The sequence below is a fragment of the Gossypium hirsutum genome, chromosome D10 (genome assembly GCF_007990345.1).
Source record: "Gossypium hirsutum isolate 1008001.06 chromosome D10, Gossypium_hirsutum_v2.1, whole genome shotgun sequence".
Lineage (NCBI taxonomy): Eukaryota > Viridiplantae > Streptophyta > Magnoliopsida > Malvales > Malvaceae > Gossypium > Gossypium hirsutum.
This window is the reverse complement of record NC_053446.1, coordinates 3,132,687-3,204,446: the sequence shown is the minus strand read 5'-3', so window position 1 is coordinate 3,204,446 and position 71,760 is coordinate 3,132,687. Positions and strand designations below refer to the sequence as shown.

The 71,760-nt window shown below is 32.2% G+C and overlaps 8 protein-coding genes and 1 non-coding gene across 10 annotated transcripts; 5 read left to right on the top strand and 4 right to left on the bottom strand.

Moving 5' to 3' along the window:
- Positions 1–6,565: 6,565 nt before the first annotated feature.
- LOC107909652 (uncharacterized) lies at positions 6,566–9,681 on the top strand. The gene is made up of 2 exons (XM_016837266.2): positions 6,566–8,312; positions 9,017–9,681. The coding sequence occupies exons 1-2, from the start codon at positions 7,489–7,491 to the stop codon at positions 9,234–9,236; spliced, it is 1,044 nt and encodes a 347-aa protein (XP_016692755.1). The 5' UTR covers positions 6,566–7,488; the 3' UTR covers positions 9,237–9,681.
- A 726-nt stretch (positions 9,682–10,407) lies between these two features.
- On the top strand, positions 10,408–12,138 carry LOC107909651 (60S ribosomal protein L11). Its single transcript, NM_001403098.1, has 5 exons — positions 10,408–10,590; positions 10,688–10,795; positions 10,890–10,932; positions 11,016–11,211; positions 11,789–12,138. Exons 1-5 carry the CDS (start codon positions 10,588–10,590, stop codon positions 11,985–11,987), a joined length of 549 nt encoding a protein of 182 aa, NP_001390027.1. The 5' UTR covers positions 10,408–10,587; the 3' UTR covers positions 11,988–12,138.
- A 401-nt stretch (positions 12,139–12,539) lies between these two features.
- On the top strand, positions 12,540–15,473 carry LOC107909648 (pentatricopeptide repeat-containing protein DOT4, chloroplastic-like). Its single transcript, NM_001327020.2, has one exon. It carries the CDS (start codon positions 12,596–12,598, stop codon positions 15,221–15,223), a length of 2,628 nt encoding a protein of 875 aa, NP_001313949.1. The 5' UTR covers positions 12,540–12,595; the 3' UTR covers positions 15,224–15,473.
- A 340-nt stretch (positions 15,474–15,813) lies between these two features.
- Positions 15,814–17,618, bottom strand: LOC107909650 (receptor-like protein 51). The gene has a single exon (NM_001403099.1). It carries the CDS (start codon positions 17,522–17,524, stop codon positions 16,211–16,213), a length of 1,314 nt encoding a protein of 437 aa, NP_001390028.1. The 5' UTR covers positions 17,525–17,618; the 3' UTR covers positions 15,814–16,210.
- Positions 17,619–27,067: 9,449 nt separating this feature from the next.
- On the bottom strand, positions 27,068–31,407 carry LOC107909647 (cellulose synthase A catalytic subunit 8 [UDP-forming]-like). Its single transcript, NM_001327019.1, is given in 12 exon segments — positions 27,068–27,840; positions 27,927–28,280; positions 28,393–28,592; positions 28,684–28,927; positions 29,022–29,234; positions 29,323–29,586; positions 29,675–30,020; positions 30,134–30,400; positions 30,531–30,675; positions 30,770–30,821; positions 30,908–30,981; positions 31,155–31,407. Coding segments are annotated over 12 exon segments (2,925 nt in total). The 5' UTR covers positions 31,333–31,407; the 3' UTR covers positions 27,068–27,252.
- A 2,363-nt stretch (positions 31,408–33,770) lies between these two features.
- LOC107909646 (WD repeat-containing protein 53) lies at positions 33,771–36,680 on the bottom strand. Its single transcript, XM_016837261.2, has 10 exons — positions 36,440–36,680; positions 36,244–36,340; positions 36,084–36,145; positions 35,948–36,010; positions 35,782–35,841; positions 35,506–35,562; positions 35,193–35,235; positions 34,991–35,068; positions 34,327–34,793; positions 33,771–34,247 (listed from the first exon to the last, which is right to left on the bottom strand). The coding sequence occupies exons 1-10, from the start codon at positions 36,533–36,535 to the stop codon at positions 34,158–34,160; spliced, it is 1,113 nt and encodes a 370-aa protein (XP_016692750.1). The 5' UTR covers positions 36,536–36,680; the 3' UTR covers positions 33,771–34,157.
- A 20,584-nt stretch (positions 36,681–57,264) lies between these two features.
- LOC107908255 (uncharacterized) lies at positions 57,265–58,605 on the top strand. Of its 2 annotated transcripts, none has more exons than XM_016835486.2 (3): positions 57,265–57,535; positions 57,656–57,772; positions 58,176–58,605. In XM_016835486.2, exons 1-3 carry the CDS (start codon positions 57,458–57,460, stop codon positions 58,458–58,460), a joined length of 480 nt encoding a protein of 159 aa, XP_016690975.1. In that variant the 5' UTR covers positions 57,265–57,457; the 3' UTR covers positions 58,461–58,605. The 2 variants fall into 2 exon arrangements, with proteins under 2 accessions (XP_016690975.1, XP_016690977.1); XM_016835488.2 differs by having other exon boundaries at positions 57,271–57,535; positions 58,185–58,605.
- Positions 58,606–59,101: 496 nt separating this feature from the next.
- On the bottom strand, positions 59,102–59,173 carry TRNAE-UUC (transfer RNA glutamic acid (anticodon UUC)). The gene has a single exon. It is a non-coding gene; the product is annotated as a tRNA-Glu (tRNA).
- An 11,017-nt stretch (positions 59,174–70,190) lies between these two features.
- Positions 70,191–71,214, top strand: LOC107909645 (probable WRKY transcription factor 65). Its single transcript, NM_001327018.1, is given in 3 exon segments — positions 70,191–70,331; positions 70,433–70,579; positions 70,677–71,214. Coding segments are annotated over 3 exon segments (822 nt in total). The 5' UTR covers position 70,191; the 3' UTR covers positions 71,212–71,214.
- Positions 71,215–71,760: the final 546 nt, after the last annotated feature.

Genomic DNA, 71,760 nt, shown 5'->3' with positions numbered 1-71,760 from the left:
CAGATAAGTGTAGCCACTTATCACTTTGTCTCTTGATCAGATAAGTATAGCCGAAGCTATCACTTATCACTTTTCACTTTTCACTTGTCACTTGATCAGATAAGTGTAGCCGAAGCTATCACTTATCACTTTGTCACTTGATCAGATAAGTATAGCCGAAGCTATTACTTATCACTTTCCACTTGTCACTTGATCAGATAAGTGTAGCTAAAGCTACCACTTATCACTTTGTCACTTGATCAGAAGTACTCAAATCCGGCGTTCCGCTCAATTTGATCATTTATTCATATATCAGGCTTACCAACATGTGTTAATTCATAAACCATTCATGGTATTATTTCATGCCAAATCATATATTGAATATACCATACACACATACTATGAAACTTTATTTTCACACATGAGCTTAAACCATGACCAATAATGCACAAAAATAAGCATCATTCATATTTCATCGCTTATGAGTTATAATCAAACATATGACCATTTATACACGAATCATTCATATATTTCCCAATTTTCCTCCTCCTCCTCTCCATTCCACATCCTTAATGTGTATAACACACTTAAACAACATTAACCATAATTTCAATATTCACTAACATGTATATTCAAAGCTGTTTATCCGAGTCAGAGTCACTAAATTATTTTTATCCGGAGCTAAAGAGCTCCAAATTAAGATCCGTTAATTTTCCCTGAAACTAGACTCACATATCTTCATACTATAAAATTTTCATAATTTTTGGTTCAGCCAAATAGTACAGTTTATTCTTTAAAGTTTCCCCTGTTTCGCTGTCTGACAGTTCCGACCACTCTTCACTAAAAATTAATTATCTCATTGTACAGAATTCGGATGATGTTTTAGCTTGTTTCTTCTAAAAATAGACTCATTAAGGATTCTAACCATATAAACTATAACTCATAATCATTTTTGTACAATTTTTAATGATTTTCCAAAGTCAGAACAGGGGAACCCGAATTCATTCTGACCTTGTCTCACAAAATCTATTATATCTCATGATTTACAATTCCATTGCTCACATCATTTCTTTTATAAGAAACTAGACTCAATAAGATTTAGTTTCATATTTTATTCATCCTCTAATTCAATCTCTACAATTTTTGGTGATTTTTCAAAGTTACACTACTGCTGCTGTCCAAAACTGCTTTAGTGCAAAATGTTGATTTCCATTTTGCCCCAAATTTCACAGTTTATACAATTCGGTCCTTTCTCAATTAACCCCTCAATTAATCTAATTTTCTCAATTAGTACTTTACTAGACATTATAAGTTGTTACACAACTATTGAAATTCAGAATTTCCACATATAACTCTATCTTCAAACTCTTTTACTATTAGGTCCCAAACATTCACTTTCTATTCAATTCTTTCAATAAAATCAGCATATGAACAATTTAAAACTCTAATTTCATGCTAAATCATCATATACTTCCAGCACATATTCATATCAACTTTCAACTTCTTTCATAAAATCAAAAACTAATGGATTTAATAAGTGGACCTAGTTGTAAAAGTCATAAAAATACAAAAATTTCAAGAAATAGTCAAGAATTGAACTTACTTGTAATAAAAATATGAAGAACCAGCTTGAAGAAGCCCTTCCATGGTGTTTTAGCTGATGAGAATTCAGAAAAATGAAGAGAAATCTAGATAATTCCACTTGGGTCCTAACTTTATTAAGCAAATTTTGCAATTTTCCAATTTTGCCCTTAATTCTCCTTACTTTCTTGCTGATTTCATGCCTCTGCCGTCCAGCCCAAATAGACCTTGGGTCTATTTGCCTTTTAAGCCCTCTTCCTTTTATCATTTAAGCTATTTAATTATTTCCCAAAATTTTGCATTTGTTACAATTTAGTCCTTTTTGTTCAATTAATTATCGGAACTTTAAAATTTCTTAACGAAACTTTAATACTAACTTTTTAACACTCCATAAATATTTATAAAAATATTTATGGCTCAGTTTAAAATCCCCGAGGTCTTGATACCTCATTTCGATTCTAATTATTTTAATATTTATTTCTAGTGCACTATTCACTATTTCAAAATTTTCCTAACTTCATATTTAACTTATACTTACTAAATTAATAATATTTTCTACCCATTTGTCGAATTTAGTGATCTCGAATCACCGTTCCGACACCTCTGAAAATTCAAGCCATTACATTTTTTTTTCGTCGGATTTGTGGTCCCGAAACCACTGTTCCGACTAAGCCTAAAATCGGGCTATTACAGAACTATTCAGAATTTTTCACCGAACTATTCGAAAGTTTTTATTTAAGTTACTAGATTGTTAAGTTCTTTTTAAAGTCCGGCTAATGAGCTCCAAGCAACGATTCGAGATTGGTACAGTGGATTTGTATCCATCAACGAGTAGAAGAATATGCTTTAGGTCCAAGTCAATCTGACGTTAATGTTGGACATCGGAGAAGAAAGTAATTTGAATTTTGGTTTGTAAAATTGTGACGTTCAAAATTGTTTCATAAAAAAATAAACTGTAACAAAGAAGGGGAAAGAAAGTTTTTGATTGATGTGAACAAGGAAGGCTATATAATAACGGTTTTAATAGCTTAGCGACTTTAATGAAAACTTTCGAATAATTCAGTAACTGTTTTGTAACTTTTAAAGTTTAGTGATTTTAGGTGTAATTTTTTCTTTTTATTTATCTTATAAATATTTCATAGTTATATTAGGCTCAATTTAACTCAAAATCAAGTCAGATCGAACTTCTCTCTCAAAACTGGAATTAAACTTCTTTCAACTTGACACAAATGTTGATATAGTAACAAAAACAAATGTGCTTCGATCCCAAAATGAAAAAAAATGCATGTTTACTTCTTTCCAAAATAATAAAATTATAAAGGATTAGTATGCAAATTTGTCATTATTATAAGTGAAAATTGAAATTTCTCACTATACTCCACTTTGATTGATATTTGTCATTGTCCTTATAAAGTAAAAATAAATTTACCACTATTTTGTTAATTTACTTTTATTTGATTGAATTTTGTCACTAAAAATAATTTTTTTTATCAAATTTTACTATTCAATTTTAATTTAAAATAAATTGAAGACAAAATTTAATAAAAAGTAATTTTTATATTTTACTTTAATATTTAAAAATAAATAAATAATTAATACACTATTAAAATTAAATCAATATGATTATTTTATAAAAATAAATTTAATTTTTTTCTTTTGTGGTATACGTATTTTTATTCTTAAATATTTTATTTCATTAAATAAAATTTCTAATTTAATTTTATTAATTTTTAATATTTATAAGTTAAATTATTGTTAACTATTAAAATAAATATTTGAAAGATTTTTTTTCATTAAAATAGGTTTTCAAATAATCAAAATTAATATTGATCGGTAAAATTGAATTAAAAACTAAAACTGGGGGCAAAATTTAATAAAAATCAATCACATAAGAGTTGAATAATAAATTTACTCACATTTTTTAAAATATAATGACGAATATCAATTTCAAACAAATTTATACTTTAACCCAATTATAAATTAACTTTTAAAAATGAAAAATAATTCTTTTTAATCCCTATTATAGATTAATAAATGATAAAAATGTGTTTTGATATCTCAAAAATTTATTTATAGTTGTTGGGTTTTCCGTAATATCGCTGACGGTTTGCAATTTGCAATATGATTTATGCTTTTAATTGCATGGTTTAATTCCACTTTCAGTCCCTATACTCTTCAACACATTTAAAATTTAATCTCTACTTTTATTTTCAAATATTTAATCTATTTACGCTTTTAATTTAATAATTGCAGTTCTATTAACAACATTGTTAAATGGTTTCCATTATATTAGATTATGTATCATTTTTTAAAAATTTTCTTCTTGCTTACATGGTCAATTTAAAACTGCATAAAAGCCATGTAAGCAAAAAAAAAAAAAAAAAGTTTCGTCTTTCATTTTGCTTATTTAAGAAAGTGCCAAAGAAGCTCATATTCAAAATCGAAAACCTTTCTACGCTTGATTCATCACCTTATTTGCTTATTTAAGAAAGTGCCAAAGAAGCTCATATTCAAAATCAAAAACCTTTCAACCTTTTTTTTTTCTTATGTTTCAGGGTGTCATAGTTCGATAGTCAATGTCGTAAGAACTAGTCTAGTGGTTTATTGGGTCAAAATAATTAAATAAAAAATCATAAAATGATTAAAAATTTCATTAGTAGTTTAATCTGTTGAATCATCGGTTCTTTATCTCGTTTTTGATTTTTTATCGACTCATTACAGTTGGCTCTATTTCCAAACATATACCATCACTCAAACAAGTCAAACCACAAGTTTCTGATTTAATCAAGTGGCTTGGCCCGGTTATTATGACAACACTTTGATGAGTTATGCATGATCTGTTGGGGAACCCAATGTTCCATTTGGAGGTTGACACCACTCTATGTTGGTTTTGATATGCTGAAGACTTTTGTTGCTGATGATTCACCACTTTCTATGTATTTTTTAAATTACTGCAGAGGTTTATTTTATGCAGAGATGAAATATTTACAAACAAGTGAATCAAATATATCAAAGAGAAAGATAAGAAAAAGATTGGAGTAAAGCAAAAACAAGTAGTGGTTGGTAAGATGAAGAAAAAGTAAATGCAGCTAAAAGAATTTTGTGAAAGTTCAAATGCAAAATGTTGGAATTAAGAAGAGATCCTATTTATAAATACCTAAAATATGTTTTAAAAAATTAGGCATGAAATAGAAATAGTGAGTGAGATCTTCAATTATAATCTAAAGAGTTTAAGTTATAATAGCGATGACAAATAGTGAGTAAGATTTCACTATATTTTAAAAAGAAAAAAAAAAGGAAATGTAATGAATAAAATTTTACTTAGTAGAGTGGGAAAAAAAATTGGAAAGGTGAAAAATAGAATAATTGAAAAATGCATAATTTGAACTAACATACACTTTTATTTTCTCTTCTCTTGTTATCCTAATTTGAAATGATTGGTTTTTATGCATTAGAATGAAAATAATCACCCATCCTATTTTCTTTCCTTTTACTTTTTTTTTTCAACGAAGCACATTAAAAATTATTTTTGTTAATGAGTGGGATCAATAGGGATGAGACACGAAGAAGAAAGTGTTGGTGTAGACAGAGATCAGTTCACCCTATCTGGGCAGAGAGCTGAAGAGTAGAGAGAGTGAAGATGGTGGAGATGAAGGTTGAGAGTAAAGTGGCAGAGTGTAGGCTAGAATGCTGAAGAGTCGATCATTTCTTCATTGTCTTGGGGACTATTTATAGGCGATGGCCCCTTGTTTGGTGGCATTAACATGGTGGATTTGTCATTAGAACATCATTCTAGGACACGTGGGGTGGAATGTCTGTGATAGGATATAAATTGCCATTTCTTTTGATTCATGGTAGGAGTGGTTAATTTCATATGAGGTTTGGTGACTAAAAAAATCATGTTCTTCACAAAAGACCAAGTACTTGGGAAACTTTGGTGATAGCGTCCTTTCGAGGAGCAAGTGGCTTGACCAAAGGATGGTACTTCTAATAACCACTTGGTTTATGGCATGTAAGAGGCGTTTCTCAGGTGACCTATCGTCCTGCCACATGTCCCACGTGGTTGGGGGGTATAATAATTTTCTTTCCACTTTTTCACCATCTTCTTCCATCCCTCCATTTTTCCACCAAACCAAGCACGCCCTTAAATTTAATGAAAATGTTAAGATGGAACCTTTTAATTATCTCCATAATTCACTAAGCCAAGTTCTTTGAAACATTTTAAAAGTGAAAGACAACCCAAAAACTCAATTGACATACTCCGAGGTTATTTTGTTTTGTTTTTTTCTAATTTGGTAAAGAATTATTCTTAAATAAAGGTTATTTTGACTTATTCCAAACATTAGTTTGTTATCAACATAATTGTTCTTAGTAAATGTTTTTTCAAACAATAATTGTTTTATGGTGATGCTTATTTTGAGTGACGACTCTTCTTAAAAAGTACCATTTTTTTAAATAGAAGTTTTGAACAAAAATTGCTTTGAACATAGTTGTTCTTAAAACACAATTAATCTAAACAAGGTTATTCCAAACATTAATAGTTCTCAAATAATAAATGTTCTAAACTAAAACCTTATTCTAAACATAATTGTTTCGATTGTAATTATTATCAAACAAAAATTATCTTAAACAATCATTCTAAGGTGAGGTTTGGATGAGCTGTTAGGTGCGATGCATTTAATTTACTTTTTATCTCATGTTACAGTATCGTTATAGTATCTAATCTTACTGTTACCGTTGTGTTTACACTAATCGTAAGTGAACGCACGATCTACTTAAACCCACCTTAAATAAGAGTTGAAATAAGACTATCACTTATTCCAAAATTAACTTTATTATTATTTTTGGAAGTGGAATTTTTGGAAATATAATATTAAAAGATTGAGTATATGAAGTTGCCATTTTCGCCAATGCGCTTTCTTGAATCTTCCACGTCTTTTTTCTTATTTTATAATCATATTCATTTTCTATTTCTAGAACAAAATAAGAAGAAAAACTTCGTCCATTCAACACAATTCCTTAAAAAGTTACAATTCATAAATGAAGTCAATGATCACATTGAGAGGAGAAAATCATAGTGTTTTTCTAATAAAGAAAACATTTTCAAGAACCCAAAATTTTGCTTAAACCCTTTTGAACCAAAAAAAATATAAAATTTGCCTAACCCATCAAGATAAGCATTACTTATGTAACGCCGTGAATCCGAAAATGAAATCCTTTCAAAAAAAGATTCCTTTTTTCCTCCATTTAATTAATGTAATAATTCTATTATTATAATCCCTATTTTTCTGCTGATTCTAGTCAAAATTTAGGTAATCTTCACTCAACCCATTTTCATTCTTATACCATTTGTTTTCAAGTTCCTTTCTTCACCTAACCTCTTTCACCCTCTTTAAGCCAATATATATTTGTATAGATTCTCTCAATTTATTTGTATTTTAATGGTGAAAGTGTTTGATTCTCTTATACCAATTGAACCCATTTTATTATGATCTTTTCTCCATTTGAATTCTTGGGTTTTGACATTTCAATGTTAACAAAACCCTTCTTATTTTTGGGGTGGAGGTAAGATTTTTGTTTGTTTGTCTATTTTGCTTGGAGTTGAAGTGATACAAAAGTAGGTAAGGATCTGATTCTGGGTTGTTTTGGAAGTTAAACAAAGATTCGATTTTTATTACTTTTGAGGGAGTTCATAAGCTCTTTCTATGATTATGTTTATTCTTTTGTGATAATTGCTTTTTTGGAATCTTGTGGGGGGGGTGTAATGAGCAGGAAAAATGGTTTGATCACAGTGTATATGGTCTGGCTTTGGTTTTAAAATGGAGAAAACGTTAGCTCTTTTCCATTATCTGATTGCTCATACGTATGCTTATTGCCTTGGTTTTTTTATTATTTTAGACGAGGAAGAGGTGTAGTTAGCTAAGATTAATGGATCAAGAGAAAAGGGGTGATTGCATAGGGGCTAGTATGAACTTGAGTCAAGTTGGGGAATGTGTCGGTGGAAATTCAAAGAATTCGATTAATGGGGTTGTGTCTGGAACCGCCATTGTGGAAAATTCTGAAGAAAAATTGTGTTCTAATGGAGAAAATTCGGATTTGAGATTGCAAAATGATGGCTTTGAATCGTGTAAGAATCAGGAGATGGATTTTGGGAGAGGAATTGGTCAGAATGATCTGGGAACTAACGGGAATTCAAGTAGTTTAATTGATGCAAATGTAGTGGTATCATCAAGTGAGGGGTTTGTTGAAGAAAGGAATGAATCAATTTGCGAGGAGATGAATGAAATTAGAGGAGTTGCCGAAACACTAGGTCAAGTTGATCAAGTAAGTAGTGAGAGTTTCCCTAATTCAGTTACTGGATCTGTAATTCAGACCATTATTGTGATTAACACCCAAGAGGCAGCATCTCTGGAAGGAATTAGCGGAGAGTTCGAAGTGAAAGACTATGGTCTTGGTTCAAGTAAAGTATCAGTTGAAGGGCCAAAGACAAAAGCTGCTGAAGCAGAGGACGCATGTGTGATTGATGTAAAGGGAAGCGGCGGTGGCCAAAGACAGTTTAAGGAGAGTTGGGATGAGGAAACAGTTTGTAGAATTTGTCATTTGAATTCCGAGCAATCCCTTGAATATACTGATAGTACATCGGCTACTGCAGCTGATGTGGATCTAATTCAACTAGGTTGCGAGTGCAAAGATGAGCTAGGAATCGCACATAGTCATTGCGCAGAGGCATGGTTTAAGCTGAAAGGAAACAGGTAATGTTCTTTCTCTAGTAGTGAAGTTTTAGGATCTAAACTAGGTCTCTTCGGGGAAAATACGCATTGCCTTGTTGTTAATGCTTTGCTGTTACTAGCATGTCATTATGTGTTAGGTATTGTTGATATAGGGTTTGGCTTCTTAACTCTGGAATTTTAATTGTTCTTTGCTCTAGTTGTGTTTGGGATTAGCTTTAGGACCAACTATAAGTTTTTTAGGTCTCATTGAAACATTTTCATTTATGGATTTCAAAATTACCATCCACCTTTTGTAAGGAGGCACAAAACTCCATATTCAATAATTGGAACAGAAGAGTTAATAATGTGAAATATTTCAATGGTCATTGAAACATGACTTTTTTCTCCATTGCCATTGTTTTTTTGCAATGAAATATCTAATTGGACTCTAAGAACATACATAAGTGAGAAATGTTCACTTTGATCAATATCTAATATGAAGCTATAGACCCTTTGTGTTTTCCTATCTTCTTGTTTTTTCAACTGTTTGAGCGAATTGAATTGTCATCATACAAGTAGAAGGTGTAAGAGTTCATTGAATTATTATCAAATGGCAACTGTTTTTATGTATCGCGAATAGCTTGTATCTCAAACCAACATTTGGTATCTCAGGAAGTACTTGGAAGCAGAACATGTTGGCAAATCTCCTATATATACCTTCTTATGTTTAATTTTTTTTTCTGCAGAATGTGCGAAATTTGTGGTCAAACCGCAAAAAACATCAATGGCGTTAGAGATAACAGATTTATCGAAGATTGGCATGGCCAAGGATCTACAAGTGGCGGTGCTAGCTTCTCAGATCAACATTCAGGATGTTGGCGTGGACAGCCTTTCTGTAACTTCCTCATGGCATGCCTGGTAATGGCCTTTGTACTGCCGTGGTTCTTCCGTGTGAATATGTTTTAGCAAAGGTGTGAACCGGACATAACGTTCGTCCTCTGCACCACCTTTTCTTGCCTTCCTGTCGGGTCAGCTTCTCCTGTCGAATTTGAATGGATATGAAATAACTCGTCAGTGAAGCTACATTACGGGTTGTTTCCGGTTTTCAATACCCATATAGACAAACCATAAAGATTGAGTTTTCAAATTTCAGAAGTAGCCATCCATGCCCCAATTCTTTTACTGTGACAAAATTGTATTTGCTGCTTGCAATATTACTTGTTTGGTATTTGTGCCTTTCAGCTTAAAGTCAAAGCTTAGGCAAAGGATGGCTTCGGCTGTATAACTGTATTACAGTGAGAAGTTTTTTTTCTTCTTATTTATTAAAGATCTAGATTTGGCATGCATTTATGTCGAATTCATTAGGGGAATTCCCATTATATATACATGAATGTAACACAAATTTGATCGACATAGAGTTGATGTTCATGATGAATGGTTTTTCAATAACAAATTAGTCGAGTGAGTGATAAGAACTTTGATATATTTCAAGTATGATTTTGAGTTTGACTTTCGTGGATGGAAAAAATAACAATGGGATTAAATTTAGTCGGAGTTGAATGCAACTACAGAACTCCGAACTCTTTTAAAAGAAAGAATAAACTACATTTGTAGTCATTAAAGTGTTAGTAAATTTACGTTCTGATCACTCGACTTTAAAAAGTTATAAAACGGTCATAAAATTATTCGAAAATTTTCATGTAAGGCTACTAAAATCACTATCATGGCCTTCTCTTTCTTTTCTACAGTTTCGTTCTTTTTTTATGAAATATTTTGAATTTCATGAATCTATGAACTAAAATTTAAATATATTTTTTCGATTCCCGTTATTCATCAAATCAACCTCAATCTAATGTATGTTTATTTACTCGTCGATGGGTATTGATCCACTGTATTGATTGTCAAAACATTTATTGAAGCTCACTAGCTAGACTAAATGAAAATTTTTGAATAATTCAGTGATTATTTTATAAATTTTTAAAGTTAAATAATTAAAACATAAATTTATTAATAATTTAATTAGAGGAAAAAAAAGCAGCTTTGGGTTACCCTAGATTTTCAAAGGAAATGGACCTTTATCATGAGAAAGATCCAATTTTTTTATTCCTTCATCTTCTTCTCTCTTGTTCTTTTAGCCCAAAACCCATAGACCAGAAGCCCAAAACTCAAGGAAGCGACTTTGGCACTCATTCATGAACAAGGAAGCGACTTTCAACACTCATACATACAACCTGACAACCCTAGAGTGAGGAATTAGATCCAGCTGCCTCTTTGTCACTTGTCAGTACAACGCTCCTCTCAACCTCCATTTCCCATCATGGTAGCTTTCTCTTTATCTCGACCTTTTCTGTTTTGTTAATACATGTATCATTAACATTTTTTTGAATGGTTGTTTTTACTTTGTATAACTACGAAAGGCATCGGAGAAGAAGCTGTCGAACCCAATGAGGGAGATTAAAGTTCAAAAACTTGTCCTCAACATCTCCGTCGGTGAAAGCGGCGATCGTCTCACCCGTGCCGCCAAGGTAACCGCCGTTATTCACACTGACAAAAACCCATTCATGTTCTCCCCCAAATCTTGGCCTTGAATATTAGCTTATCCCTGTATACTCGTTTTAGGTCTTGGAACAACTCAGTGGTCAAACCCCCGTCTTCTCCAAAGGTAAAAAAATTATGATACCAATTCTGTCCTTCTGTTGGATTGTGTTGTTTATGGAAATAAAAATGTGGGGTTGATGTGAGCAGCTAGGTACACTGTGAGATCTTTCGGAATTCGGCGTAATGAGAAGATTGCTTGCTACGTGACTGTGAGGGGAGAGAAAGCTATGCAGCTTCTTGAGAGTGGGTTGAAGGTTAAGGAGTATGAACTTTTGAGGAGGAACTTCAGTGATACCGGCTGCTTCGGATTCGGTATCCAGGAACACATTGATCTTGGCATCAAGTAAGTCTTTTTCTGTATGTCTCTTTTGTTTTAATTGATATATGTTGATAATGCATTCTGGATACTTGTTTTTCAATTTAAATTTGATGAGAATTAGCAATATTTGATAGGTTCAAGTCTTCGATTTTCATTGAAATGGCAATGCACTTGTTTGTATCCTGCAATGCTTTTATTTAACTTTAGGGTCGGGATCGCTATTAGGATTTAAGAATGGTGCTGCTTTGCCAATTATACCATTCTAGGTTTTCAATGTATTTAGCTGATTGTTGGTCATGTCCTCGTATCCTTGTATTGGACGCATGTTCTTCAAATAAAATGAGGAGTCCGAGGAACATAGAATTACCAGGAGATAGCAATGCAACTTTTAACCAGGCTTAGTCGTTCAAAGGTTTGCCTTTCTGATTAAAGTTAGTGTGTGGCTTGAAACTAGGTACCCCTTTAAAAGTTAGCATTTCCTGATGCAATCATCTAGTGGTTAACACTGGTTATGGGGAAGGCTCAATTTTATTAGTAGTGACAGTTGATATTGACGAACTCCTTGAAGGCATAAATTACCAACTCTTGTTGTATTCTCTAGGTACGATCCTTCAACTGGTATCTACGGCATGGACTTCTACGTTGTTCTGGAACGAGCTGGTTATCGCGTTGGCCGTCGTCGCCGATGCAAGTCACGTGTTGGTATTCAGCACAGAGTTACTAAGGAAGATGCCATGAAGTGGTTCCAGGTCAAATATGAAGGTGTCATCCTTAACAAGTCCCAAAATATTGGAGCTTAAGAAATAGCAGTAACGAGCTCAGCTTGAGTTGTTTTCAGTTTTGGCTACTTGATTTTGACTAGTTTGTGTATCAGTTTCTCTCTTTTTCCTGAATAGATTTATGCTTGAGACTTTCCTGTTGGTTTTATATTTATTCTTCAATTTTTGGTAACCCTTGTTTCCTCTGGCATTTGCTTGTTCTTTCAACCCTGCAAGTTTCAATTCGGTAAAAAATATGAAAACCAATTTAATCAATCAATCAATCTTAAACCAGAATCAGACTGACCAGTTGTTGGCTGATTTTTTGACTCGTAAATTAGTACAAACTGGTTGAAACTATTTATTTAACAGGAAATAAAAGTAAGGTTTGTGATCGATTTAATCATTTTAACCATTACACAATCAAATTAATCATCATAACTGATTTAATTGAATATTATCAATTGATTTGAACTGAATTTGCAATGCGCTGTTAAACTCAGATCGTTTTTAAATTTAGATATTTTCTGATTATTTCTTTTAATAATATTATCTCGGACATTCATATAATGGTTGAAAAAGGCAGACCTTTATAAACCGTTACCTCTCATAAAGCTTTCGCATTTTGGAAAGAGATTCCCTGACTTTCCATGGCTAAAGCGGCACCTAACTTATGTTTCTCTCCTCTAACTCTAAACCAAAACCGTAAAGAAAACTTTTTCTCATCTCAAAATGGTTGCTTTATCCATAAACCTTCTTTAAAGACTACATTTTTCTCTCCAATTTTCAGGTCTTGCATCCCTGTCCGAATCTCAGCTACACCCACAAGAACCATTGATCATCAAGTTACAGATTATAATGCAAAAATCCTTCATTTCTGCCAATTGGGTGATCTTGAAAATGCCATGGAATTGGTTTGCATGTGTCAAAAGTCTGAACTTGAAACTAAAACGTACGGCTCGGTTTTACAGCTTTGTGCTGGTTTAAAATCATTAACGGATGGAAAAAAAGTTCATTCAATCATTAAGTCTAATAGTGTTGGAGTCGATGAAGCCTTGGGCTTGAAGCTTGTATCTTTTTATGCAACTTGTGGAGATTTAAAAGAAGGGAGGAGAGTTTTTGATACGATGGAGAAAAAGAATGTTTATTTGTGGAATTTCATGGTCAGTGAGTATGCAAAAATTGGCGATTTTAAGGAGAGCATTTGTTTATTCAAGATAATGGTGGAAAAGGGAATTGAAGTGAACTCTTACACCTTTTCTTGTGTTTTGAAGTGTTTTGCTGCTCTGGGTAGTTTAAAAGAAGGCGAATGTGTTCATGGGTATTTGTTAAAACTGGGTTTTGGCAGCTGTAACAGTGTGGTGAACTCCCTCATTGCATTTTACTTCAAGGGCAAAAGACCTGAAAGTGCCTCTGAACTGTTTGATAAATTGTGTGACCGAGATGTTATATCATGGAACTCTATGATAAGTGGCTATGTATCAAATGGTCTTACAGAGAGAGGGCTGGGGATCTATAAACAGATGATGTATTTGGGTATTGATGTGGATTTGGCTACTATTATTAGTGTTCTTGTCGGTTGTGCAAATTCTGGTACTCTTTCACTAGGGAAGGCTGTTCATTCTTTGGCAATAAAATCTAGTTTTGAGAGGAGAATCAACTTTAGTAATACTTTACTGGACATGTATTCAAAATGTGGTGATCTTGATGGTGCCTTGAGGGTTTTTGAGAAGATGGGTGAAAGAAATGTCGTGTCATGGACTTCCATGATAGCAGGTTACACCCGAGATGGCTGGTCTGATGGAGCCATCATATTGCTTCAACAAATGGAGAAGGAAGGTGTTAAACTAGATGTGGTTGCTATTACAAGCATTCTACATGCTTGTGCTAGAAGTGGTTCATTGGATAATGGCAAGGATGTACATGATTACATCAAGGCAAATAACATGGCATCCAATTTGTTTGTGTGTAATGCATTGATGGATATGTATGCTAAATGTGGAAGCATGGAAGGTGCAAACTCTGTTTTTTCGACGATGGTTGTGAAGGACATTATTTCTTGGAATACCATGGTAGGAGGTTACTCAAAGAATTGTCTTCCCAATGAAGCACTTAAAACGTTTGCTGCAATGCTCAAAGAACTGAAACCTGACAGTAGAACTATGGCATGTATTCTTCCTGCATGTGCCAGCCTATCTGCTCTAGAAAGAGGCAAAGAGATCCATGGTTACATATTGAGAAACGGGTATTCTTCGGATCGACATGTGGCCAATGCACTTGTCGACCTATATGTCAAGTGTGGAGTTCTAGGTCTTGCACGTTTACTTTTTGATATGATTCCTTCAAAAGATTTAGTCTCATGGACAGTAATGATCGCTGGTTATGGTATGCATGGGTATGGAAATGAAGCTATTGCTACCTTCAACGAGATGAGAGACGCGGGAATCGAGCCAGATGAAGTCTCCTTCATATCTATACTGTATGCCTGCAGCCATTCCGGACTACTCGAGCAAGGTTGGAGATTCTTCTACATAATGAAAAATGATTTCAACATCGAACCCAAATTGGAACACTATGCCTGCATGGTAGATCTTCTTTCTCGAACTGGTAACCTTTCAAAGGCATACAAATTCATCGAAACATTGCCTATTGCACCAGATGCCACAATCTGGGGAGCTTTGCTTTGCGGTTGCAGGATTTACCATGATATTGAATTAGCCGAGAAAGTTGCAGAACGTGTCTTCGAGCTAGAGCCGGAAAACACAGGCTACTATGTACTGTTAGCAAATATCTATGCAGAAGCAGAAAAACGGGAGGAAGTGAAAAGAATGAGAGAGAAGATAGGGAAGAAAGGCCTAAGAAAGAACCCAGGTTGCAGTTGGATAGAGATAAAGGGAAGAGTTAATCTCTTTGTGAGTGGAAATAATAGCTCACACCCACATTCCAAGAAAATTGAATCTTTGCTAAAGAAGATGAGAAGGAAGATGAAGGAAGAAGGCTATTTTCCTAAAACTAAGTATGCTTTGATTAATGCAGATGAGATGCAAAAAGAAATGGCTCTTTGTGGTCACAGTGAGAAATTAGCCATGGCTTTTGGGTTATTAACCTTACCACCTCGAAAAACAATACGGGTTACCAAGAATCTCCGAGTATGCGGTGATTGTCATGAAATGGCCAAGTTCATGTCCAAGGAAACCAGAAGAGAAATCGTGCTGAGAGATTCGAATCGGTTTCACCATTTTAAGGATGGATATTGTTCTTGCAGAGGCTTCTGGTGACTAGGCTGTAGATTAACAAGTATGTTTTTTTTTTAATCCCGAATTCTTATGTCAACGAAGATTTAAGCATCGTAAACAATTAGCCAGTACGATGTTAAGCTTACTAGTAAAGTAAGGTCACAGCAACCTGGCCATGGATGACGGCTCTGGGGCCATACATCCACGTGGTGTGGTCCTTTTTTGAGTAAGAACCACGAAACTAGTATCCAGGACACACAGCTGAACAGCAACTGGGATCCAACCATCAAAACTATTGCAGGAACCATAACAGTTGGATCTGTCATAATGTTATCATTTTTATCACAATAAATTAACATCTACAAATTCATCCACCAACACCAACAACTTGGCTTTTAATCATTATAGTAACAAAGAAGACCGTCCAACAGGTATATGCCACAACATACAATTTTAAGCCTGAATTCGCAAAAGATCAACAGTAATATGTGGTTAATTGATATTTCAAGAACTGTAACAGCTTTAAATGAGAGAAAATCTAGAACAGTAGCCGCAGAAGATGATACTTTGGTCGTTCTTACAGGGGAAAGCTCACAGTTAAACTTTTCTCTTGGTATTGAAATTAATACTTAGAAACCTTTTAGATTAATGTTAGACAACACAGTTGGATAACAAATCGATTAAAGTAAAGCACGGTGAATTATCAGAGATGATAAAATCATAAAAATGGTGTCAAAAAGCAAATGCTTGAAGTTGAAAAATACATATTTTAAAAGACTAACATTGACACATTTCATTAGCAACTCCTTGTACACCTTTCATTGACCAACCTCGTAAAAAAATGGAAACCACTGCTAATGGCCAAAAATATCAGCAAAAAAGAATACCATACCAGTTCAATGATTCCTCTGCCTCCTATAGCTACTTCCCCCCCCCCTCATTTATCACAAATCAAGTGTATCAAATATCAGTAATAAATAAATGGCAAACTATGAAAAATCTAACCAATGATCGAAACTACTGTTTTGTTCAACCACACCATTTTGAGAGAAGAACTAAGAAAACAATAAGGAAAACTATGGAAGAAAGTCCAATTGCAACACCAAGAACAACCTTATTTGGCCCGTGATGATGCTCCTTGTTTTCACTTGTATCGTCTGCACTATCATCTTCATAATCTGAAGAGTCACTATCACCAGAAGACTCCTTAGAAGGAGGAGGTGACATAGGCAATCCATGCTTATCACAACGAGCAATCCCAAGCTTCATTTTTGATGACAAAACAGAATGGTTGTAACACAAATTGCTATTCCCACCAACCTTGAAAACAGCCAGTTTCTTTATGAAACTAGCATTGAATGGTAAAACCCCATGAAGTTCATTGTTCTCGAGGTTCAAGACTTTCAAGCCTTTCAACTGTGAGAAAAACCTTGGGACAGTGCCATTTAACTGGTTATTACTCAGATCAACATGAACAAAGCCTGGAATAGCAGAAATCGAATCTGGGATTGAACCAGAAAATGAATTGGAAGCCAAAGATAGGTTTTTTAACGATATCAAGTCACCAAACTCAGTGGGAATCTCCCCATTTAACCCATTTGATGAAAGATTCAAGTATTCAAGATCTTCAAGAAGTGTAAGGGAAGTTGGTATGTTTCCTTTGAGCTTGTTATCAGATAAATCAACTTGGGTCAGGTTCAGATGCAAGTGCAGTGGAAGAGAACCGGTGAGATTAGCATGAGAAATGGTTACTGTTTTCAGCTTATGCATGTTCCCAAGGATTACATAAAGGCCGCTAGTGTTAACCGGAGTGAAGGAAACTGTGAGATCGGTTAAGTTAACGAAACGTGAGAGCCAGACTCCGGTGAGGCGGCGGAGGGAGCGAATGCAGGTGAAGGAAGTGAGGGAAAGGGAAAGATCATAAGGGAAGCGAATAGGGTATGTGTGGCAGTTCGTGAAGGAAAGAGAATGGACGGAAGAGAGGGACTTGAGAGCTGTGAAAGAGAGGGAAAGGTCGGCGGAGCAGTTGGAAAGGTGGAGGGAAACGAGGTGGCGAAAGGGCTTAGAGCTGTCACAAACGGTGGCGTTGTGAGGGGAAGGTTGGATGCAAGGGTCTCTTGCGGTGGGAATGTTGAGGGATTCAAGTGCTTCAATTTGTTTAGGGTCTAGAGTAGAAGAGGAGGAAGAAGAAGAAGAGGGAGTTTCAGTGGTGGGGGAAGGAGTACGAGGAAGTTTAGAGGTGGCATTTGTGGTGGTGGTAGCGGCGGAGATGACGGCGGAGAGGAGGAGGAAGAGGAAGAGGAAGAGTGGTAGTGAGTTGAGGGATGGTGGTGGTGGTTTCATGGTAGAGACTAGAGAGCAAGGAGTAAGTTTTCGTGACGTTGGAACTTGGGAAGTGAAGTGAGAGAGGAAAAGACAGAACACAACACAACACAACAAATAAGTGGGGAGGGATTGGATTATGTTTATAAACATCCAATACGAGATTTTTATGTTAGGCATAATTATGGTTTTAGTCCTTAAATTATACTAAAAATAAATATTTAATCCTTAAATTTTAATTTTACATAATTTAATCGTTTTACTTTTAGGTTTAAGTCACAATTTAGCCCCTAAACTATCATTTTGTTTTCATTTTACCCAAAATATTTATTGGCATCCAATAAAAAAGTGCTTTGTGTCACATTCTTATTGACAACAAAAGTTATAGTTCGATATCGAATTGAAATAAAAAAAAATTTAAGTATAAATGTGAGAAAATATGTATAATTCAAGAGCTAAATCATGAGACTTTTATAGTGCTATTAATAGATCTAATAAATAACATTATTAATTGTTACTATTAAATGATAATTTTTTTTAAATATTAAGCATTTAATTGACACGTAATTTTAACTACACGATCGAATAATAACAAAAAAAATTACTTCATCATTTTAATAGCATAAGCTAGTGATGTTATCAACTTATACCTACCGAAGTCATTATGGAAATAAGGACCAAATTATGTTTGTAGTATAATAGATGTACTAAAACCAGAATTAACCCTTTATACAAATACAATGCATGGGTCAAAGTTAGAATCTTTAAACTTTTTATGCAAGGTATTTCAGAAAGTATTTTTAAAAACAAAATTAAATGCAGATGTCGGTTAAAAGGTATATATAATATACTTTTCTTATAAGCTGTATTTTCGTGGAGTCCAGCTTCCAGCTATTTTCTGCCCTTTTCATCCCCACTACCCTACAGAAGTGGTAATTTCCCTTGGGTGTAATAGCCCGAATTTAGGCTTAGTCGGAACAGTGGTTTCGGGATCACAAATCCGACGAAAAAAAAATGTAATGGCTTGAATTTTCAGAGGTGTCGGAACGGTGATTCGAGATCACTAAATTCGACAAATGGGTAGAAAATATTATTAATTTAGTAAGTATAAGTTAAATATGAAGTTAGGAAAATTTTTGAAATAGTGAATAGTGCACTAGAAATAAATATTAAAATAATTAGAATCGAAATGAGGTATCAAGACCTCGGGGATTTTAAACTGAGCCATAAATATTTTTATAAATATTCATGGAGTGTTAAAAAGTTAGTATTAAAGTTTCGTTAAGAAATTTTAAAGTTCCGATAATTAATTGAACAAAAAGGACTAAATTGTAACAAATGCAAAATTTTGGGAAATGATTAAATAGCTTAATGATAAAAGGAAGAGGGCTTTAAAGGCAAATAGACCCAAGGTCTATTTGGGCTGGACGGCAGAGGCATGAAATCAGCAAGAAAGTAAGGAGAATTAAGGGCAAAATTGGAAAATTGCAAAATTTGCTTAATAAAGTTAGGACCCAAGTGGAATTATCTAGATTTCTCTTCATTTTTCTGAATTCTCATCAGCTAAAACACCATGGAAGGGCTTCTTCAAGCTGGTTCTTCATATTTTTATTACAAGTAAGTTCAATTCTTGACTATTTCTTGAAATTTTTGTATTTTTATGACTTTTACAACTAGGCCCACTTGTTAAATCCATTAGTTTTTGATTTTATGAAAGAAGTTGAAAGTTGATATGAATATGTGCTGGAAGTATATGATGATTTAGCATGAAATTAGAGCTTTAAATTGTTCATATGCTGATTTTATTGAAAGAATTGAATAGAAAGTGAATGTTTGGGACCTAATAGTAAAAGAGTTTGAAGATAGAGTTATATGTGGAAATTCTGAATTTCAATAGTTGTGTAACAACTTATAATGTCTAGTAAAGTACTAATTGAGAAAATTAGATTAATTGAGGGGTTAATTGAGAAAGGACCGAATTGTATAAACTGTGAAATTTGGGGCAAAATGGAAATCAACATTTTGCACTAAAGCAGTTTTAGACAGCAGCAGTAGTGTAACTTTGAAAAATCACCAAAAATTGTAGAGATTGAATTAGAGGATGAATAAAATATGAAACTAAAGCTTATTGAGTCTAGTTTCTTATAAAAGAAATGATGGGAGCAATGGAATTGTAAATCATGAGATATAATAGATTTTGTGAGACAAGGTCAGAATGAATTCGGGTTCCCCTGTTCTGACTTTGGAAAATCATTAAAAATTTTACAAAAATGATTATGAGTTATAGTTTATATGGTTAGAATCCTTAATGAGTCTATTTTTAGAAGAAACAAGCTAAAACATCATCCGAATTCTGTACAATGAGATAATTAATTTTTAGTGAAGAGTGGTCGGAACTGTCAGACAGTGAAACAGGGGAAACTTTAAAGAATAAACTGTACTATTTGGATGAACCAAAAATTATGAAAATTTTATGGTATGAAGATATGTGAGTCTAGTTTCAGGGAAAATTAACGGATCTTAATTTGGAGCTCTGTAGCTCCGGATAAAAATAATTTAGTGACTCTGACTCGGATAAACAGCTTTGAATATACATGTTAGTGAATATTGAAATTATGGTTAATGTTGTTTAAGTGTGTTATACACATTAAGGATGTGGAATGGAGAGGAGGAGGAGGAAAATTGGGAAATATATGAATGATTCGTGTATAAATGGTCATATGTTTGATTATAACTCATAAACGATGAAATATGAATGATGCTTATTTTTGTGCATTATTGGTCATGGTTTAAGCTCATGTGTGAAAATAAAGTTTCATAGTATGTGTGTATGGTATATTCAGTATATGATTTGGCATGAAATAATACCATGAATGGTTTATGAATTAACACATGTTGGTAAGCCTGATATATGAATAAATGATCAAATTGAGCGGAACGCCGGATTTGAGTACTTCTGATCAAGTGACAAAGTGATAAGTGGTAGCTTTAGCTACACTTATCTGATCAAGTGACAAGTGGAAAGTGATAAGTAATAGCTTCGGCTATACTTATCTGATCAAGTGACAAGTGGAAAGTGATAAGTAATAGCTTCGGCTATACTTATCTGATCAAGTGACAAAGTGATAAGTGGTAGCTTTAGCTACACTTATCTGATCAAGTGACAAGTGGAAAGTGATAAGTAATAGCTTCGGCTACACTTATCTGATCAAGTGACAAAGTGATAAGTGATAGCTTCGGCTACACTTATCTGATCAAGTGACAAGTGAAAAGTGATAAGTGATAGCTTTAGCTACACTTATCTGATCAAGAGACAAAGTGATAAGTGGCTACACTTATCTGATCAAGAAACAAAGTGATAAGTGGCTACACTTATCTGATCAAGAAACAAAGTGATAAGTGGCTACACTTATCTGATCAAGAAACAAAGTGATAGGTGGCTACACTTATCTGATCAGGGACAAGTGATAGGTGATCATACGTAAGACCATAGTTATACTATGGTAAAGTGAAAGTGAAGTACTCAATTTTCCGTGACCGTTCCCTAATTTGATTAAGGATGGTAAGTGACAAATGGGCCCAAAAGAATTAAAGTAAATGGATAAGTGGTAGTGTATTTATATCAGGACGATGTTGTTATTCAAACTAAAGTGATATTTTTATTGCTAAATTGAGAATTTCATAAATGTGTTATTGAATGGTATAATCAATAAACATTGAGTTAAATGGTAAATACGTATTAGTTTTGAATTTGATGTCATTGAATTGCACGTGAATTAAATGGAAATTGCTAGTGATATGATTTAAATTATGAGCATGAGAAATTGCGAATTGAATGAAATGGAAATGAAGCATTAAATTGCATGAGTATGTATCGGGTCTCGCAGGCCCTAATTATTATGATTATAATATTTTGAGGATATATTGGGAAAAGTTATAGAAACATGTTAATTATTTTGAAAGTTTTAATTTTGATGAAATTTTATAACTCGGTTAAATACGTTTACAAGTGTATGTGTTTTGGTAATGCCTCGTACCCTATTCCGGTGTTGGATACGGGTAAGGGGTGTTACATTGGGTCCATCCTTGTCTAAATTACAAAAAAAGAAGAAAAAAAAAGAAGGTTCCACCCTTGGTTAACTTGTATGGACTTGAACCCTTTTTTACACTTACTTGAAATTTTCTATAAATAAAATTTATTTTACAAATATTAGAAAAAAATACAAGAATTAGAATGAATTTTCTTGTAAAAAGAATAGGGTTTCATTTTAATGATAAAGTTTAAGTGTAACCATATAATATAATATCAATATTAGTTTTGCGAGTCTTTTACCTAAATAATTTTAAAAAAATTTAAATACTGAAATAGGTTGTCAATTGGATTATATACGAAAATGGTATGTTTTTTTGGTTTGCGCCTATCTGATAGGCACAACAACTTTTTTATATTAAAATATTTTTTACTTTAAATAAAATATTATTATTTTATTTTTATTAAAATATTTAAATATATATATAAGTCAAAATACAGTCAACGGGTCAAAATACGGGTTAAAAATACCCGAAACAAGTCGCGCCTGTCAGATAGACACAACTGGTTGCACCTGACAGGTAGGCGCCACTGCTTGCCCCTTGTGCCCCTCTGCCCCGCACAGCCCCCTGCGCCCCTCTACCGCACAGTCCCCCTACGCCCCTCTGCCATACAGCCCCCCTACGCCTCTCTGCTGCATAGATACACTGCTTGGCAGTGCGTAGTCCCTTCACAAGAGAAAAAAATTGTAAATAGGGGACCTTATAAGCATGGTCCTCCAAGTTTAAGCACCCACCGGAAGAGAGAAAGATAGGAGAGAAAGGAGAAGAAAATAAAAATAATAAGAAGAAAAAAAGAAAAAAAAAGTAATGTATTATTTTAGTAAATAATTTTGTTTATAATTTAAAGAGTTTAATTAAGATGTTGTGAAATTTTTTTGTTATTATTTATTATTTATAAATTACTTATGTTTAGTGTTTATGGTTTTGGATTAAGATTTTGTATGAATGTAATTTTTTTATAATTATTTTAAAATTAATTTGTTAGTAATTTAGGATTATGCTATAAATTGTTGTATTTGTAATTATTTTAAAATTAATTTATTAGTAATTTAGGATTATGTTATAAATTTTTGTGTTTAGTTTAGTATTTGGTGAGTTTTTAGTAAAGTAAAATTATTTTTGTTAAATATTTTGTTAGTAATTTATTAGAAATTGTTGTGTTTTGTGAGTTTTTAGTAATGTAATTTTAAAAAAATAAATTTATAGTTATTTTGTTAGTAGTTTATGATTAGGTTATAAATTGTTAGTGTTTTGTTATAGTTATTTATTTTTGTTAATAATTTATGGGATTAGGTTACAAATTGTTAGTGTTTAGTATATGGTTTTGTGATCTTTTAGTAATGTAACTTTTTTTTAAAAAAATTTATAATTATTTTGTTAGTAATTTATGATTAGGTTATATAAATTGTTAGTGTTTAGTTATGTGTTTTGTGATTTTTTAGTAATGTATTTAATAAATAATTTTATAGTTATTTTGTTTGTAATTTATGATTAGGTTATATAAATTGTTAGTGTTAGTTTAGTGTTTTGTGATTTTTTAATGTAATTTTTATATAATGTAATTTTATTTGATTTTTATTTATTTGACCATTTTTATTGATTTATTAAAATGTTGATTAAATTTGTTGTTATGTACTTTTATCGCCCGCAACGTAAACGTCGAGCTCCACAAAAACATACCTCTAGAACACACCATAAAACCATCAATTTTAGGGGGTTTTGTAATATAAAGAACATCATATTTATGTAGCCATTTTATTTATAATTTTATAGGTTTTTTTTTTGCAATTTAAATAATCAACTTTGCATTTATGTAATGACTTTTTCGCTATTTTAGTTATCAATTTTATGAGTTTTTTTTTCAATTTAAATAAATAAACTTTAGACTAACTTTGTAAGTCAAATTAGATTAACTGCAACAAATTGTAGACAAATTTTAGATTCAATCATCTCAACATGTAATGAACAACATCTCGATTTCTACCCGATTGTGACGATTGTCTAATATGGTAGTTTCGGAGTGGGCATTTACTCCGATTATGATCGGCTAATCTGCATACGCCACACAATTTTCCATCGGATTTCTCCCTAATGTCCATTTCTTTATGGATTCTGGATAATTGCGGACGACCTTTTGGGTTCCTACGCAACCCTTTGTTTGGGACAAGCTCGAAGGTCGTCGGAGGAACCTCCCATGTAGATAGGTCAGGAAGCACGGGGAACTTGTTCTCCCATACACACTACGTGCGCTCGAGGGTGTACACTTCATCGATAAATTGTGCTACATTGAGCGAGACTTTAGCACAAGCTGCCACGACATGTGCACAGGGATAATGAAGTGTCTGGAACCTCCTGCAATCGCACCGTCTATTTCGGAGATCAACTCCGTAGGACCTAGGTGGTATATTGGGTCGACAACCGATGATCTCTGTAACTCGAAACGTTTCATTACATTGTGAATATAATTCTACATTCATCGACCTCGCCATTCGATGATTTGCAACCATTGCATCATTGACATCTTCGGTAAACATGTGTCCCGCCTCCATCTGGTTGACTTGTTGCTGACTCATTCTTGGCATCAAGGTAGTCAACCTGTAAAATGTAGCCGAGAAGATAGATGAAATTAGAAGATATCGTGCTTTCAACAACACAATGTTGATCCCCTCCACCAAGTTTGTGGTCATTTGACCATAACGAAAGCCCTCGTCAAAACTTTAAGCCCATTGCCACGGCTCCATGGTACCCAACCATTGTCGGAAAGATGTGTTCGTCTGACCTTCTATGTCACTCTCAAGTTGAGTCATCCTTTTCCGAAAAATGTGTGGCTCTAGCTCGTGCGCTGTATATGTATTAAGAAAATATAAGTTACAGTTTCGCCCTAAAACATTAGGTTATATATTGAAGGGCTAAGGTTATATTTTACCCATTCTCACAACTTGTTTTTGTCAGTCTACATTCTTATAATCTCGGTAGGAGTTAGCCACAATGTGCCGAATGCAGTAAACGGATCTTCATGGCACATCGGAACGCTTAATGGCGACAATTAATCATTTCCCTCTATCAGAGATGATGCAAATATTATCATTATTAATAACATAACTCTGCAGGTTTGTAAGGAAGAATTCTCATGACTCCAAATTCTCCTTATCTATGATGGCAAACGCAATCAGGAGCATGTTCTTGTTCCCGTCTTGAGCAACTGCAAGAAGTAATATTTGTGTATATTTACCGTATAGACATGTCCCATCTACTTGTACAAACGGCTTGCAGTGGGGAAATGCACACACGCATGGATCAAACGTCCAGAACATCCGTTGGAAAATTCTTTTTCTGGTTGTAGTTGGTCATCCGGGCCATAATAAGGTCGTGTCTGTAACTCAATGACAGTCTCCGACACGTACTCTCATATAGTGGCTATCCATCCCTGTAACTCATTATACGATGCATCGAAATCTCTGTACAATTGCTCCATTGCCATTTGTTTAGCTATTCATGCTTTCCAGTATGATACTCGATACTGGAATCGTGCCTGCATTTCGGCAATCAGTACCAAAACTTTAATGGTCGGCATGTCTTTCACCATTGGCATGATGCACGTACAGATAGTTTTGGAATCAAGTTTTCGATGATCTTTTGTCATACGCGTTGAAGTGCATGTGTGAGGCAAATTTTTGTATCTCTCACATCTACGACTTCTGGATAAATGCAACTCGTAACCGCTAATTGCAGTCTTCCACTGACCTTCAACACTCTCTAATATATAATGTCGGTTTAGACACAGTGACTTTGTAGTCCACTGATATATTTATGCTATACCGCTTAATGACAAATATGCACTCTTCCTTACTTTCGAATCTCTGGCCCACGAACAACTCCTCAAGATTGGAATATATTGCCATTCGGTGAGCAGGTAGTATTTCAGGGTACTCCGGGAACTTGTCTGCGTGCACCGCATCGGAGTCTATTTGGACATGTGTGCCCTAGGATTATTGTGTATCACAATACGACGAATCTGGTTCCCGACTGAAGACACGTTAACGTTTCCATCCTCATTCACGCATTTGTCGTCAATATCATCCGGGACCTCGTCCACATCGGGATCACTATCACTGTCGACCTCGTGATTAGAAGGATCACTACTATGTTATACATCATCACCAACCACATCAGTCTCGGGTGCAGCATTAAGATCAATGTCGATCCCGTGTATAGTTGATTGACTATCAACATACGATATCAGAACCACCATACACGGCTCTTGAGCTCCATCTTCTTCACCTAATGGAGTGGGATCTTTAGTTGGCTTCACACCAACTAACTCAGCAAATAACTGAATCGGTGCATTTTGGTTGCTCTAAGTCCCACAATAAAGAGTGATCATTGTCTCCACGTCTTTATCGTCTACAAGTTCCATTTCGGTGAATTTTATAGGATCCGTTGAAACTGAAAACTTGTAGAAAAGCTTCGAGATCCTTCTCCCACAACGTCTATAAATTTTTTCACTATTTTTTTCTTTCATATAATCAAACGAGATATTTCTATTAAATCTCATTGCTACTTGTTTGCAACATTCAAATATACATCCCACGGTTGTTGTCAAAATTTCTCCATCGAAATAAACGCATACAAAAAATTGATTCTCCATCTTCAATACTAGATCTGTTGAAAAAAATTCAAAATTCTCAAAAGAGTTTCGAATAGCAAAAAAGTTACATAAAATTTTTAATGCAATTTTTTTCATTTAGAAGCTAACAAAATTAATAACCTAACAAAATAACTTTCAAATAATAAAATTACTAACAAAATTCTACATTCTATTTAAAAAGAAATAAACTAAAATACATTATCCTTCTTTTTGTTTTCCTTTATTTCTTTCTTCTCCTTATCTTCTTACTTCTGTTCTGCTAAATTTTGTGTCTTCTGCTCATTTGATTTTCGGGGAGTATATAAAGGGGAAAAATTAAGCACCAATCGCGCTTACCAGATAGGCGCCACCTACCCCATACCATTTTCGTATCTCTACACGGGTCATATACTGATTCGGGAAAAAAATAAAAGCAATGGTGCCTATGAGAAAGGCGCCACCAATAAAATAATAATTTAAAAAAATAAAAAAATATTTTAATATAAAAAAGTGGTTGCACCCGTCAGATAGGCACGACCCAAAAAATATACCATTTTCGTATATAATTCAGTTGACAACCTATTTCAGTATTTAATTTTTTTTAAATTATTTAAGTAAAAACCCTAGTTTTGCTTAGTTTAGAGATTTGGGTGTTATCATTACACAAGGGAATTCTTTTCCTTATAATTTACACTAGAATTTGATGTAACTTGCAATCCATTCTTAATCAAAGTGTTATCATTACAGAAGGTTTTTTTGATGACGTGTCATTATTTCATACATAATCAGCATCAAATGTATTTAGGTACAATATTATATATCATAAACATTAGAACGGGTAAAATCTGCAGACTGATGTAGTTTCATTTAATGTAAATATCAATGAAATATGTATAGTTCATAGCATTGTTTAGGAAAATTACACACTGCTAAGAATAAAATGGGTACAAACTGTTCAAAACTTAGTCAATAGACATGTTTCAGTCCACTTACTTGCAATGATTTCAATTCTAAGAAACACATAATATCATCAACAATCAATGGAAATGCAGCTCTGTGACACGGTGGTGCTATCGGCGGTGCTGACAAACGGGTTGATCCGAACCCAAACAAGAGAGAAGACAGAAGCCAACAACACTGACCAAAGGACAACAATGGTTGGTGTCCTGTTTTGGCGTCCCATAAGACCTTTGAGGAATGGATAAAGATGGAGGATGACCCAGAAGGAAAAGAACACTTTGCCAAAGAGTGGTCCCCAAGCTTCGTACCCTTTGTTGAGGGCATCGGAGAATCCGGCAACGACACCAACCATGTTGACGATGAGGAGTGTTGTTGGAGGGATTAGAAGTGTAGTCCATTTCACAATGTAGAGCTCACCAAAATCTGCATCATCAGCTGCTTTGGCAGTGACAGTAAAGTTGGTGTCAATGCCCGCAAGCATCTTAAGGAAACCTTGGAAGACGGCAAAGAGATGGGCTGAAACGCCACCGATGACCCAAAACTGCTCGTTACGCCATAAGTCCTCAATGCTGACACCACTCCATCGGAGCTCGAGAACAGCAGTCACGATAATGGAAAGGAAAAGGCCAAGAAAGAGAACACTTGCCAGGTTTGAGAGCTGATCATCAAATTAGAAAATGTGAAGCAATGTATATATATGATATTGAAAACTAAAAAAAGACATGGATTACTAGCATTCATTACCGTTGGTATGATAAATTTTCCTGTGAGAAGACAGATTGCTGGTAGTGAACAATAGGCAATGAGTGGAAGGGATGTGAAAGGATAGACAATGGTGTTTATATATGCTAGTCTTTGAAGCCATTTAAGACGACCACCTCCAAAGCCATACCATAGAGGGCAATGCCTGCTTAGGAAAATTTCAACAGATCCAAGAGCCCATCGAAGAACCTGGTGCAACCGATCAGACAGATTGATGGGTGCAGATCCTTTGAATGCTGGCCTTAAGGGCATGCAGTAAATCGATCTCCATCCTCGGCAGTGCATTTTGAAGCCGGTTAAGATATCCTCAGTGACTGAACCATATATCCATCCAATCTGAGCAAACATATAGAAAGTTTTAATGTAGTTCAAGGCCTCTATGCAGGGAAGAAAGGTCAATAAAGATATCAATTTTGGCAATATGATAGATAAGAATAAAAGTTCCAACCTCTTTCCCCCATGCAGTCTTCTCTTCATAGCCACAGCTGATGACATGAATTGCTTCCTTGATTAGTGTGGAAGGGTTGGCAGATTCAGCCACTCCTCCATTCTCCATTAGTGTAGATTCAATGAAGACTGAAGATAAGCCAAAAGTTTTCTCAAAGCTTGTTTGAGAGATCAACATTGATCTTTCATACTCATCATAATCTGCATAAACAAAACCAGAGATATGTCAACAAGTCATGAGCTTAGTAAAGTATTAGTCTAACTATAATTTTCTGAAAGATTTTGGACTTACTGTCAATTTCCCTAAGGTTAAAGATGGCAGCATCAAGTTCTTCCCGTTTTGCATCCCTATAAAGCTCTGATGGATCTTTAGGTTCCTTCTTGCCCGGGCAGCAACACGAGCAAGATGAGGAGGATGACTTGGGAAAACTTGGCATTGAAGGTGGACCATAGCCATAAAGTGCTTGCCTATTGAAAACACAACCTGTTCCCACATAAACTGGCCCTTGGATTCCATCAAGACCTTTCATGTTAACCTGAAGTTGAAATTTGGATAAATTGTCAGAAATCAAGAGGTTTAAAACTGTCACAAGCACTTAAGCAGAAAATTGGCTTTATCTTTGATCTTACATCAAAGAAAACTGTGTTCCTATTGGCATATCGATCACTCCTATCTATGCCATCAAATCTTTGAGGAAACTGCACATAGCATACATCTCGACCAACTTGTGGGTCCATCAAGAAGCACATTGCCTCCCTAACTGCCTTGCTATTGTTAACATAGTGGTCACAATCAAGATTGAGGATGAAGGGAGCATTTGTAAGAACTGCAGACACCCTAACCTGTAACAAGCTATTCATGTCAGTTGCAACTCAGAAAATATTTAATCTATCTTTATGAAAGTCTGGTATTGTATCATGTATAACCCACCAAAGCATTTTCAGCACCAGCCTTTTTGTGGTGTTGGTAGCCAGGTCTCTTCTCTCTAGAGACGTAAACCAGTCGAGGAAGTTCATTTCCTTCGATGTCACGAGCACCACTATATCCAAGGAAAACCTGAATCATGCCAGGGTGATCACGCGGGTTATTTCCTGGCCAAGAAGTTCCATCTTGCATTGTCCATCCTTCATCAGGTGTTTTCTGAGCCTTTGCAACTAAAGCATTGATTCGAATTTTGTACTCTTCATAATCTCTCTGTAACCAAATTTGATAGGAAATTATTACAACATCAAAGTGCTATGGATATTCAAGAAATGTTGCTAAAGAAGCTCAAGGAACTTACTTTCATAGCTCTACGTTCTTTTACAAAAGAGGGCTGCACTTTATCTTTCAAGTAATCAATCTTCTGTGAGAAGTAAAACTCAGGTGCCCGGGGTTCAATGGAAAATTTTTTGCAGAATGGAACCCACTTTCTTGCAAAGTCGGCTGTTTCTACTAGAGATTCAAATGTCAGCATGGCCGCACCATCATCAGATATATAACAAGAGACCTTATCCACCGGGTAGTCCAAGGCAAGGATGGAAAGCACAGTATTGGCAGTAATCAATGGAGGCTCTTTCAATGGATCCACTGTACTCACGAAGAAGTCAACTGCAGCAAGTTCATCAGGTTCACCTTCTCTTTCATATCTGCCATGGTATCCAACAAGCTTAGTAACAATCCATATGTTACATAATTATGATACTAATTCAGCTGAAATAAGATAACTTATGTTATTAGCTTCATTAATGGTATTGGTTACCTTGCAGATAGTCTGTCAATGTATGTTTCCCTGTTAACAGGATACCACTTAGGGAACTGATCCAACACCCAGGAAAATGCAAACCAGATTTCACATATGACTGAAGTGAGCCACAGTCCAAAAGCACTGTCAACGGGGTTTGTTACTCGATAATGGAAGAAAAGACCAAGAATGATCAATCGCATAATGATCACGGTTCGGTATGGTGCAAGTCTGCTTTTCGGGATTGGAATTATAGTCGAGAGGGGCTGGGAAGCATCCGGTGCCCTGCAGATGCAAATATTACATATCAGTAACACATAGCATAAACAAAAATCATTTCACTAAATAGGCTCTTATCATTAATCTGCTTTGTACATTTCAAAATGAAGCAAGGCTTTTCTAATTAAATACTTACGGTTTATCTTCCATTTGTTGCTCAGGTGGGATTTCAGCCTCTCTTTCAACCTTAGTTGTTGCAGGCTTCTTCTTCTTGTTCTTCTTTTCTTTCCAACTTTCCACCCTGTTCTTCCAAATCGAATTCCCATTGTCTTCAGCCATTTCTACAATATTTTACGAGACGATTCGAGCTTTCAGAGTTGAAGGAAGATTGAAAGAAAGAAACCATTAATATGGAAAGAAATTTATATTACATACCACTATCCAATGTAGACACACTGCTGATATGTCTTGCATGAATTCCAACATCCTGTATAAACCAACATGAATAACACAAAGCTCTCAATATCCCTCCTGGCTTTGACTGAACCTTTCAAAGGCAGCAAAAAACAATACCTGAGACTTGTTCAAATGTGCAGCCATTGTCGATTGATCGCCGGTGGCCTTCTCGACATCGTCCAACAGGTTTTCTGAGGAGTTCACAATAATCAGTCGTGCAATCAGTTTACAACTTCTCTATCTTTATCTTTTTCATGGGAAATCAAGCAAGCACTTGGCAATCACAAGATTTATAACAAAGATTTATCAAGAACCAAATGGGAACAAGTAAAAAACTAGCATCAAAAATTAAAATGAAATGTACCATCATATGGACTACCACAACGCAAGCAAGCTTTTCGTCCTTCCTTAAGATCATACTCAAAACAACTCTTACAAATAGGGAAATTACATTCATGGCAAGCCACAAAAGGTTCACCATTAACATTCAACCCAACATGTTCACCACAAGTGTGGCAAACAGGAACCCCAGATTCCATCATTCTCAAAAAAAGTACTTATCTTTCTCCTTCTTCTTCCTTGAGAAAAAACCCAATGCTACAAACAATATGCTAACCAAAGGGTCTTTCCCTCTACTTACCTCTCAATACCTTTGTGTCTTGGTGTGTGTTTTTATATGAAAAAGAAAAACAACCAAACACAAGATATAAGTGCATGTTGGGCTAAGGGTGGAGATAGGCATGTTGTAATGGTGAAGAAAGGTTGAAGGGGAAGGCCGGTTGGTAGTGTAATGGAGGGTAGGTTGTTGGTGTCAATGTATTTGCAGAGAAATCTCTGACAAGCAAAGCTTACATTTTTGTTCTTTTTTCTAAGGGAAAAAGAAATTTAAAAAATTGCGGGAAGTTTAAGGAAGCTTTCGGTTGGGCAAGGTACATCTTTAACTAACTGGCATTTGCCTAAGGAGAAATTATGCTATTAATCCTTGTACCATAAGTAAGTTGTGAATTTAACCCATGTACTCTAATTTGATCAATTTTAGTCCCAATACTTTTCGGGTTTTGTAATTTTGGTCTTGAACCAAATTGTAGCAGTTAAATTTGTTAACTCAAAATTCTGTTATTGGAATAGTAAATTGTTGATTTAATTAATGTTCTTCAATTTAATCCTTTTTAGTTTTTATACTTTTCGAATTTTTAGATTTCACTCCTAAATCAAATGATAGCCATTATATCTGTTAACTGAAATAACATGAGTAATATGAGGAAACAACAAGCTGATGTATTTAAGGGCCCGATGACCTTTATGGCCTCAAAGAGTTTTTGAATTTTTTTATTATACATTTTTTAAAAATTTTAATTAGCCCGCTCAAAATTTTTAAAATTCTCATTAAACCTTTCAAAATTTTTTTTGAAAGTTTTAGTTTAACATACAAAATTGTTTAAAAATTCTCATTAAAACCTTCAAAATTTTTAAAAATTTTAGTCAATCACCCCTCAAAAGAAAACTCAATGTCAAGATCCATCCCTATGTATTTATAACACATGTGATAATATATATGTCGCATAAAATCTTGAAAATAACATAACTTAACAAATTTAACCGTCACTATCTTGTCAAGACCGAAATTTCAAATTTTGAAAAATAAATACATTAAAAATATCAAATTAATGTCTATAGACTAAATCTGTAATTTACACATAGTATAGTAACTAATAAATAATTTCACCCTTGTCTAAATGTATGTCACTGTTGAACCATAAATAATAGGCCTCGCATTAATTTACTGTCTCATACATTTGGAGATTTCAAAAAATAGAAGAAAAATATCATATCTAGTAAGTTGAAAAGCAAAGATCATAAATTGGAAAAAGAAGCAAATAAACATTATTCAACTGGGTTTATAATCAACAAATTAAGATTATTATGATTTAAAAAATGAAAAAGAAAGGTTAAGATAATGAGTCAGGAATGGAAGAGGAGTGACACCAAACCAAACATGTACCAAAATTTGGCCAGACCAGATTGTCCCTACCACGTAGCTGTTGTCATGGACCTCTGTTTTCTGACATTGATTTTGCTACCCAAAAATGCATATTCTATTCAGCCTTATTGAAGACTTATATTTTTTAATCAAATCCCAATCTTAATTTTTGATCTATGCCTAATTTTTATATCTTAATTTGGTCATTTTTATTATTTATACTTTTTTAAATTTTAAAATTTCAATCTTAATTAAATAATAATTTTAAATTTATTAAGTTAAATTCTATTATTTTAAAGAGTGAAGCCAAGAATTTAGTATTGGAGGTCAAAATAAAATTATAAAAGTTTGGGGAAGTGAAGCTAAAAATTTTGTTTTAAAAAGAGTTGAATTAAACTATTTTTAATTGTAATTGAGAGGGACTAAAATTGTTATTATTCCATTTAAATAAGGGGAGGGAGAGGGATCAGGTAGTGACTTGTCCCAAAAATGAAAAATTCTTTATGCAGTCCCTGTAATTTTTAAGAAATCACAAATTAATATAATAGTAAAATTACACTTTGAGCTCTAAATTTCTTGGCTTGGCAATTGGGGGCAAGACCCCGTCAACCTTCTAGCTACACCTCTAGCCATTTTCAAAATCTTATACTGCAAACATATGTTATGTGAGATTATTATTTTCATATAATATTCATAGAAAAACCACGCTATTTTAATTAAAAGTTTAACTGTTATCATCTAATTTAACACTGAAAATTCGAAAAGCATAACTAATAATGATCAAATTGGAGAATAAAAACCAAATTCACAACTAGAGAAACCAAATTTCAAATTTTGAAAAGTATAAGAGTAAAATTGCCTAATTCAAAATGCATGGGGACTAAAACTAACCAAATTAGAGTATAAAAATTAAATCCACAACTTACACAAAGAGCAGAGTTTAACCTATTTTTCTCGTGAGAATCATGTTCAAATAATATTAAATAAATAAAAAGACCCTTTAAGCAAAACAAATAAATGATTATATTTGTGTGGGTTACATAACCTTTGTTTATCATGCTACAATACTTATTTTTGCTTTGCAGTCCAATGCTAAGTATAATGAAGTGAAAGGAGTCAGCTTACTTGTTCACAAGGGATGAAAGGTAAAAGGAATGAACTACTCCAAAATTTGCAGTATCAACTTTACATCAACACGGTAACAGCTATGGGATTATATTTATTTCCTTTGTATTTTCTTCAACAACGATAATACTCACCATAACCAACTATTTCAAGCTTACATAATTTCCTAGTGCTCCCGATGCCATGTCAATCTTTGGCAACAACATACTCCAGAAACAGTAATAAATGACAAACCTCACGTGATGATTCCGCAGCTTTGGTTTAGGAAACAGTGTAGACCTTCACAAGTTTAGTTGTGTCACAGACAACGAGGTTGTCCGATTCAGCTGGAGTTGTACAGAGCCAATTAACCTGGCAACAGAAGTGGTTAAAAACGAGAAGCTTTTAAGAGAAATTGAACATATACAGTACAATAAGCAATGAGATTCACCTTTTTGGTTAAATTGATATTCAAATGTAGCAGCTCGTTGGTATCTCCTGTCTGCCATGAACCGAGACACCTAGAGCAATCCCAGACTTTGACTAACTTATCGTTTCCACCCGATACAAGGAACTTCCCCTTCTCTCCAAACAACGAAAATGTCATGCAAGACACGGCAGCAGTATGACCACCTAAAGAGTAATCTAAATGCAACCATTTTCTTCCATTTTCATCGGGAACTCCACCGTCGCTTCCTTTGGACTGAGTTCCTTTTCGGGATTTCGTGGAACTTTTAGGTTTTGTGGCTGTAAGTTCTGATTCTGTATTAATCACATCAATAACACCATCACCCCTTGCCACAACACATATCTTGCCTATTTTGTCCAACATATCAACATCTGGAACTTTTACTGAGTGAACAAAAGCTGGATTTAAACATTGTCCAGCATTACTACCACTATGCATGTCGGGCAGGCCTGCAGTGAAGGGGCAAAAATACGAGAATTGAACATGCACTAGCCTTGTGTTTGTCTAGAATAATCACAATGAGCAAAGATGCACCAGCTTAAGTTCATTGTCAATGATATTATAAAAATGCTGTAGATATGACACATTTAATATTTGAAGAACCTCCATAAAACCACAAAACAAAGAATTTTTAAGACATATATACCAAAATCCACAATTTTGGATGGGCACCCTTTTGAGAAGTCCCATATGATAAACTTCGAATCAAGACCTCCAGTAACGACTGCCACATTAAAATAGAGTAAAAATATTATGAATCGTCATTCAAATAGAATAACTGCAATGGACAGCTAAGAGAAAACGAAGTTAGAGATTTAAAAGAGTACTATAAAACCTTAAAGACCTACTTTCCCAAGGTCTCCAAGGAATGAACTGAACACTGCTGCAAATCTGTGATGTGTTAAGGCGAGAAAGATATGAAAGAAGGATAAAGATTCAAGCTAACTCCAACCAGAAATGAATAGCTAACCACCTTCTAATCCCCCCATTTCGGATCACCATAATAGCAAGTCAATAAAAGTCTCACTGTAAAAACGAGGGCTCGAAAGGAAACTTTCCAGAAATGAAATATAGAGCCAGGAAATTTCAGTTCATAAATCACAGGACATTAAATTATCATACACAATAGGAACAGGCAAATGGCTTAAAGAGTAAGGATACACTTGTATGTCCGGCTCTCAATGTCTTGAAAATACGTTTCTGACGAATGTCAATGATCTGCAACATATATGACCATACGAGGTTAAAATGTTAAAATTCAAACAATATCTATCTAGAAAACAAAACTACAAACCTGCACGTATGACATTAGATATATTATTCATTGATAGTTTTAACATTATCAGTTAAATAAACCAAGAAATAAATTCTTCATGGCAATAATAATTTATATTACTAGCATAAGACAGACCATTAAACTAATGAAAATCGAATTACCTTAATCTCACCGCCATCATCCGCAGATGCAAGGAAAGATGATCTGGAATTACAAGTAACCTGCATAAACATAAAAAAATATAATATGCCAACACATACTAAACTTTACAAATTCATAAACTAAAGCATCTTTAAATTTCTTTCCCAAAGAATCTCAAATTTCTACCTGATTTATCTCCTCTTTATTATAGTTATAGCTCTCCAAAGGCTTCCATGAGTTATCTGCTAACTATAAACGAACAATTTATAAGCAAATTTCAAATGTAATCAAAACAAAAGCAGTCATGGGAATATAAAATTACCGTATGCACATCAAAGCACTTGACCTCATTTCCAGTGGAAACATAGATGATATTCTCATTTCCTGCATTTGATGCCAAGAATAAATAATAATAAGTAATTAAAAGAAAAATCAATTAGAAATGCATTAAGAATTTTTTTTTTTAAATGATAGAAAATGACCTGAGTTGAAGCAAAGGGATGAAATTGGTTCATTGCTAACATCCATAACAAATTTCACATCTTTGCATCGCATATCAAACCAACAAATGCAACCATCCTAATTTAAAAAATTAATTTTTGTAATATTATTAAAACAGACAACCTTCAGTGAAAATTGAAACTCGAAGGAGATTAAGAACAATAGTGTAGGGGTTACTTCGCCGGAAGTGGCGACGAGGCCGGGCTTGTCACGTGAGGCGATACAGCAAGTGGCGGTGGCCTTGTGACCTCTCAATCGTCTTGGCTCCGTCATCTGCGGCGCTTCTCCGCCTTCGACTTTGCCTCGCCGGTTTCCTTTCTCTCTTGTTTTGCGTTTCTAATGGGCTGTGGCTTTGCGGTTTGATTTTCTGGGAAGTCACTTCAGCAGTGAACAATAGTGGCTTAACGGTCCACTGTCAAGCTAGGTTGGGCTTGAGCATGAACCCACATTAAGCCCAGTTTCTTGTTCTTAGAGAAAAGGGTTAATTTCACTTTACATCCCCAAACTATGACCAACATTCTAAATCGCTCTCTAGAATTCAAAATGTTCTAATTGAGTCCTCTAAATATCAATGTCATATCAATCAAGTCCTTTTAGCCTAGCATTAACATAGGTGTTAAATGCTAGTTTTTTTATCTGACATGGAGCATATTTAAAATGATCATATCAAATTTTAAACATATATATAAACCTATTACATGAATAGCTTTAGATTCAACATGTTAAAAACAAAAATTACCATTAAAATTAGAAGAATTATTTATTATTTTAAATAGAATTTATTTAATTTTTGGACAAATTTTATTTTATCTTTTATTAAACAAATATATCATAAAGCAGCGGATTGATTTTTCAAAAAGAAATTAATTAAATTTATTGAAAATTGATAAAAAATAGAAAATTTTATTTTAAAATTGTAAAAATAATGATATAAAAAATTAGAATTAATCTATACATCCTCAAACTATAACTTTCATTCTAAATTAGTTTTCAAACTTTAAAACGTTCTAATTGCATCCCTAAACATTCTTACTGAAATTTTCATATTAAATTATGCCACATAAGATTTGATATGTTATTTAATAGTTAAATTAACAATTTTAATAACAGAAAGACATGATTAATATAAAATCGATAGTTTGAAGTTTGGGGATCAATTTAGAATGGAGATCATATCTCGAGGATGTCTGGTGCAAATGTGCAATTAACTCAAAAAACTATCTATAATATATATAAAAACACGAATTGGAAAAACTTTTGAACCGAATAGAATATCTTTTATTTTCTATCATATTACTAAATTAGCTTTAAAAATAATTATAATTTAATTTAGAATTATTAGTTAAAAAATTTGCTTTAATTTTAAAAACAAAATTATTAGTTGAATAGAACTTTAAACATAAAATATAAGAAAAGTTGTGATAATTGTAATTAGTTAAAACTTTTGACATAAAAAGGTTGTGTTAATATTAGTGTTTTTTTTTTAAAAAATTGTGCTAATTTTGTTGATGTAAAATAGAGTTATTACTTGAATAGGACTCTCAGAATTAAAAAAAAAATGTGATAAATATAATTAAAATTAAATTTACAATTATTAGTTAAAAAGTTTAGCATAACAAAGTTGTGTTAATTTTTTTTAATTACACTAATTTTATTGATGTAAAATAAAGTTATTACTTGTATACAACTATCACTTAATTAATATTACAGTTGTATATCAATTAAAATTTAAGTTAAGCTTTATAAATAGTGTCAGACATATTCAATCAAGGAACATCTAAAAAATTTACAGATAAAAAAATGGAGGTTGTTAGTATCAATAAGTTAAAATTATATAAAAAAGAATGAAGCATTAAAGCAATGGTTGTTCGAAGAAACAATCACCCTTGAAATTGTTTCTTTTATCTATGTATTATTTGTTTGGTGTAGTTAAAAAATGATTTCCGGATTTGTTAAAAAAAAAAGAGTCAAATATCAACCATTACTTTTCAAGCACTATTATTAATTGTGTTTATTAATTTAGTATAAATATATATTCTATTTATATCATGAACTATTATAATTCATGCATGTTATTTTACTTGATTTTTTAAAATTTTTTTCAAATTAACATTATAGCTTACTTTCTTATATATTCAAAATTTATATATTATTTAAAAATTAAAAAATATCAAAATCGATGATAGGTAACAATAATTAAAAGATATGTTATTTAAAAATTAATTAAAAATTAAATGCATAAAATTACATGCGAATCATGTGACATTAAAAACTATTTCATTTAAAAAAATTACCAAGATGATTTACTTTATTTTACAAAAAAAAATAGTTTTTCACTCTTATTTTTCCGATCACATTTTTTTTATTGAAAGTTCAATTCATTTCATAAAAAAAAGTACAAGCATACCAAGAACAAAAATCTCACAAAGACAAAAGGCACAAAAGTCACAAACTCGATTACAATGAACAAAGAAAGTAGTTGAGAGCCTTAGTTCCGTACCAAACTAAAGACAAACAACCTAAACTTCATGACGGAAGAAAAGAGCTTTCATTGCTTGAATAAAGCCTCTTCACTTAAATTGGGAATAAAAAAAAGATCTCCAAAAGTTATTATGACTTTTTCGATCAACAATACTTTTAATCTTCAACCATTAATGTGGTAAGACTCTAAACAATTTTTTATTACCGCGGTAGATGAAACATCTCGAACTTGAAACAATATATGGGACGAACTTTTGAACAAAATCAAAATCCCGTAAGCATTCAATAAACCAAAAATCACTAAAAATAATCAACTAGTTAACCTAATTTCCCATATGGAACTTGACTTTATAATGAAATTTTGCATTACAATAAACCAATAGATTAAATAAAGTAGTAGCTATGGATTAGGCAAGACATGCCTAGTTTCATTGCGTTTGACTTAATCACCACCCACTTCTCTATTTATTTATTTGAATCGTAACTATATAGCAAATAACATATTATTATGAATAAATTAAATATTTAGATTTTGGGCATCATTCCCTTGTTTCCTCGCAATAAAACCGAGATCTTTGCATGTGACCCCAAATTTGGCCCTACCATAAACTTGTCACTACCCTATAAAAAGTTTTTATTTTTGCTAATGTCGTTTCTTTTTTTGAATGATTCCACCAATGCCTTCTCCTCTGTTACCCCCAACCAGCAACTTGATGTAGATAGGCCTTCGCAGTTTCTAACATGGCAGCAATAAAGTTTATTACACAACATCTCTGCTTGAATCAAACAAAAAGTTGACCAAACATGTCAGAAAAAAAAAAAAAAAAAAACCTCCTCATGTTTTTGTTCATACCAAAAGACAAAAACCCAATTTCGATTCATTTAATGGGTGGTACGTAAGTTCTATGGTTAGTTCCTTTCTTCTCCTAAACCTCTGGCGAAGTAAAAAAATTGTTCTGAGGAGTTAGAAATGATGAACAAATCTTTTGGGTGTGGATTTAGAGAGAGGTGTGGGTCAAAATGTGAACTGAGTTGAACGTGAAGAAAGAAAAGGGGAAAAGTAAGGAATTGCATGCCTGAGGAATTAACAGTGAAAACACTGTTTTCTTCCAACAGGTACTATAATTACTATATAGAAAAATAATTAAAAATAAATGAGAAGTTTCTTGGATGCTTTCAGAAAACCGGATGTGGTTGGGTACTTTTTCTTTCTTTCTTTCTTTCTTTTTTTAATGTTAAGATTTTCAATAAAATCTGATTTTTGGATTATATTATTTTTAAGAAAGTAATTGTTATGCAGATAAAATTATATTTGGTATATATGAAATTTCGAGAAATTTACATTATTATGATTGATTAGTTAAACAATTTATTAGGACTGTTTTTGAAAATTTTCCATTAAATAAAATATAAATTTTATGAATTTTAATATTTGAGTGATACTTATTAGGCATAAATATTAAATTTATATATTAATTTTGTTTTAATGTGTAATTTAACACATGATTTTTTTTTGTTAGCGATAAATAAAATAAAGTTACATCAAATCAAATGCTCAAAAGCGACACATGTTTTGTCTTGTTGAAGAACCTCTAATAAATATTTGTTCTCTCACTGTCCTTCAGAATTCATAATCCGCTGAACCCTTCTAAGCAAAGTAATACTTGAATAATTCGACTTCTTAACAGTCAAGGCTTGAATCACCTCTAAATTACCCGTCTGAATTGTGGTCCGTTTGCCGCCTTTATTTAATAAAATGAGAAGCACATCCAAAATGCCTTTATGTCTTAAAAGTTGTATATCTGCCCAGGTAACAATTATATCCCAAAATTCAGTTACCAACCGGATTGCGTATCACACCTCCAACAAAAGCACTCCCGATGTCTCTAGCCATTGCACCACCAGAGAGTAAATGAACTCTCGTTCCTTCAAAGTGCATTTGATCAACCGAATTTAGGGAGTTGATCTTATATCCATTAAGGCATAGTTCAAATTGTTGTGCCCAGGTAAGAGAAGTTTTGACAATTTCAAAAGCTGATCACGCCAGGTGATTAGGCCGAACAGACACGACCAAGTAACTCCCCGTTTCTGCAACCTCATGACAACAACGATTAGAAGAAAACTAAACCTGAAAAGAACCATGTGTTGCTGTGGAACCATAAAATGAATCGTAATTGAGGGGTAGTAATTATATTATCAGAAAATTTAATATATTTTTCATCGTACCAAAGTAGATTCTATACATCCACATATCTTTCTCCTTCACGTGAAAGTTTCTTGGTCTTTACTTTAACAATCATGCCTCATGATTTTTCTTTTGATCTTATATGTTACTACAAAATACTAAATGTTGGGGCAAAATGTGGAGGAGCCTTGGAATTGGAAGTTTCCCCATTGCAAGGATAAAAAATGGAAACGTACGATTTTGGTATTTTTTTGTCATTGAAGTTAATGTAATTCAAAGCAATATTTTTGAAACACTACAATTTCTTGAGATAACCCCATCAAGCTTGAATTTGAATTCTAAAAATGATTATCATATCCATAATTAAAACAAAACAACTAAAATTAAGTAATTAACCTTGGTTATTAAGAACATACTGATTAGTAATTACATGCTACATAAGAACATACTAATTAGTAATTACATGCTGCAAAAAAAGAAAAAAGAAAAAATACAACGTCAATAGTCATGGAGACAAGTTGATAATTAGTTGCAGTAACAAATACTGATAATTATCTGACAGTGCAAGCGACAGCATAAGCCCATGATTTAAGATGTTCTTTCATGGCGAAACCATCGTTTGAAGGAGGCATTTTCATTATATAATGTCGGCTATCAAAGCTTTTATGCCCATATGTTCCTTCAGAAAACGAAGACTCGGAATCCAAGTTACCATAGAACCCCAAATCAAGCTCTCCCAGCACTTTTCTCTTACTCCGTTTCCTCCTCCGCCGCCGCCTCTTCCTCCTCTCCGCGGGCTTCTCCGTTGCCTTTGCGAATGGCTGAACCACTCGCTGCTGGTCGGTGACGACGGCGATTTCGCCGCAGTTGGGACACCTCGGAACAGGAATCTCAGAGCCAGGGACAGGTGCTGCTGCCTCGTGAAGAAGAATGTCGGGTTTGGGCGGTTTTTGTTCGTCAGCGGCATCGACGTCGACGGAAGGCGCGGTGGGGGGAGGGTTGAGCTTGTGGTGGAGTGGTGTTAAAGTGAGCACATTGTTGAAAAACCATAGATAGTCAAAGCTCTCCATGACTTTCTTTGAACCATCCATGAGAAAAGGGACCAGAAGCCGTAAAAAACAAGACTTTAGTATAAACACGGATAAAACAGAGGGGGGGGGTACTAGAAGCTACTGCACTTTTATTTTTAGGTTTAATCCCTCCACTCGGTCCTTATACTCTTGAGATTTTTAATTTTGATCCCTCTACTTTAATCCTAGGAATTTAGTCTCTCTTTGCAAAAATTTAAATTTAATTGATAACATTATTAATTAAATTGTTTTAAATTTGAATCTTTTTTATCAATTGTACTTTAATTTTTTAAATTAAAATTTTGAATATTAAAATATCAAATATACAAATCTAATGAAAATTCACTAGCACTCTTATTAATTAGATTTTAATTTTCAAACTAGACAAGTAGATCAATTAAATGATTAGAAACTAAAGTAAAAAAGATTAAATTTTTAAAGTCTAAAGAATACAAGACTGAATGCATAATTAAACCTTTATTTTTTTTTTTGATGTTTTTCATATTTATTTTACTATTTATATTTGGGTTTCTAACCATCCTCTATCGGAATACAAAATTGATATTTTGATATGACAAAGATTTAGCCATTTCCATTTGTTGCGAGATTTATGTATATTCATATTATATTTATTTACCATAATTATAATTAAAATATTATTATTATAAAATTTGGTAGGTTAATAACTATTAATATATGAATTATAAATCATTTGGAGTACGAGATTTGCGGGGGAAAACAATGAAGGGTAGTTTTGGTAACGTGAGGAAGAAACTGACCGCTTAAGTCAGTGGGGGGCTATTTGGGGATTTGGAAAAAGGAAAGTATATAGTATATTCATGGAAGAAGGAAATAAATTAGGCAACGGTCGAAACCAATGTGAACGAATATAATTTTTCAATTTTTCAATCATTTTTCTATTTATTATTCAAACCTTTTTCACTTTACTTCTTTTTTCTAAAAAGAAAAAAAGGGAAGGGTTATAGGGAAAAAGTTGAAAAATGATTACAATAATTTTAAAGCCAGAATTTAATTTTCTCGAACCAAAAAATTAAAGTCTTTTCGTAAGTTAGAAACTAAGTTTTGCTTCCTCTTAAATTTTTTAAAAAAATATATTGAAAAAATAATTCTATTTGATTCATTTTGGGTTTAAATCTTTCAAATTGAATCAAATTTGTATCAACTGAAATTTTAATCATTTGGATCATTTTAAGTTTATTATTTTGATAATTTAAAAATTAAGTTATTTTCAGTTTCGAATCATTTAAGATTTAAATTAATTCGAGTGTTCGAATTAGTCGAATTTAAGTTTAGATGAATTTCATCAAAATTTTGAATAAGGGTTCCAATAGGTATGCTTTCAAAATTCCCGTAGAATTGCAATAAAAGAATGACATGCTTATGTGTGAATTGCAATTAATAACTGCATTAAACACTACTAGCATTTTCGTTTTCCTGTCTGCGTAATTCGAAGCATAAAAAGGAACATGCTGTAAAAGTAATTAAGCAAACTATTTACTAATATCTCGAATCTAGCTACATCAAACTTAAACAAGCGTAGATGATGATGATGGTACAGCTTCCCTAAACGTGTTGCATGGCTGAATTGCGGGGCAAATCTCCTTTGGCAGTGAGCTAGGCATCGCCATCGCATGTCGCCCACCACATGCATGCCAACATGCGATGTAACCGAGTTTTAGTTGCCTTCCAAAGGAGATTCACCCAGTAATGCACCCAAGCATTTTTCCATCTTTAGCTTTGAAACCAAATACATCGATCCATGCATTTTACTTTGCGGATGCACTGTTTAAACCCTTATGGCCTATATATATTGTTGGTGAAGAGCTAGCATGACTTGAAAATGAGTACGGATCGACTCGTATTTTTTCCAGTATAAAACAGTATATTCGAGGCACATCCAATTTGTTTCTAAGCGAAAGTGGTCCTCTTCTCTCTCCCTTTTGATTCCATTGGCAATGGCATCATCCTTTATAGGTTTCACAAAAGTTAACTTCCCTCTCTAACCCCAATTTTCACTCATCAAATGTTCAAATATGTGCCCAACTTCAGCCTCAAATTTCAGAGTGTAGATACCTATTTTTGGTTATTAATATTTTTGTTAATAGTATTGTTAGTGGTTGATGTTTCCTAAAAGATGATCCCTTGAAAACTACACTCCATGCTGAGAAGGCTGTGGAGTTAAGATTAAGAAGTGTAAGTGTTTACTCTCCTTTTATTTTTTTATTAATTAGTTCGTGCAAATTGCATTTAAAATTGTAAGTAGCATTCTCTTTGATAAAATAAGTGTAACTTTCACGAAACCACCATTATACCCATTATTTTTATAATTTCTCTTCCAAAGGTGGATCTTCATTAGGGCTTAGGCCCCTCTAAAATTTTTGAAAATTTCAGTTATACCCTTAAATTTTTTTGAAAATTTAATTAAGCTTCTCCAAAAATTTTGAAAATTATTTTTAAACCTTTGAACATTTTTAAAAATTTCAATTAGACTCTTCATTTTTTATAAATTTTCATAAAACCTCAAAAAATTTTGAAAATTTTAATTAGACCTACCAAAATTTTTGAAAATTCTCACTAAAACCCATTAAGTTTTTAAAAATTTTAGTTAGCCCCCCTAAAACTTAATTGCAAGATCCACCACTATTCTCTTCTATTATTTGCTACTAGCAACGTAAACGTGATTTCCTTTACTCTTATTATCTATTATTCATATTGCGTTCTTACGAATTAACTTGCATTTCTCCCACATATTCTATAAAATATGTCACTTATTTTATAACCATCCTTTTGATAAATGTCATGGAATAGATATAAATAGTGGTTCAAAGATTTCATTTAGAGACTTGTTAGTCTAATTTTGTGAAACTTAAGCATATGACGAATTCTCTCTACACATTTCTCTAAACAATTATAACAGTCATCGTAGTTTTCACCTTTCTTAACCACTTATTGCTTCCATCACCATTTCCTTCCATCTCTTGTTTTTAGGGTCTGCTCCAATCTTCTCTTCGTTATCTTTCTTCAACACTTTATTTTATTAAATTATAACGCCTCCTCACCTTATAACAAAATAACCCTTTGCACATACTAGACCACATTGATGAATAACACTAGATTATAATCAAATTGGTTGATCCTGTTTTAACTATTTTGTTGTCACTTTGTCTTCATATCTACGTATTCTTGCCTTTAAAGAAAAAGGACGGCAAATCAACATTTGGTGTAGTGCTTTGAACTTGCCTTGGAGATTGATGAATGGGACGAGAATACCGAAAACTATGTTTGGTAGCTGCGAAAACAAATGAAAGAGAGAAGGAAAAGAGTAATGAGAAAGTGAAGGGAAAGAGATGAAGTATTATTGAGGAAGCAAAAGTAGTACCTATATCGTTACAAGACACATTATTTATACAAAGTTATGTAGCTGATAAACATCTGTAAACTGAACCTGTTGCACTAATTAACTACTGAAGTTATAAGCAATGCTTAACAGTCTAACCAACCAGCTAACAACTAGCAACCACTGATAGTCTAATAGAGACAAGGTGGTCCAGAATTCAAACAGATGCATGAAATAGGTAGTGGAATTCCAAATGTAGCTGAAATGAAAGCTTTAGATTTTCTGAACACTAAAGTCTACCAAAAGATATATATCAATAAAAAAAATGAAAAAGAAAGTTTAATAAAGCACATTCCAAGAGATCCCCATGAAAGCACATTCCAAAAGGATTTAACACTATGCTCTTTCCTTGCCATATCCTTGTCTTGTTCTTATCTTGGTCACTTGTGGTTCATTTGCCTTTCGCCGCTCCTTTTTTTGTTCTTTTGTATAGCAATAAAGGTTTTTGTATAAATTTGCGCTATGCTCATCTTTCGTAAAAAAAAAAAGAAAAAAAAAAGCATGTAGCTAGTCTACCTTGCTGATCTTGTATTCTTAGGTCCAATATCACGAAAAGGTTTTGGTCTAGACAGTTCTGACATTCATCAACTAACAAATGTTAACACAGCACCGGATCATAATCTAGTAGGTTGACCTTTTGATTTAGGGTTTTAGAGTTGAAATGTCACTGCCTCTTTATTTAATAGTTATCGATTTATTCAAATCTAGTTCGAGAAAAAAAGATCTTTATCAATAAACAAAAGATAAATTATAAAAATTGTCACTTTTGTTTACCTTAGCTTACATTTTAATTACTTATGTTTGAAATGTTACGTTTTAGTCACTTACGTTATCGTTTTGTTACGAAGTAGTCACTTTACCGTTAAGCTCTGTTACCTCACCAACGACAGTCCTACGTGACAATCCAAATGGGTTTTAAATGCCAACTTGGATATCGCGGCAGTCCAATTTAAATTTATTGAATTAAAAATTTATTTTCATCCTAGTAACTAGACATTCAAATTGGCATTTAAAACTCATTTAGACGGCCTAATTCGTCTTATCTCAACAATTAAATTAAGATTAAATTAAGATTTTATTGTATCTTAAATGCAAAAAAAAAATTAAAGAAAGTATATCAAGTCTCAAATTCTATTTTTCCATACATATTTTATAACAATTTCATCATTTGCCTTATCACTCCCAGACTCTAATGCTTCTTGGTTGGTTTTGGGGCAAATAAATATGGATCAAATCAATTTTAGTTTTTTTTTTTGTCATTTTAGCTCGAATCTCCATTATTTTAAATTCATGTATTTTATATTATTTAAGTACAATTTATACATTACACAACTATACAAGTTAAATCCGTACGTGAATTAATCTTACATTTTGAGAATGTGGTAAACACATTTGGCCAATGGCCCAATGTTAAGGATCATGATTCATTTCAAGTTCATCATGATTCATTTCAAGTTCATGGTTCAAGTTTAGATTTAAGGTATTTCATTTTAAGGCAGTGACGAAGTTAGGGTGGCTGACAAGGGTCTCGGTCTCCTAAAATAATTTTTTTTATTTAGACCTCTTTATAATTTATAAAAATTTAAATTAGTAATGATAAAATTGCACTTTGACTCCCAAAAATGATAAAAATTTAATTTAATCATTTAAAAATTATAAAAATATAAACTATTAAAATAGTGAAATTACACTTTTAGGATCGTAGAAATATACAATTTAATTCCACCCAATAAAAATTCTTAATTTGCCCCCGTTTTAAGCCCCCTTCACTCCTCTAAGGGTCACACGGCTCACAAGAATTTGCAGGAGACCCAATTTACCATAAAGAGAAGCATCGAATATTTGTTTCCCTTTTGTCCCAATAATGATTATTAGGCACCCTTGCCGAAGAAGAAAAAGTAGGAGAAAAGGAAAAGTTAATGGTCATAGAGCATAGACAAGGAAGATCCAGTGGCATGTTCCATTACCTATATCTATGATACGATTTTGTGTTCTTTATGGAAGGGATGAAGGAACAATTTCTGTTGGTGCTAGCTACATGTTTTTACGTGCATGCATGTTATGCATATGTCAACATTTTTTCTCCATAAGTAATATGATCATTTGTGTAAGTATTGCAACATAAATAAGGAGAAATGGCATCACTTTTGTAAAGAATAGAAAAATAAAAGATACATAAGCAAATTAGGACCACGATCCCATGAGGGGGAAATGCCATCACTTGGCATATGCCACTTTCTTCATTGGCATATACTAAATTAGAAACTAAATCATATGGTATGTTTAGCACTCTATAAATAGAACTGCTCTTGAATGTCTGTAACCTGGTCAAGGAAATCAAAACATATCCGTATGTGGAGTTGAGGAATTACAGAGCATGTCTCCTTTAGCAGAAAAGTTTATGCTCTTGCATATGAATTCGATTTTGCCAAAGGAGATTTGCCCTGCCATTCACTCACACAATCATCTCATTCTCCTAATCAATAGCTCTTTTGCAGTAAATGCAGGCTTCACCTTCATATAGCAGCTAGCTTCCGCTAAACCGATGGCACGGAAGGCTTTGTTTTCAGGCATTGCTCAACTCCTTTAGTCAAAATGCCTGCAGCTGATCAATGCGGGAGATATGAGTAATCATTGGGAGACTGTTACATAGCCAGTAATATGCACAACAAGATGGATAAGGTATAATTATGTAATGGCTTTGTAAGACATGTAAGATCAAGCAGAGTATATCATGGAAAATATTCCATAGATTTGGTGCAACAATATGTGGCTCTTGCTTTTATAAGTCTATATATATTTCAGTGATAGAAGAGGCAAAAATGTAAAGTCATCCTTTAAATTGGAAGCTAGACAGTTATTTAGCCTTCTGAGCAGAGGAGACAGAGGAAGATAACAATAAGGGTCTGAAATGTATATACTTCTAATGTTAAGAGAAAATAATACAGTGTTCTATATTTGCTGTCAAGGGTTGCCTCAGACAGTTTCCTAGTATGTTTTCAACATTGTCTTCAATTAAGTTTTAAAGAGGGAGGAATTATCCTCAATAGAGGGATGCAATCAAGCATATTTAACTTTTTCGGGGTTTATTTAAAAATTTTAATATTTAAAGGATTTAATGAAAATTTTTAAAAATTTTGATAAATGTGATTAAAACTTTTTAAAAGAATTTACAAAGAGAATTTTTTTATAGTACTTCTCCATACCATAATTTTCTAGTCTTAAAAAATATACATGATTTAGCTCTGGTATATTTAATGCGAATGAGACCTTAGTTCAATGACAAGGTTGAGGTACTTGAAAGTTTAAATTTGAGACATATTATATAATTAATTAGTTAACTATAATTAAGTTAATTATTGATTTAATTATTATACTTATAATAATTTGATTTTATTAGAATTGGAGTTTTAAGTCTAAGTTAAAAAATAGAAAAAAAACTTTAAAGTAGAATATTTCTCTTCTTCAACTAGATTTCAACATGTATAATTAGGATTTTACTATAAATAAAACATCTATAAATTATATATTAAAGTTGGTTGATTTTTGCACATTGGAAATGAACCAGACCTGCCTATAATGACAATCAAAATAGTAATGGACATCAGAAAATTTGTTTACGTTATTCAAAACTTCTTATAATGCATTAATGCTCGTAGGGTAATCCATTTTCAATAAACTTTCTGTAATCTCATTCCTATATATATATAGCTTAAATCAGCTTTTCACTAAAACTTTCTCCTTTAACTGTTTAGTTGTAAAGTAATCGACAATAATAATTTACTTACAAATTTTGCACTCAAATAACATTTCCTTTAAGACCAAATAAAGTGCTCTTGCAATCTCTCCGTCAAAAAGTCTAAAATATAAATCTTTAAACGGAGTCATCTCTAAAAGAATAAGCGTGATATAAATTATATAAATATTTTACCGTACATGATTGCAAATACGAATATGAAAAAAAAATCAAATGTAAATAAATCCACATAAGATGAATAATGAAAATGTTAAAATTGTTAATAGTTCCAACTAATTCCTTACACACCAATAATGATAATAAGTAAAGGGATTAAATATCAAATTTGATGATATTACGATGATTAAAATCATAATTTGACACCTTAAAAGTATGTTTAATTAAGTGGAAATGTAAAAGGATGGAAAGAGCGGAATGAAAAAGTGAAAAGAAAATAAATTTTGAATATAGTCTGTAGGATGAGAAAATGAGAGAAATAAAAGTTTGTTTAAAAGTTATGCATTTTTTAAATATTTTACTTTATTTTCTCTTATTTTCCAACTTTATTAAGTAATAAATAAAAAAAATTATTTTTTATTCAATGTTTCCATCTTTCATGCCAAGCACGTCAATGAAAATAACATACACTTTTTTCTATTTCTTCTTTATGATTATGAAAAACGACTTGGACCGACTTTGTTACTTAAAGAAAATGTGAAAATTGAAGAAAAATAAGATAAATCTTATACCATGGACATATAGCCATATAACCTGGTTGACATCCAATTAATATATACATAATTGAAGGATTATTGCTTTTTTTGAAAAAAATCTGTAAAGTGTTGTCCGATCCAAATCGGCGGATTTTAAATAGGTTCAGTATTATTCCCATGGGATTTTGTCTCATAACTTTGTGAGTACTTAATGAGGTGGTGGGTTACAGAGTAAAAACGACTTGTCCAATGTTTGAACAGACATATCAATTGCACATGGTAAATCAATAGGATACGCTAAGTATATAAGACATTTGTGAATGGTACCATTTAGGCTAGCGACAGGGTGTCATCCGGCTCACCCCTCATTATACATATACATACATCCATGTAGTGCTCCTTTTCCCGGCTGGTAGACACTGAACAGCAATAATGCTGCAGAACCGGAATTACCGGACAAATCTCCATTGGCGGAGAACACACTGCAATTTTCCATACAGCTGATGCCTGATGAATGGAGCCATATACTGCCTGCCACTGAAGATTTTGCCCTGTAATATCTCAACTGCAGCTGAAATTTGCAGATATAGATGAATCCCATCAGGCTCCTTATTTATACCCTTTCCATATCCATATATATTCTGATATTCATATTCATGTATTTGTAGTGCTTCACGTACGAATATCCTAGGCACAAACTCATTTCAATGTTTTCCACCAACTTTATTCCTTACCCTCCAAATGTCTGAAATTTGATCTCATGACAGCAAAAAAAAGTACTATAAATAGATGGCTGGGTCTAAAAATTGTTATAACACGTTAATTATGTTTCAAATTTATATGCATTTATTGAAGTGGTTGGTGAGTCGGAAATGTTTATAGATATTTGTGAAAATTGAAATTCATTGCATTAAATTGTAAAATATATCGAACAAGAACACCATTAGTGTTTCATGTAATACATTGGTAAAGTTGCTAAAGCTTAATTTCAGGATTCATTTATAGAAACTTGACATTCAAGCATAAATATATAGTTTATATGTGTGGCTAGAATTGTACAAGAATTGGTTATGCATATAATACACCATTAGGCATGGGTTGTGCAACCACATCGAGGAAGATAGGTTGGCATCTAGCCACTGAACCCGATCAATCATGGGAATTGACAGACAATGAAATGTAACAAGGATATGACTCCAAATCTGTGATAGTGACATGGAAATCCCAGAACAAATGTTGAATACTCTCCCCTAGATTAGAGCGTAATGGGCACTGATCAAGTACAGTTAAGCCTCTTCGGCTCAGAACCTGATTCATGGGAGAGATTTCAACCCACATTTCCACAGAAAGACTTTCAATTTAGAAGGAAGTTTGGCTTTCCATACTGTCGTCCAGAGCTCCTTACCGTTGTTGGAATTTATAGGGGGAGAGTCGAGGGCAAGAGCGTTAGCAGTGGATAAAGAGAAAATGCCCCATTTAAAGGGACTCCAACAAAAAGAATCTGAACAATGAAGCGGGTCGAGATATAGGGGTACTTAAAAAAAGTAGTCCAAAAATTCCCGGGGGTTGCATAGAGACCCGACCCTCTCTCACCTGCTCAAAGGTCCAAGTGCTTTCCAAAGCTCGCAGGGGCCCTTGGACAAAACTTCTCAAGGTCGAAGCCCAGACCAGTTATCATTCCAAAAGTTAACAATCGTGCCACCCGTACCACCCATCTCATACCAGCTTCCAGCAGAGGACTAACCTTTCTAAGCGAGATCCAGGTAAAGGACGTATTAGTCAAGCGAAGGGGGGTTACGAGGGGTACTTGGCGACAAGCGTTTTCGCCCAGAGATTATCCTTCTCGTGGATGAATTGCCACCCCAACTTAACAAGAAGGGATTGGTTTTTTGGTTTAGCAGGAGTGTCAATTCCCCATTCAGCCTTGGGAAGTGTAACAGTTTCCCACCTAACCAGATGCATTTTCTTTGAATGCTCACTGCCACCTCATAAAAAATTTCTATTAATAAGATCCAGTTTGCTGAGTGTTGACACCATTTTTTGGATGAAAAACGGGGTCGACTTGGGTTTTGAAAAAAATGAAACAGGAGTCGCCACCAATCCTTTTTATAAGGTGTGATTGGATCACCTCGAAAAGTGGTCTTTTTTAATAAACGGTTTGATTTTATTAAAACACCAAGTTTGGTCCGCGAAATTCAGAAAACGGATTCGGGAGTCGGTTACGCACGAGGAAGGATTAGCACCCTCGATACGCCCAAAATTGGTACCTAGTTGATTACTTAATGTCTTAATGTCAAAAATTGAGAACCTTGGAAAAATTAAAAATACGATCCTCGTGTTAAAATAAAATAAAAAAATTAGAAAAGAAACATATTTCACGTTATTCGAGAAAGAGAATCATATCCAGTAAGTTAGGACACAATGTCTCGAATTCCCGATACGCGAATGAAAAATACTTATTTAAAAAAATTTAGCCATCTCGGATTTTAAAAAACGAGATCACGACCAGTAAGTTAGGACGCGATTTTTTTAAATCCCGAGATCATTTAAAAATTGAGTTTAAAAGGATTCGTGCATTTAGATTTATCGTGAAAATTGAAACCCAGTAAGTTAGGGTACGATCCTCACGAATCTAAACACGAAATGCCATCTTAAAAAAAACAAATTTTGTCATACCGAGCAAAACAACATATATAGTCGTTATAAAAAAGGGATGGAAACTAATTCCATTATCGATATGCGTGGTAACACCATGATAGATACGAAAATGTATATAAAAATAATACAGGCCATAACAACTAAATAAAATAAATAAAAAAAAAACAAATCAATAATATGTGAAACAATATAAAATAAAATAAAATAAAATAAATAAAACACTTATGTAAAATAATAAAGAGCATGTAAATAAATGAATAAATTACCATCAAATGAAACAATGATTAATGAATAACATTATAATATTTATAGATATAAGTATGTATGTATGCGAGAATTATAAAATATGAAAGTATACGTACGTGTATGTATTATAAAATATATAAAAATATGAATTTATATGCATATGTAAAATATATGGAGATTTACATATATATAAAAAGGGGACACATAAGTATGTGTATATATTCATAAAAATATATATGTGTATAGATATTCATAAAAATTATGAAAATAGAAGTAATACAAATATATATATGTAAAAATATGTACTATTTACGAAGATTAGAAATATGTATGTGTATTATAAATATATAGGCATGTATAAATAAATTATAAAAGGTATGTTTATGTATATATATATTACAAAAAAAATGTGTATAAGTATATGTAGAAATATATAATAATATATGTATATATCTATAAAATCAATTATAATAATAATAACAATGCAATAACAATAATAATATAGAATTTGTAAAGAAAATAAACAAAATCACTAAAGGATCAGATTAAACATTAAACAAGATTCGGGGAGTTCAAAGCGCAAATAAACGAAAGGAGAGGGATTGATCTGAACACGCATGTAACATGGAGGGTCCATCAAAGAAAATTACCCTTCCTTTAAAACGGCATAGTTCGAGTAAGGACGAAGTTGAAAATACGGAAAAAATTTTGGGTAAATTTAAAAAAATTAAAAGAACCTAATTTTAAAAGTATTAAAAAAGCGGAAGGGCTAAACGCGCAATTAGCCCTTCCGTTAAAACACGCGGATCCCCTAAGGCAGACGGGTCGGGTCTCGGGTCTTATGCAGAAACGGCGTCGTTTTAGGGGCTTTCTGACCCTTCCAAAACGGCGCCGTTTTGGATCCTTATATAAATCAAACCCCCCTAAAAAAAAAATCATTTCATCCCTCTTTTTAAAAAAAATTTCAGAACTCTTTCTCCCCCTCTCTCTTCTCCGGTCAAGGGCCTGGGCAAGAGCCACCGTGCCGGCCACCGGTCGCCGGCGCCGGCGCCGCCGTGCACGGCGGTAGGGAGACCAAAGGTCTCTCCTTTTTCTCTCCGATGCCTCTCCTCGACCTCCCGAACGCTCCGGTGACGGCAAAAAGGTAAAAATGCCTCCTTTTTTTTATTTTTGTTTCGAAATAAAATAAAATAAAATAAACGAAAAACGACCTTTTTTATTTCTGTTTTCTTCCAATCTCGCAAAGAGTTACAAAAAGAGATCTCTTTTTTTTGCAAAGGACCAGATCCATCCTCCCCTTTCTTTTTTTACAATGGTTGTGTTCGGCTTATATAGCCAAATCTTTAAAACTGTTAAACTTCTATTTCTTTATTGTTTCTGTTGTCTTCTAGTGCTTGTGTGTTGTTTGCTCTATGTTGCAGGCGGGCAGTTGGGCAAATGGCAGAAAGCAGGTGAACGGCGGAGCAGGTGAGAAGGCCAGGGGCAAGGACGTGCGGCGCTAGGCTAGGGTTAGGGGTTAGGTCTGTTTTGGTCTTGGGTTTGGGCTGGTTCAGATTGGGCTTTGGGTCTGTATTGGTTTCGGGCCTCGGGCAAAAATGGGCTCTTACACTGAGTATGCCTATGCGAAGCATGCGACATTACATAAAGTAATTAGGAATGGTAGCAACTGTGGACTGAATAAGTACAAGTCTGCTAGCCGGGAACTCTGTAGATATAAACACATTAGATATATATCAAAATAATCCTAACTATAGATATAGCCAACGGAAATTTTTTTAATTGTACACTCGTAACGTTGCTCAGCAAAACCCTGCCAAGATGTTTACCTAGCCAAAGAACCTCATCAAGCAAGCAAACCCCAACAAGAGAACAAATATTGGCCTCCATCTATACACCACATAAGTCAATTGTCATGCAGACTAGAAGGCCCTGAGAAGACAACATGTAACTCGTTAATGATGTCCAAATACAAACACAAAAGCCCACAATGACTTAACTTCTAAAATTCCATACACAAGCACTTGACATTGAGTACATGTAAAGAGTACTAGGAACCCAAGATTTCTTGTAATCTCTAAATGAGTTTTCGCACAACCACTATGTGAACTGTCGTAATCCTGTCGTATTGTATCAACAAATTTCAAGAATGAGCACCAAATAAAAGATTAAGTAAAGGTTTTAGGCTTCTTAGCCCCTTGTTTTGGCTAAACAACTGTTATTAATCAGCTCACGTGACTCCTTATTCAACAAGTTAATAGGGAAAAACATCTTCAACATCTAGACCAAAAAAAGCAAATTGTTAGGAAGATGCACAAACAAAAACAAGTGGAAAGATAGGGTTTCAAGATAATAATAAAAAATTCGTATATTCATATTATTATCCATTTTTAATACATTAATGAACAAACAAAAAAACTAATAAAGAGTGATTTAAGGAGTGGGATGCAAGTGAACTGCAAAGCTATGGAGCTGCTAAAATCCAAGGGTGAATTCCCTTTTCACCTTTCATCTGTAAATGGCTGCTTTCTTTTTCTGCATGCTTGTGAATGAAATGATTAAACAAATTGGGAAGCAGACAAAAGCGCGTTGTTGCCATTGATAAAAGGCAAATGTACAATGTCATAAATCTGGTCTCTTTTTATTTGTTCTTGGTACATAGCTCTACTACCGCTCACTGTTTTGGTATCCAAATTCCAACGGTTTTATTTTGCTATGATATTATCAAAAAATTCTTGGCCCCTTTTCACAATCTTCTATATTTGTTAAATTGAAATGAAAATATCTATCAATGTGGGAAAGCAGGTGTAAGCCAAAATAGCTTATTATTATCTCTGCCCTTGATTAGTGGATATGCTTTTTTATCTACTTTTCTTATTAATTAAACTCAAAAAAGTGAGCAAGAATTTGCAGAGATCTAGGCTATGGATAATCCACTAGTTGGTGTGTCACTGTGTAGAATCTGTATATGACATTGCTTTGTACCTTTTCTTTAAAGTCATTTTATATAAAACATTTTTAGTGTTGTTGGTGAAAATAATTGAAACCCAGAAAAGCTTTAGACAGCATGATCTTTTAGAGGGTGATATGATCAACTCTTCACTACCATTAATATACCTATTTTGTATTTAAATTTGTTTTCGATCTTTAATTTAGTATTTGAGTTTTTATTGTTTTAATTTGGTGCATTAGTATGACTTCAGTTTTTATTTTAGTACTTGAAATTTTCTTCATCTTAGTAAAGTATATGAGTTTGGCTTATCTTCAATTCCGGTGCCGGAGTTTTTTTCCCATTAAATACCTATTTTTTAGGGTTAATATATCATTTGAGACTTGAGTTTAATTTTAATGTTCAATTTAGTAACGAAGTTTTTTTGTCCCAGTTTGATACTTAAGTTTTGTTTTGATGTTCAGTTTGTTACCCAGATCAAATAGTATTATGTGGCCCAATAAATATTAGACACGTGTGCTCTAGCAAAGAAAACATAGGTATTTAATTGGAAAAAAACTCAAATATCAAATTTAAAAAACTTATGTATCAAAGTAAATATTGAAGTTAGACTCAGGTACTAAATTGAGACAAAAAAAACTTAAGTACTAAATTGAACATTAAAGGCAAACCCAGGTATCAAATAGCATATTAAGTTATTAACCTTTTTTTTTTAGCACACGCTATCAACCATTTGTATCATTTATTGGACCACATGATACCATTTGCTCTAGGTATCAAAGTGAATATTGAAGTTTAACGTAGGTACTAAATTAAAATAAAAAAAATTGAAGTGCCAAATTAAACATCAAAGGCAAATATAAGTACAAAATAGTATTTAACCCTTCTTTTTATTAGAGACATTCATTTACATTATACCATTTGCTCTAAATACCAAATTTAACACTGAAACTAAACTCAATTACCAAAAATTAACATTAAAATCAAACGTAAATCAAATGATATATTAACGCAATAAACTACAAAGAATAAAAACAGAAGTGAAAGTGTCAGAGAGCATGTGACCTACCTACAAAGCCACAACTGGGCCAACCAAGCAATGGCAAAGCCGAAGTGTATAGGTTGCATGCTCGGAACTAGAAAAGAAATAAGCCAATAAGAAAAGACCCTTGAAGACTGTGAAAAAACATGCCTCAACCAACCTGGCCATGGCATATATAAACAAACATTGACTGACTCAGTGCCCCCTATGTGTTTGATTGATTGCCTCAAAAAAATCATCTGCGACTGAAATTCCCACATCTCTTCCCATGCAAATAATGCTAAGAACAAAGAATATGACAACCTAATAATCCATATGATCCATCATTTTAGTATTTGTTGTTAGCCACCCCACAAGTGGCCCACTGTTTCTCATGTTGTCCATACTTCATTGTCACTGAATACCCTTTAATTATTACGTTAATTAACGAAAACCTTTTTTTTTTTGTCTGTTATAAATGTCTTAAAAATTTTGCCCTTACCCACTTCCAACCAATCTATCTTATCACATGTTCATATCCCCTTATTGGATACTATCTAAATTTAGAGTATAGCTGACAATCATTCCATCAAACCATCAAACCATCAAAATTAGCAACCAAAATATTGGATTCCAAGACATACCCTTTTTTCCTCTCTCTTCCTATAAAAAGCCAAGCCATTGCATTCAAATCTTTCTACATTTTTACATTGAAAAAAGATGGCTACTAAGCTGCAAAGAAGAACAGCATCTCTTAGAAAGCTTCACCTTCTGCAAACTCTCAACAAACCCAAATCTGTAATTACTGAAAATAATTTTCTTTCTTTCTTTCTTTTTTGGTTTCAATAAACTTAACAGCTTCACTTAATACCCTAGTTGTTTTGTTTTTTTGTTTTTTTGTTTTTTTTTTTTGAAAAGGTTAAAAGGAGTTGCAGTATCATAAATATTCTTCTCCATTTTTACAAGCTCAAAGTCAAGTTGGAAGAGATACAAAGAGAATACCAAAACCTATTGAAGAACATACGAATCCCAAAGGTAATAATAATATGCTTAGTTTTATATATTTTTCATCTTTACATTTTTCGGTAAAAGTGCCATGGAGACCCTACACTAAGAGTCAGAATGTATTTTGCCCCTTCATAAAAAAGTGCACAAATTAGTCCTCTGTTAAAAATTTCATCTATTTCTACTGTTAAAAATTGGTGTGGTTACCTCATTCTGACGTATAAGGATAAGTTTTTAAAAGTAAAAATGGATGAAATTTTTAACAGAATGATCAATTTGCTCTTTAATATAATGTACAGGGACTAATTTGTCTATTTTTTGAATAAATGGGACAAAATACAGTTCGATTTTTAGTATAAGAGCCTCAATGGTACTTTTACCAAATATTTTTGGTATTTAAGTACAAAATTCTCAATATATATTCATGGGAAAGCTTAAACAGGAGGTGAAGGTGGAGAAGATTAGTGGAGAACAATTTGTGGTTAGAGTGGCTTGCAACAAAGGAGGGGACAAGTTGGTGTCAATATTAGAGGTATTTGATGAACTGGGTCTTAATGTTGTTCAAGCTAGGGTGTCTTGCAGACATTTCTTTTCCATGGAAGCCATTATTGGTGTAGGTCAAGACCAGAAAACAAGTGATATGAAAGATATTACTGATGCTGTTCTTAAGGCCATTGATGAAAAGCAAAGTGGGGAGCAGGAGATGCTTGTAACATAGGACTTATTTGATTAATATTCTAATGTGTTAGAAATGTTTTTTTATTTTATTTTATTGTATTGTATCTAATTAGCCTTTGCTAGTTTCACAATAGTTTCATTTTAATGCTGTAAAAGGTTCTGAATATGAGAAGCTATTTAAGAAATCAAGTGTGATGTTCGTTTTTGTATTAAAAAAAAATAAGAAAAGTGAAAATTTTATTAAAATTTAATAAAATGAGAATATATTTAAGGAATCAAGTGAGATTTTCTTTTTTTTTTATTAAAAATTAGTAAATTTCACTATAAATTTCTAAACTATGACTCATATTTTAAATTGATTCTTAAATTTTAAAAAGTTTTAATTACATCTATAAACTATTAAGATTACAGTAATCAAGCCTTTCTGTTACTGAAATTGTTAACTTTACCGTTAATAATATATCATATCTTATGTGATATAACTGCATAAGATATAATGTGTCACTTAACAGGTTAAATTAAGAGTTTTAGTAATGGAAGAACTTATCAATATAACCTTAATAGTTTGGGAGTATGATTAGAATGTTCTAAAGTTTAGAGATCAACTTAAAATATGGGTAATAGTTAGAGGATATTTAGTGCAATTGGCTCTAAAAAAACTCGCAAAGGGAAAGAGAAAAATTCCATTGCCGGGAATTGAACCCGGGTCTCTTGGGTGAAAGCCAAGTATCCTAACCACTGGACGACAATGGACTATTACTTAGTATATCCAATTGTGTTTTTTTCTTTTAAGTATTGTTTATCCTGCTATGAGATCCATTTCAAGCCTGCTCTATTTAAAGACCGAGCTACCTCCCTAAGCTCGAAATCTCACATGAACTTTGGTGGGATACAAAATTATCATTCCTAAAAATGAATTTAGCAAAAAAAAAAAAAAAAGCTCACTAAATTTATTTAGCAAAAATAAAATTATCATACCTACTATGAGTTTGAACTCAAACATCTAAGTTCAACCAAATTTATTCTTAATCATGTAATATGTTATTTTATTTTTATATTTTTACATCATATAAAAATTAAATTAATAATATATAACACTACAATATAAACATTAAAATATATGTTACATTATCTATATTTAAATAAAAAGTATATATTAAATTATCACATACTAAATTAATTAAAATAACATAAATTTTTGTAATTATTTTAAATACTATGGAAGGCTGAGTTTGTTATTTATTAATATGAACAGTGTTTTGGCTGAAACAAAAAAATGGAGAGGTTTAGAAAAAATTTGAAAGTTTAAATATGCTAAAGGTTCTTATATTTTTCTTAATTTTAAAATATAGTCCTTATATTTTAGTTTGGCGACATTTTAATTTTCAGACATTGAGTTTTTATATTTTTTTTATTTAACAATCTTGGTCCTTTTGTCAAATTTGCCGTTAGAATTGGTGATGCGGTTATTATAGATAAAATAAAATAACTCCTTTAGTCCTCAACATTTACAATTTTAGCAAATTGGTCCTTACTATTTAAAACTATATAAAAATTTTCAAAAATATATATTAAAAATTAAAAGTTTTTTTTTGTATTTTCAATAAAAATATGTAAAACGTGAAAATTTAAAAACTCTTTAAAATTTAAAAAATAAAAATGATTTATAACAATTCATTTTAAATATTTTTATAAAATATGAAAAATATAATTTTTTTCAAAAATTCAAAATTGTGTTATTTACTCCACGAATGGCAATAAAGTCTCTCTAAACTTTGAGCTATTCGTTTGGTCTATATTAAAACAAATTAGAACAATATTTTTTTTATTTTAAGTTAGATTAATCATATATAAAAATATATTTTTATGTAAATTTAATTATAAAGTATATAAAATGTTAGTATAAAATAATTTTAAAATAAAGAACAAACTCTAAATCGATTCAAACTAAAATAATTTGAAGATAGGGATGGGGATCGGGTTTAACAAATAGCTCGAGATCTTATTACTATATACATGGAGTAAATAACATATTTTTAAAATTCTTGAAAATTTTCATATTTTTTAAAATTATTTTTATTTTTTCAATTTTAAAGAGTTAAAAAAATTTCACAATTGTTATACTTTTATTGAAAATACGAAAAAACTTTAAAATTTTAAAAACATGTTTCTGTAACTGTTTATGTGCTTTTAAGGAGTAAAAACTAAATTGACAGAAAAATTTAAATGTTGAGGGATAAAATAGTTATTTTACCTTTTTTATTATAGTCACATTATCAATTTTAACAACAAAATTGACAAAGGAATTAAAATTTTTAAATAAAAATAAAGTCTTAAAATTAAATTATAAGTACTGAATTTTAAATTTTAAAAAAATTATAAAAACTTTTAACATATTTAAGTCTAAATTTGGTCTAACTTATGTACCCCTTTAATTATAATATGGTATGATGGTTGGTCCAAAAATTAAAATGGTTATGGTCAACCTATACATAATACAAAATCCACTAGACATCAATAAATTTAGGTAAAGTTCAATATTTCCCTTATATGGAACATTTTTTCAACTTGGTAGGTAGTGAACCTCTGACCATTCCTTCTATATAAAAAAAATCCCAATTTAAATTAGGATAAAAAAAATGTCATAACAAAATATCAAAGAACCAAATTAGATGAGAGCTCAAAACCCCATTCATATAAACAAATCAACTGTTCAATTCCATGCAAATATAATATATATATTTGAATTATATATGACAAAATGTTAACTAAGCTTAGGAAAAAAAATCACGAATTTTTTAGATGGCTTGAAGTGAATTACTATTTTTTTTAAAGGACCAAAAGTGATTTTTTTTTTGTTAGAATAGTAAAAATAAAATCTAATATAAATTTTAAAAGTGTAAATTAGAATATGTCTTGTCAAATTATTAAGAATAAATCAGGAACAAAACTATATGCGAAAGCGTACTTGAATCCACCGATATCTTGAATTCTTCAAGTCTTATGGTTTTGATCTTCCAAATTAGCACGCAAGTAATTTAGAGAAGGTGACTCTCTCTTTTCTAAAGATGAGATATTAGAAAAGTTAAGTTATGTGTAAATTCGGGACCATAACCCTAATATATAACTTTCGTACATTAACCCTAATTTCTAATGAACCCATCATCAATTAGAAATTAGTTACTAGAGTATCTACACATACCTGGCTCATATTTTATTTAATAACTAAAACCCAATAAATTTTAACCAAATTAAATCACTCTTAATTTAGGCTAACCTTTTTTGATAGTAAATAATAACATGCAATATTTTCCAACATTTTTTTTCATTTAATTGAATATTTAAAAAAAAGAGCTTAAATTGATAGCTTCAATTTTAGGAAGGGCTTAAAAAGAATTTTCTCATTTAATTAAGAGGTTAAGATCCCTACCTACCCTTGATTGAACTTGTGATGTAATGACAAAAAAATTAAATTAAATAAAAAGAGAAAAATCATATTTTGATGTGAATTAATTTATAACATAAAAAATATATATGTTACAAGCTCTAGGCAAAATTAAGTTAAGTGAAAAGTCTAGGTTAGCAGTTGTAAGCATCTAGAAGATGAATTATGACGTGGGAACATAGAGTATGGTAAAGAGTTTGGTGCATTTCTTAAATGGTAATGGTGGGGGGTCCATCTTATTTATATGTCAACCTTTTAGACAATTTGTTAGTTGAAGTTGTCAGTATTTAAACTTACTCTTATGAATAAAAAAAAAAAGAAGAAGAAGAAAAAACCTAAAATGAATTATAAATAGATATGAGTATTCGGTCGGGTCGAGTTGAGTTAATGAATCTTATTATTTATACTCAATGTTGCGTTTACATGGACTGCATATTTAACTGGTAGACAAAGTACAAGATTATTTAACTACATAAGTAAGGTTGATGGATAAACATTTACCAAAACGACGTAGTTTTGTATTTCCTTATTCGGATTTTCGGATAACTCGAATTGTGTAATTCGTATTCGAGTTAAACCGGAAATTTTGATTTTCTTTATTCGTGCTTATTCGAATAACTCGAACTATTTAATTCAAAATTTAAATTTTTTATCGAGTTTTTCGAAAATTATAAATTGCGAACGAATATGAAGAAATAAAAAATATATTACACTAGTGAAAAATAACAAGTACATTTTATCTAGTAGTATCATTATATTAAATTTATCAACAAGTACCCAATGTAGTCAAAAACCTCTTGTATTGTTGTTTTTTAGCGTTAGTAAATTTCTCCTTCTCTACCCGTAGCTTTTCATAATAAAGGTTTTCATTGTAAAATTTACGTGTTCTTATTTTTTTTCTTATTACTTTCCTGTCATTCTTATTGCCGTTATGAACGTATAATATAACAATCTTAAGACACGTTGTTTTATTAAAAATGACATTATTAATAATAACGATAACTATAAATATTTTTCGAAGTTCGTAAAATAGACATTGATTCATTATTAAAAAAAAATTCTTATAAAATACATTTATTTCATGGATCCATCCATGCCTAGATATGGTGTTGATTTTGTTTTCCCACATTACATAGATCTAGAAAAAAAATTATATATATATAAAAGCATGTGCATTAAATTCCATTCCATAAATTTATCAGTTAAATCAAAGTAAATTTTTAAAATTAAAAGCAAGTAGATAGATTAAAGTCTAAAATTGCAAAAGATGCAGGGATTGAAAAATAATTAGACCCATTTTTTTTCTCTTCTTTCACTCCCACCCAAACGAAGAAAACCTATTTTAATTATAAAAAAATGAAAAAAAGAAAACATTATAATATATAGTTTTATATATATATTTGAATAATTTCATTTTAAGTTCTGATCATATCTTTATTTTTGATACGGTACTTAGAACTATCCATAATCCCCCCTCAACCCATAAATAAGAGGAAGTTAATGCGTTCGAACTTACTTACTCTTACATTTGTAACAATACCTATATCAACAGAATTAAAACTCAATCGACGCTTATATATAGTTATAGATTATAGATATATAAGATGGGTTATTAAATTCTACAATAAACTTGTTTGTTTAATAGAAAAAAACATTATAATATATGCATATGTCAAACGAGTTCTAGTAACATATTATATGTATAATCGTACATGTCGTGTTTAACAAGTATATAATAGATAAATCTAAACATTAGGAAGACGTGAGGAAGTTTTTGTTCCTTAAATTAAATATAAACCCATTTTGTATAGTTTTTCCAACGTTAAAATATTGTATAAGTCCTTATACTTTTTAAAATTTAAAATTTAATCTTTTTAATTTCATTTTTAGGAATTTAGTCTTTCCACTTTTTATATTTCAAAATTCAAGTGCATTACGACGTTATTTTTTACTTACATGGCTATCAAGTGAGTTTTTTTTTAATTCCAAAATATCACATCAACAAATTTAACAATAAAAAAAGAAATTGGCAGTGGTAACAGTTGGACTTGAATTTAAAATCTGAAAAAATAGAGGGATTTAAATCATGAAAATAAAAGTATAAAAACTAAATTTCAATTTTGTAAAGAGTACAAGGACTTGTGGTCAATTTTAACCTTTTTATGCCGTTGGTGCAAGAAGTCAGAATGGGAACAATTGAATATAAAAATGCGGCGGCTAAGAACTTATCTATAAGTGTCATTAAATGCTTATATAATATTAAATAAATTTATTATTTTGAAGAAGAAAAAAATAGTCATTTTTCTATAAAAAAAACAAAGTTTTAAGTCGATAATTATTCCGATGCTTATATTAATATATAAATAAATTTAATAATTTGAAGAAGAAGAAGAAGATGATGTTTATTTGATTATTAGCTCTTTTTTTTTTCTAAAAAAACTCATAGTTTTCTTGCAGGGGTGAAGGTAGAAAAGTTTTAAAGGGACTGAAATTAAATTTTTATTTTTATCTTTATAATTTTTAAAAGATTAAATCAAAATTTCATCATTTTTAAAGAGATCAAAGTATAATTTTATCTTTACTAAATTAAAATTTTAAAACATTTACAATATCTAAATAAAGAAATTTTCCATTTTAAGGTACCGTAATCCCTGCCAGCCCCACTACTACTCACATGTTTTCTTGGCTCATGCATCAACTATATATAAAAGGATTAAGTTTTTTTTTTATTTTTTTTTGGGACAAAACTATTCTTTTTCGTTTACAGAATTTATATATATATTATATAACTCTAGAGACGGAAATCCAAACTAAATAAGTTAACATATTAAAAAAGGCTTAAATTAGCCCTTATTTTTAATCGAATAAATATTCATCCGACAACATTTAAATAATGTTATCTACGTGTCATATATAGATGACAAAGATGACATTTTGTCTAAAAATTTAAAAAAATATTTAAAAAAAAATTAATTAGCTATTCGTGGTAAATTACTAATGTAGCATAATTTTTTGTTAATTTCTATGATACAAATACAATAAACATTTGTCTTCCTGTCTATTTTAGTTAATTGACAAATTTCATAATTTTATTGGTTATAAAGGTTTTAATGACATTGCTTATCTATATATTTAGCGGCTGTTTTGGAAAAGCACAGCAAATTGTATGTTTTAGTGCCGTCTTAGCCATCTGATTGCCGCTAAATATATGAAACTCTGACGATTATTCTTTTGATAAAAACCACAATATGTAGTAGCAATAGCAACGGTTTTATCCAAAACACAACGAATTGGTGCGTGGTAGTATTTTTTTTTATGATTCCAATGTTAATATTAAAATATTTTTATAAACATTTATAATGAAAATATAACGATTTGGTTTCCAGTGATATCGAGAATTGCGGTTTCGAAATTTCGTTTCCGTAAATTGAGTCTATAAATATTAAATAAATATATTTACGGAATTATTATATAGATGAATTTAAACTTGGATAGTTAATTTAGCCGAAATTATGATTAATTAGGGCCCATGGACTAAATTATAAAATCCAATCGCTATAAATTTTTAATTGGTAAATTTTTTTGGGACTTAAAATTGCAATTAATCAAAGGTTAAAAACAACAATTAGACCATGTTTACGTGTGTGTTAGTGAGCGGTAAGATGAAATGGCCATTAACTTAAACAAATTAGAATTTATTTAATTAAATTAAGGCTAATTAACTTAATTAACAAATTAATCCCACTATATAAGTGAAATTTCGGTGGGAAAAGAGATAAACTCATATTCTCCAACGTAATAGAAGAAAAGAGGAAGAAGAAAGCAATGCCATTAATGGTTTTCAAGCTTTTGACTTCAATTTCAAGTAAGTCCCTAGCAATTTTTCTTTTATTTTTATAGATTTTTTTATCTTGGAAGCTTGATGAAGCTAACCCAAGAATCAATTTGATCAATTAGTGGATTTTTTATGAGATGCCATTGTTGAGAATTGAATATTTTAGGTGTTAAATTGATAGAAATTAAACTTAGTTTAAGAAAAGGACTAAATTGGAAATTTTAATTGTTAGGTTCATACATTAGGGACCAAATTGAATAAAATATAAAATTGACTTGAAATTCTTGTAGAAATAAGAAATAGGAGGTCCCTAATGAGTAATTGTGAAATCGTAGTTCAATCTGAAGCTTTGGATTGAAAGTTATGTTTGTTAGGGGTGTTCAAACGGTCAGTTTGATTATTAAACAAACCGAATTACTATTCACCAAATTACCCGAAATGTAAAAATCTTTAATTGTTAACCGAACCAAAAATTTTATCAAATACATTAACCAAACTGAAATATTTCGGTTAATTCGGTCGGTTAACGAACTTAATCGAAATTTATATGTTTTTGTCTTTTGGTTAAAATAAGTATAAAACATATAGAATATATATTGCTAATGTTCACTTTTTTAATAGTTCAAAAAAATATATTATATATAATATATCTTATTTATTTCGATTAATATAAAAAATTGAGGGATTTATTTCGATTAATATATTATATATAATATATCTTATTTTATATAATAAATTATTTATTTCGGTTAATTCAGTTTATTACCCAGTTTCAAACAGATTTAATCGATCTTCGATCGAACTAAATTCGACCATCGACTGGTTAACCGAATTAGATCGGTTCAGTCGGTTAGTTCGGTTTTAACCGAACTATGAACACCCCTAGTCCTGAGGGACTAAATTGTAAAATATGTTTGATATTGTGATTGGTTCTGATATGAATGAAATTTAATAATATTATATATTTTATGATTTTATTTAGCTAACGTTGACACGGAACTGTCGAGAGGGAAAAGAAAATCGAAAGTAGTCGATGAATAGCTCAAAAATTTGGTTTGTATTTCTATGATTTGGGAACCATTATATGGAGTTTGAGGTGAGTTATTGATGATTACTTGAGCTGAATTGATGTGATTAAGATTGATTATCGAGATAAGGACTAAATTGAATAGAATATAAGTTTCATGATCTAATCAATATTTGATAATTGACATGAAATTGAGCTGAAACATGTTGTATTTTATGATAAATTGATGAATAATTAGAGATGATAAAGTATGATTTGAACTATTTATAATGAATCAAAAATTTGGTTACCTTATTAGTTGTTCGGACCGAGTCGAATATGGCAAACCAAGGTGATAATATGTACTTATACAGTGTCATCATTGTCGGGCAACCTAAGGTAATGAATTCGTGCATCTGTTTCGAGTTTGTGTCTAGTTAATAGGGTTATAAACATGAGAATGGATAAATGATATGTAAATTAATAAATGACATTGAATTGTAGTATGTGACAATATGCGAAATGAACTAAAATGAGCCCTGGTGGCTGATCGAGTAATAATGAGCCAATAGGCTCAAAAATAATTGAAATGTGGTATAAAATGTGACATATTGTATTTATGCTAAGAATGACAAATGAATGAGTATGTATGAACTAGAGATGATTAGTGAAATGAACCAAATGGTATTTGAAATTGTAGATGATTGGTAAGTTTGTGTATATGCTCAAATGAATTGGTGTAGGTTTAGTGTTATATATATTTATCATGATGAAAATGATTGTATTGTGGAATGAATAGGCAAAATATTAGGCTATGAATTGAGTTTGATAAAGATGTATGCATATGTTTAATTTGTTTATATTGACTTGAATCATGGAAATACCATTAAGCATAATTGCTCAACGTATGATTTGTTTTCTCCGTACGCAGGTATAACAGATTCCCGGTAGTTCGAATGGTTGATCCAGCATTCAAGAAGCAATTCCCAACTCAACAAAGTTTGTTTAAGTTTTATTTTGGTGTCAAGTATCGCATGTACCAAGGTAAGTTCAATTTGGTACAAAACTATGTAATATACACTTTTGGTTTAAAAAGGTTGATGTGTGAACTTGATTAGTTGAATATAACATGTAAAAAGATTCAATATGGTTTGGAATGGTACAAAATGTTGCAATTGTCAAAAGTTTGATGAATAGATAAGCATGTTTAAGTTTTAAATGATATATGATTGTTTGATTTAAATCATAGATGAAATGGCATGTTGCATTGTTGTAGATAATGTTGTAATCCCTGAATTGAGGCTTAAAGACTTCACATGTGACTTGAATTTGTGAATGATTGTGAATTGTGATTGTTTGAAAAATGCAGGCAAGAGTTCCTTTTGGCATTTTGCAGAAATAGAATGTAACGTCGCGATGTCGAGCATGGGTTGTTGAGACGAGACCTAAACAATGTAGTGCATCGCGATGAGGAATCCCCTTCGTCACGACATCAACATGCACATTTGAAAATCTTATAGTTTAGTCCTAATTCGATCTTGGGTTAGCATTAAAGCTTTCATAAGCTCGTATAAGACCCGAAAATGAATACAAATTATTTTATATACTTGTTTTATTAAGATTTGAATGTTTAAGGTTGTAAATCGAATTGTAATCTGACCGTAGTTGCTTTGACAACGAATGTTACACCTTATAGATTGGATCTAGCAATCGGGTCTGATATAAGATGTTACAGAACAATAATAGAAACTGTGCTTTAATAAGATCTAAGAGAGATAAAATTTAAATAAAAGTTCAATATTCATTACATTAGTTCATTAATCAAAACATTCTAAATGGTAAACAAATACCGAAGTACCTAAGACAATAGATGTTGAGACTGTTGTTACCACATAAAAGCTAATACATTTTGAAGTTTTGTCTTTAGTTATTGATTCTATGACTTCAAATCTTCTTTTCATCTCTTTCAAGTGGCCTTTCAACTTATCAACTTTTTATTTAAGCAGTGAAAAAGTAGGTTTGAAAAATTAACAACATCGCTTCAAGTCATGATTTCATGTTATTTATGTATAATATTCCCCAATTACACATGCTAGACTTGTTCCCCTAATTTATATCTTATTTAATTTGTAGTGCTAAAAGCTGGGAAGCGAGGAATCTCAATTATATAAATGGTGACATTATTTTATTTATTTTTTAAATTTAATATAATCAAGAGTTCATATAAATTATTTGAAGTGAAGCCGACTGAGTTTTAGTTCGATCGATATTGATATTATTGTTAATGTAGGAGGACGTAGGTTCGAGTGTACTGAAGCGCATTACCCTCCTATTTAAAGGTTGAGAGGCTATGTGTAATTCTAAGTATTGTATTAAAAACATCAGATATGATAATAACCTATGAGATAATGTTAAAAAAATTATTTAAAGTGAAAAATTATAGGGAAAAAAAAAAGCAATTGACCCCATGGCCATAGTACTCAATTCTAATTAAAGTAATAAATGTTATTCACAACCTTTATAAATAACCATAAAAATGCATCGCCTATATATTTTTTAGATGAAGGGTTAGGCCAGTATTGAAATTAAATTATAATTTTTTTATTATATATTAATTTATGATTTAATTATTTTTAAAAAAATTAAATATATATACTACTATATATTAATTTTAATTTCTATCATCTGTGTGGGATTAAAAAGTTATTTTTTTTTATAGTCAAGGTCACATCACATGTCTCTTAGATTCGTCTATGGCGGCATTCAAATAGTTGTGAGGTCTAATGTGTTTAAACACAAAGTATCTTCTATTTTAAACATGGAAGGGTTAAAAATAATTTAGGAATGGAATATTAAAGAAAATAAAAGAGATAGTAAAAGATATGTTATGTGTTGTAGATATTTTAATATCAATGCAATTAATAAATATGATTCTTATTAAGAAATAAAAATAATTACCTCGATTTTATGTTATAATATATAATTAATAATATATTATCTCGTGTTAAAAATTATAATTATTTGTATGTAACAAGTAAATTAAAATTTATATATTATATTATATTATATATTAAATCAAAATGGATGATATATTTTTAAATGAGATGATATCATGTCATGTAATAATTAAATATTAGAAGATATCTTTAAGGATAATTGTAAAAAAGAGAGAGCGAGAGGGGAAAAAGACCATAGTTAAAAACTGGGTCATTTTCATATTACACATGAACAAAAGCTTAGTTTAGGATTTTATATCACATTTGTTTGCACGTCCTTGATAAACAAATACAAGAGAAAAAAAAAGGTCTAAAACCACCATTCGATCTGTCAACAACAACATGCCGCCCCTTCATTTTTAAAAGGACCACCCTTTTTTGTTTCTTCTTCTTCTTCCTCGACCTAACCCCCTCCCTTCCTTTCTCTTTCTTCTTTGCTTTTAATCAATCAACATCATCATAAAAAACTCCGCTTCATCATCATCGACCATGGACAGCGGTGGTAGTAGCAGCAGCAGTTTCAGGAAAGTTAGGAACCCTTTTGTCACTGACCAAGAATTAGAAGAAAGTGACAACGTTTCGTCAGTAACTGGAGCTGAATCTCCTCCTCCTTCTACTACTAAAAAAGGGTAATTTGATTTTTTCCGTAACTTGTACTTCTGTTATGTTCGTTGTTTAATTTCCTTTTTTGTATTGACGTAATGGGTTTTTTTTTGGGGGGGGGTTACAGTAAAAGATCCATGCAGAAAAGAGTGGTGTCAGTACCAATCAAGGACGTTGAAGGTTCCCGCCTTAAAGGTGAGGGTGCTCCACCGTCTGATTCTTGGGCATGGCGGAAGTACGGCCAAAAACCTATCAAAGGGTCACCTTACCCGAGGTAATCATTATCGAGGAGTAAATTTTAGTTTTAGGATTAGTTTATATAATTATCGAACGTTGATTGAGGTTAACTTTTTTTATGATATCGCCGGCAGGGGTTATTACCGGTGTAGTAGCTCAAAGGGATGTCCGGCGAGGAAACAAGTCGAGAGGAGCCGTGTAAACCCTACAATGTTAGTGATCACATACTCTTGCGAACACAATCACGCTTGGCCTGCTTCTAGACACAACAACACATCCGCTAAACAAGCGGCGGCGGCGGCGGCGGGGGAAGCTTCCGAGTCACCGACTAAATCCAGCACAGCTGTAAAGCACGAGCCGTCCACGTCGCAACCGGATACGGAACCGGATTCAGGGATGGAAGATGGCTTCGCTTGTCTGACGGAGGATTCGATTCTTACGACGGGGGATGAATTCGCTTGGTTCGGGGAGATGGAAACCACGTCGTCGACGGTATTGGAGAGCCCGTTGTTTTCGGAAAGGGATAACAGTGAGGCGGATGACACGGCGATGATTTTCCCCATGAGGGAAGAAGACGAATCGTTATTCGCTGATCTCGAAGAGTTGCCGGAGTGCTCGTTTGTGTTTCGGCACCAACGGAATGTGGGACCACAGGTTGGGATCTGCTGACGCGTGGCGGTACCGTAGTAGTAGTTGGCTCCGACGTCGTCCGGAAAATCCCCAAACGGTGGGACACCAAAAAAAATTGAAAAAAAAAGTGAAAACGAAAATTTTATTTTTATTTTTAAGGAATCTCTTACATTTTGGAATTTCCTCTGAAATATTATTATTTTTACAGTATTTAAGTTGCCTTTGATTTCGGGTGTAGTAAATGAATAAAAAAGAACTCCGAATTCCTAACTCCGTCGTTATCTTATCGTGCTCACCAACATTTGGCGTCTAATTTAGGGACCTAATTGAAAAACAGGAAAATTTAACGCATCTCAATGACAATTCTCCAATCTATGTTGTTTATTCCCTTTTCTTCTTTAGCACAATTCACATTTTCTTTAGCGTAATTTGTCAAATAAGTAAAGGTCGAATTCTGATTTTGGTCCTCCTATTATACTTAAATTTATAATTTAAGTTTTATACTTTCTAGAGTTCAACATTGATTTTTTTTTTTTAAAAATTTGTATCAGAAGTGTTTTTAAGAAAATTTATATAATTATTTAGACA

What these genes read in the sequence shown, in the direction of transcription:
- LOC107909651 (NM_001403098.1), top strand. An exon ending in GTCTCACCCGTGCCGCCAAG is followed by an intron (nt 10,796 to 10,889) that starts GTAACCGCCGTT and finishes TACTCGTTTTAG; the next exon opens with GTCTTGGAACAACTCAGTGG. An exon ending in AACCCCCGTCTTCTCCAAAG is followed by an intron (nt 10,933 to 11,015) that starts GTAAAAAAATTA and finishes TGATGTGAGCAG; the next exon opens with CTAGGTACACTGTGAGATCT.
- LOC107909652 (XM_016837266.2), top strand. Translation starts at nt 7,489, where the DNA reads ATGGATCAAGAGAAAAGGGGTGATTGCATAGGGGCTAGTATGAACTTG. An exon ending in TTTAAGCTGAAAGGAAACAG is followed by an intron (nt 8,313 to 9,016) that starts GTAATGTTCTTT and finishes TTTTTTCTGCAG; the next exon opens with AATGTGCGAAATTTGTGGTC.
- LOC107909648 (NM_001327020.2), top strand. Translation starts at nt 12,596, where the DNA reads ATGGCTAAAGCGGCACCTAACTTATGTTTCTCTCCTCTAACTCTAAAC.
- LOC107909650 (NM_001403099.1), bottom strand. Translation starts at nt 17,524, where the DNA reads ATGAAACCACCACCACCATCCCTCAACTCACTACCACTCTTCCTCTTC.
- LOC107909646 (XM_016837261.2), bottom strand. Translation starts at nt 36,535, where the DNA reads ATGACGGAGCCAAGACGATTGAGAGGTCACAAGGCCACCGCCACTTGC. An exon ending in TCGTCGCCACTTCCGGCGAA is followed by an intron (nt 36,341 to 36,439) that starts GTAACCCCTACA and finishes TTTTTAAATTAG; the next exon opens with GATGGTTGCATTTGTTGGTT. An exon ending in AGTGCTTTGATGTGCATACG is followed by an intron (nt 36,011 to 36,083) that starts GTAATTTTATAT and finishes GTTCGTTTATAG; the next exon opens with TTAGCAGATAACTCATGGAA.
- LOC107908255 (XM_016835486.2), top strand. Translation starts at nt 57,458, where the DNA reads ATGGCTACTAAGCTGCAAAGAAGAACAGCATCTCTTAGAAAGCTTCAC. An exon ending in CTCTCAACAAACCCAAATCT is followed by an intron (nt 57,536 to 57,655) that starts GTAATTACTGAA and finishes TTTTTTGAAAAG; the next exon opens with GTTAAAAGGAGTTGCAGTAT. An exon ending in AGAACATACGAATCCCAAAG is followed by an intron (nt 57,773 to 58,175) that starts GTAATAATAATA and finishes TTCATGGGAAAG; the next exon opens with CTTAAACAGGAGGTGAAGGT.